At 44.2% G+C, this 72,089-nt stretch overlaps 1 protein-coding gene across 1 annotated transcript; it reads right to left on the reverse strand.

Annotated features, from left to right (window-relative positions):
* Positions 1-34,130: 34,130 nt before the first annotated feature.
* Positions 34,131-36,825, reverse strand: IRF2BPL (interferon regulatory factor 2 binding protein like). The gene has a single exon (XM_086613691.1). The coding sequence runs from the start codon at positions 36,823-36,825 to the stop codon at positions 34,603-34,605; it is 2,223 nt and encodes a 740-aa protein (XP_086469817.1). The 3' UTR covers positions 34,131-34,602.
* Positions 36,826-72,089: the final 35,264 nt, after the last annotated feature.

Consider the following 72,089-nt stretch of genomic DNA (forward strand, 5'->3'; position numbering starts at 1 on the left):
GCCACACTGACTGCTTAAACTACACCCTCCAATCTAAAGTGCCTCTGGCCCAGCAGTTCAGGGCTCGCCCTTCCTCCAGCTGTGTTGATGCACCTCACTCCTAAGAGGCTCTCAGCATACTTTATTCATAACGGCCACAGCCTGCAAAGATGCTGAAACAGGAAGCCAAATGACTGCTGCGCGACCTTGGGAATGCAAATTCCATGTGTTTGCGAAGTCAAAGCAAGCCATTTCCTTCCCCAGTCCCTCCTCCCTCCGCAGGCGTGCAAGCCACAGCTAATGGGAAAACACACAGGCACACACAAAGCTTTGTCGATGCTAATTGCCAGGAGCTGAGGCCCAGTCATCCTGTTGACTAATTTGTCAGCCGCTGCTGACTCAGCAATCTGGGGAGACAGTTTCTCGCAAGCGCTCAAGTGCATTGGGAAGTAAATGGCTCTTATTGTTCTTTCCTTCCCTTCACTCCTGTGTCTGTATTCGTGGACAATTCCTGCCCCGGGCTTGACCTTGGCTGCATCGGTGACGGGAGGGGTGGGATTGCCACGGCTGGGGGGGGGCGTCTCATTAAACCCTGATGGAAAGAACAGGCTCAATGGTGGTAGGGGAAAGAGGGGGAAATGTGTGACCTGATCTGGAAATAGCATGTGCACGAGCAGGCCAGGGCAGAGAGGAGAGGGCTGACCTGAATTATGTGTGTTGCGTGGGATAAAGACAAGTGAGATCAACAAGCTAGGCACTGTCTGGAACAAACATCCCTAAACCTGCCTGGAATACGCAGCACTTCCTCACTCAGCACTGCCTCTGCCCTTTGCGTTAAACAGCAGATCTGGGTGTGAGCCCAGGCCAAAGTCCTCTGGCCAAAGGGAGAACTGCTGCTGGTGAACTGCAGATGACATGGGAAGAGGTGCAGGCGTCCTCGGGGCAGATGCTGCAGTCAGGAGGACAGACGCCTGCCGCTGCTCAACTGCAACGTTCAGTTCCATACAGCCGTGCTGCAGGCGTCCTACACCTCGGCAATGTAAGGACCTGTTTGTGGAAGAGATCACCTGAAAATGAGAGACAGAAAAAGCAGAGGAAGAGACAAAAGACAGGGCCCTGTGGAACTCCCTTCTCCCCAGACGGTTCATGGAGAACGATGCCCCAAAGGGCACAGGTGGGACAGCCCATACTGCCAAAAACACGTATGTCCCCTCACTGCACCACAGCTGCACACTAGAGCACACACCTACGCCGAGGGAGAAACGCTGCCATGCATTAAAAGATATCCCATATACACCCGCTTATGTGTACATGGGGCTTCTGTATGGGCATACTGGTGTGGTGTCGCTCTGTCCCGAGCATACCCGTTAGCGTGCCCAGCTCTGCCCACGGGCCTGACTCAGCCCACCCCTGACTGAGTAGTTCTATCAGTACTGTGAAACTTTGACTCAGCTGATAGCAGCAGAGTCGAATTCCTTCTTGGAGACTGGCAAACAGAGCGCGTTTCTGCAGCCACTGCGGAGGGAGTGCTAGGCACGCATAATACTTGTTGGCAGAATGGTACAGCCAGGGATTCTGTTGGATTTTCGTCTGGAGCCGATTGAATAATTCATTATCAATAATATTGTGAATTTTGGCAATATTTTCACTGAATAAATATTCGCAAATACATTTCCATTATTTAGCCAGCTTTGGCTCTGTCCCATTCCATTTAATACTCACCTCTATCAGACTTTGCTCCCAGGTAGGAAAATAAGCTGGATCCTGTAAAATGTGTGGATCTCAGTAAGTTTTGGCTGATTTCGCAGTCAGCAGGTGGCATTTATCTAATTGTTTCTCTGTAAGAAAGAGCTTTGCTATGCAATGTTTTCCTAACCAGTCTGAGAATCCCAAAGGTATTTATTAAGAAGCCCAAGCATTTACATGCATTTACATGTACCTACAACTTCTTTAAATTCTTTGGTTTGTAGCTTCTCAGAAACAGCAATTTTGCTTTTTTTCACTTTGACCTGTATGCCCTGCTGATTGTAAACAGGCTATTTTGAACAAATGACTCTTCTTTTGGAGAGTATCCTGCATGTCAATAACATAAGTGGGTCCTCAGAAGATAGCAGGCATGTTCCATTCAGGGTCACTGTTTTGAGAAAGGCCTAGAAAACAAACCTTCTTCTATCTTCCTCCCGCTGCCAAACCAGATATGAAATAAAACTTTGGCAAGATAGTCCTGTGCTTTCTTCTAAATATCCTCAGTACAGCCTGCTCCGTTCCTGACTTGCAAGAGTCTAGGTCATTGTTAGGCTGTTAAAGAATTTGCTTTTATTCCAGGCTTTCTGAAGTTTACCTTGTCCATCTCTTTCTGTCCATCCCAGTTTAGTTACAAATCTCTCTCCTCCTGGGAATTTCTCTGCTCTGCTAGTGAGTCTGCATCCTTTTATATGGCTCATAAAGAGTCCTCCTGAGAGGTTCAGAAGTCTATCATGAATAACTCAAAAAATAATCATTCAGCTGCACAAAAATACTGAGAGGCCCTAATTTCTACTGAGGACAAATCACACAAATGTGGCCCTTCTAAGGCAAACCCATTTTGAAATAGGATGTTCCAACAAATCACTGGAAGACTTTTTCAGAGATAAAAACCTTCTCACTTTCCAGACATCTCCATTACTAGATGTCTCAATCGGTTCATTGCAATCTCTCCATATTAGGCATAATACCAAACACTAAAATATATCAGATAGAGAGAAATGAGAATGATGAAGTTAGGATCTGAATTGTCACAGAAAATTACTTTATAATGTTAAATTGGACTTATGGTCACAGTCCCATAAAAGTGGATATTTATCACAGAGAGAGAGACAGACCCTTAGTCTTGGCTATACACTATGTATTAAGTCCAAGGACAGAGGTGGCCTTAAATCACCTTTGGTGTCACCAGTCATGGGGTGTTGGGTTCTCTGATGTAAGTAAGAACAGCTCAATCGGTCTCACTAAAGGGGCTTGATTTTTTCTGGAGATGTGAATCAGCCACATACAGGCAAAGAGTCAAGTTTTTTTACCTTGGATGGGTTCACAGAGCCTGGCAGTAAGACATATGCCACAGCACTTCCCTCCTTTTGGAGGAGTGAGATCCTCCATAAGTCAGCCTAGGGCCCAGGCTAGGGACCCATCTATTCACCACCACAGTGCTACAACCGGCACCTGCTCAACCAGCTTCACAGATTCAAAGCCATAAGCTCCCTGGACTGCTCCATAAATCACGCGTTAGAGCAGACCAGACCTGTACTATCTTTTATTCCTACTGCAAATGTGTTCCAGTTTTCCAAATAAATGTTAGCTTTTGTTTCCTTTCCTGAGAACAGAAGATGTTTCTCTAATGCATGAAGAACTCATGGAAAATGCTGCCTTTTTTATTTTAATGTGAGTACTTGCATTTTATCTGGGAAATAAAATAGCTTCTTCAACCACCAGCTTCTCATGTGAAAAATTATGATTGCTATCAAAAATTTGGAGCCTGACAGAAAGAGATGAGGACAGGACCCTGAAATGCTACAGTCTCTTTCTCCTTCTCCCTCTCTTTTTTCTTCCCTTTTTCTTCCCTTTCCCACTGCCTCTTAGTCCAACATTCTCTTACTGTCTCTTTTGTAGGAATCAAGGATTTCAGTAACACAAATTTCAGCACCAAAGACATCTCTTGTAAAAGCTGGGTAGTTTGGATCCAGGGCTCTACACTTAGCTTCTATTTTAGCTCACTTAGCTTCTATTCCAGTTATTGCTGACATATCCTTCAATCTCAGCATGGGATTAAGCACACAGGTTACCAAACGATTCTGTCCACTCAGTATAAAACTGCATCACTGAGTTCCCATCCCTTTTCTTACATGTAAGTGAGTTGCAGCCTTCCCTTCCTCCTTTTTCCACTTGTGATAGCTTATCCAGAAAGAGTTAAGTAGTGCATTGTCCCCTTCCCTCAGCTGAGGAATTAAGTTGCTAAATTATATTCATAGGTCCCATTCTGCTCTGTGACTGTGTAAAATTAAAGGCCTTTCGTGTCTGAACAGGTTTAAAAAATCCTGGAGTTCTGCTGCTGTTGTCACGGTGCCTAGGAAAGTCTTGGGAAGCACAGGCAATAACAAACCAGTCTCAGCTCTGCATAAGGGACTTTTCTGAAGGAGGGAAGAGGAGCCAGTGCAACTCCTGCAGATTTAGGAGACAAGCAAGCAGCTTCTCATGAAAGAAAACAAGCAATTTCACTGGAAACTGCAAGGGCACCGAGCTTCATGGTCCCATTTTCAGTACCTTGGCTTGAACAGAGAATCCCTCAATCTCTCCTGCCACTTCCCAAAGGGGCCCCAATGAATCATTAAAGAGCAATGCAAGATACTTCTCCTTTGAGTGACCATGCTTCTGGTAGCACAATGATGAGGAAGGCTGAAGGGTCAGCGGGAAGCTCCCACGCGGCCCCACTTCTGGGCACAGTGCTGATGTGGGGACAGCCACGCTGCACTGCAGAAGTGACTCATTTGTTCTACACCACCAACCAGCAGCATTTTGGAGGAACTCATCCAGGAACATATCTAGGCACCAAAATAACATCAAAACATGGTACACTGGTCCTTAAAGCCCCTTTCCCCCTCAGTTTTCCCTAAGGGATGGCTTTTTTCTCCTGACTTTCTCTTCCCCTCCTGCCGCCCTCTCTGTGTTCCCATCTGGCCTGCTCTCTGTGGGATCTTGGATACCCGCTCACTGCCTCCGGTTTGCCATCTGGGGTTAATAACACCAACCTCCATCCCACAGGGATGGGCTTGTGGGGGTGATATTCAGTAAATTCATGTCAGCGAGTACTTGGAGGTCCTCTTATGGCCTCAGTAGAGAACAGGAGATGACTATTTTGATTGCTGCTCTCTCTCCCACAGGCCACTTCTCAGGCTCGGGTCAGCGTGACGCCCTGCCTAAGGCTCTCGTGCTCTTTATATAGGGACGTGACAGTTCCTGAGCAGAGCCTTCCTCAGCCAGGTTATTTCTGTACCAGAGCTGCTGCACGCTAGGCTCCCCAAATCCGGTGCAATCCAGGAAGAGGTGATTCCTCCTCTGTCTGCCCTGCTCACAGCAGGTTGTCACCTACTCCGTGAACTGGGCCAGACGCTGTGCTGCAGCTTTGCTTTTACTTGGGGAATTACATGTTAAGATGGTTCCTCCTTCCCATCCCCCATATCTCCAGCCACAAAAACAAGCAAATGCTTGTGAGCTAATCCTGTGCAGAGACTTTATTAAATAAACACAACTGGTACTGGTGGCTTGTTTGTTTGGGGTTGCTTTTTTTTGCATTTGCTATCTTTGGAAAGCTAATCCTCTGGAGTTCACCCAGCAACTTCAGTCACCTCCAAATAACACTTACTAATAATCTTAATAAATCCATCTCCTAAGCAGCAGCCACTACTGCCTGGCACTGAAGTACACAGAACACCTCAGCAGCTCTGCTTCAGCTGACACCCTTGTTTATCTTGATCGTAAATGAAAAGGAGCACTTGCTCCATACATTCTCAAATCTCCCCAAACAGCTCCTCTGGGAGGTGTGACTGAACACATCAGTGAAGGGGAAGGCGGTCAGGTGGATGTGACTTGCAGGCTTCCTCTCTTTCTCTGCCCTATTCCAAACCAGCTGCTGAGCACTTCTCACAAGGCTGCTCATATCTGGGGTAAGAGAGCTACACTAGATGCATGTGTAGCCATAAACAGAGAAACTGCTTGATTTCTATGTAAAAATTAAAGCTCTCCATCAAACTATTGGTCCTAATCAAACCAAGGGAACCTGGGGACATATTCTCCATTCTTGGTGCCCAGTCCAGTACTCATGGCAAGAGATAGGATGTCAGGACATGGAGATTTTGTTCTCACTTATTTCATTGACTTTGTTTATGAAGTTCGGACAAGTAACGAAAGCAGAGATCTGTCAGGCACCAAGAACGGATCATAAGCATTGCATGTGTCTCAGACCAAAACTGCAAACCTAACTTTTCTTAGGTTCTGCAGCCTAATTTAAGGTTCCTGAAAACTATGCAGGGCTCCTGGTTTTAACATCGTATTTCCCCCAGTGCTTGCAGACACTCATGCCTTACGGTGCTGGGGAGCTCAGTGTTGATCTCATGCTGGACATGCTTCCTGCACTTTGCTCCTGAAGAACTTCAAACTGGCATGCAAGTTCCTATCAAATGAGTCTTCGCACAGGGACTCCTTCAATAAGAGTCTGAATTTCCTTCAAAACAACTCTGTAAGAGGCACTGCTCTGCTTAAGTATTATTAACCCCTGGTGTTACTGACAGGAAAATTAAAGATCAGTGTGAAATGAGTAGTTTACAGCAGACAGACCAGTGGCAAATCAGGTGCCATGGTGGAAAAAGGACTGGAGATTTCTTGCATGTAGATCCTTAGTCTGCACAGACAGACCCCTTTGAAGTTCTTTAGTTTAATGATTTAATCACAGCTTATTATATGCTCTGAAATATCTGGATGACAGACATTATGCATATTACCACTTTAACTTGTCTGTATGCCTCATTTAGAGTGGCTGACATTAGAGGCAGCTTCCTTATTGTGCCACCAGTGAATCCAATGCTTGCTACAGTCTGCCTCCACTTTTTCTGACTGGTTTTCAGTATTCTCTGTTTCACAGAGGGGAGGAAGCTCTTGGGAAAGATGCCAGGGTCTTGGCCTTGATTACACTAATTGAGAAGTGAGGCTGTTCCAAACCTCCATCAACAGAGACTGATAGAGAAGTTTGTACCACTGATGCCCTGTAATACTGGAACTGGCACGGCAGGGGCTGGGCAGAAAGAGAGAATCCTATTTCTAATACAAGCTCATCCTTACTTACTGCCATCTCTTCAGAGTCAAGGCAAGGTTAAGCCAAACACTAAGAGAATTAAGAGGTTTGCAGCTTTTATCCTACATTAACCATTTGGCCTCACCCCTCCAAGCACCCGATTAGGATTTTATCAGCTAAACCTTCTTCCAAGACCCTTGTGAACCATCGGGGAACTACAGATTTTGGGGAGTTTATTTTTGTTCTGCTTGCCTGTGTTGTGCTCTCTGAGATTCTGAGTGCTATAGGCAGGGGCCAGATGAAGAGGAGACATGCTAAACCAAACTGCCTACAGGAATTTGCTATGTTGAGGCCCACTATGAGTTAAAAAAAGGAAGAAAAGAAAGAGAAGACTGTGCAAGAAACATGCTATGTAAAGAGACCTGACTGACTGTGCAGGCAGGATAAACTAGATTTAAAACATTTATTATAGGAGAAAGAGTTTGCAGTCTGATGGGGGAAAAGGTAGAGAAAAGACCGGAAAGAGAAAACAGAAGACTGTAGGCAAAAGAGAGAGGAAGGAAAAGAAATAGTCTCCTTTTCTTCTTCATTCATATTTCTGAATTGCAAAGCCTTTGTCGAGCAAGACATAAACGAAATTCGAGCTATCCCTACATTTCCTTTTCCCCTTAGTATAAAGGAGAATTCCTCTGAGCACAGAAAGAAATGCAACTCCTACACCTAAAAGGAAAAAGACTGAGCAATGCAGACACAGAATGACAGATAAATATGGAGACACAGATACGTATGGGCATACAGCCACAGATACGCAGCACACACAGACGTGAAAAAGAAGCAACATGATACCCATGTGTATGCAACAGACCCCCCGCCAGGCATCGTGAATAAAAGCAGCAATAAAATCCTTCTATTACTAGCATTTGCACTACCAGACCGGCTCCACTGTAGAGCAAACAAAAAGCTTCTCCTCGTCAGAGCGGTGCTCCGTGTGCCTGGCAGCCCAGCATGGCAGCGCGCACGCTGCCCCTCTCCCACCAGCCCCGAGCGCAGGCACGCAGCTCGGTCTGTCTCTGCCATCAGAACTTTTTATGCGGCACTAAAAAACTCAGCAAGTTTCGTACGGTTAAAAGGCTGAAATCACTGCCTCTGACTAATCTTTATTTTCTATTTAAGCTCCCCTTCCCACCCCCCCTTTCTGAATACGTGCTGATGCCATGCAGCAATGCAAGGCACAAAAGCGAACTGTATTTTAGCGCTGCGTACATGACTCTACTGTCTCCCGAGCAGTCCAACATGTGCTTTTCTCAATGACAACGTTGACACAGATCCCGAGCATCGGGTGGCAAAAGCTGCAGCCAGTTTCCCATAAGTCTATTTCTGGTGCAATGCAAGTGCATGAGCATGGGGCTGGATGTATATTTAACTCCACGTTTTAATCCAAAGAGGTCAGGAAATAGGAGCATGAATGCCTTGTTGTGGCAGATGGGAATGTGTTGGATTGCCCACATTGTCAGGCAAGGGGCCCTGTGCCTGGAGGTAGTGCTGACATCATTGTCTCTCTCTGGGTTTTGCCTGGAGCTGCAGACAGAGAAAGCTGTGCAGGCAGTAACCCCTTCCTGCCCAAGCTCCCATCTAGCGTGCTCTCCCACAATCTCCTCTTTTGTCACCGTTTCTGCAGTCCCAGACAACACAGCCTTCAAAGAAAATTGCTTTAGGACTGATACTTCCCTTCCAAAAGAAATACATTTTATCAGCTCTTGGGGGAGAAGGTTAAACTTAACGGGAGTGTGTCACCTCGGCTTTGGAAAAACACAAGCCCCAAAAGAAAGCCTTGGCATTTATCATTCAAATACACAGATAGGAGTGCACAAGGACACAAATCTTCTGCTATAAACATTCAAACTTAAGTAAATATGGGAACTACATAAAAACTTGACATTTAAATACCCTTGGCAAGAGGCAACATATAAACCCAGGAAAAGGAACAGGCTCCAGCCTCTGTTCAGGAATCTTCAGCGCTTCCAGTGGTTTTCTGGTAATGGCTGAGGCACAACCAGCCCAGTTATCACCCTGCTCTGCCCCGCAGGCACCTCTGTTTCTGACCTCCTCATGCTCCCCTTTCCCCACCCACACAACCTGTCCCCGACACCTCAGCAGGCACCCACAATGTCACAGGGGTTAGGCAGCAACAGCTCCCAGGAAACTCAGCACAACAGAAGATCAAGTGTTAGGTCTGCAGAGAGGCTCTGGCGATGCCAAGGCAGTATACAAAAAAAATCCTATAAATCCAAAAAGTCAGAGCACACGTCAATATCACCGTGCTTCCATGCATTGCCCAATGGCTTTTAGGCTCTCTGACAGTTTATCTCCACTGTCCAGACTGATGTAACAGCAATTTGGAGAATGTGAACCAGCAACGTCCATTCACTAGCTCTTGGGAATCTTTAAAAGCCCCTTTTCCCTGTACATCTGCCCTTTTCTTCACCATTCCTCTCTGTGGTGGCATGGAAACAAGCCATGAAAAAAAAGGATTTTGCAAGAAAACAATTTGATTCTGTACTTGCACTTTTCCACAGACAGCAATCCCCTAATGATTTGGGGTCATTTTCTCTTGCATATTCCTTTTTATTCTAGCAAAATAAAAAAAGATCCTTAAAAAAATACTTGCTTGCTGTTCAAATAACAGAGGGGGACTAACTCCCCTTGCCCCAGCAATGCCAGAGAATCCCACAAAGCACACTGACCTCTCCTTCACTCCCCACTGTTCTGCCCAGGGATTACAGCAGTCTCAATACAGGCTTGTGCATGCATGGGCTGTGATTCCCAACCACTGCAAGATCTTTTATGAATGTAATTTCAGCCTTATCCACGTTTCCTGACTTCTCTGTATTCCCATCAGACTTTTGATGTAGAAGTAGCTGACATGGTTAACTCTTTTGAGCAGGAATTTTGCATTTTTACAGATCTATAGATGACCCTACAGCAACACTGTGTTATAAAAGAAATAAGAATTTGGTGGTGTGTATGCGTGTGTGCACTGAACTGCAGAGGGAATATGAGGAAGAAAACAGTGGTTTGAAATACAATATATTTAGGGGTTTTGTAAAAGGATTTCTGAAATCGGGAAATGAGAGATCCTCAGTCTCACCTGCAGCTCCTCTGCAGTATAAATTAACGACTGCCTGGACTCAGGGTTATGCATTTACTCTTCACACACGCATATTCCACAGCTCCATGTGGGAAGAAGGGCAAAGGCAGAGCATATGTGGCATGAAAAAACTGTTCAGATGTAGTATATCACTTTGGCACCTTCCACCTTGCTGGGATCCACATTAGCCTAGAGGTAGGTCAGAATTAGAGGAGTAAAAAAGTAAATTGGGGGCCACTTTCTGCCCCTGTTCTCCTAAGCTGCAGCAAATGCAAATTCAGCTCATCTTGAACTCTGTTCCCACCTGTTTAATTTGTTGCGGAGTGACGTTTATGTGACTGTTTCCAATGGATGAATCCAACATGTTATGTGTAACACACAGTTCTGTGACACAAAAGTACATGTCAGATGCTTGTATGGATATTTATACACAGACATAATGTGCATTAAGCATGGTTTCGGTTTGAATGTATAACACAGATATGTCCAGACTCCCCAGATGTCTTCTCCAGTGCACTAGACAGCTTCAAGGCCTCTGATGGTGAATGGGTCCGTAAGGTAGGAAGTACTTTAGCACTATACTAGGACCCAGGGTCTGCCTCTTAGTAAGACCCATTTGAGCACAAGGGGTCTTGTGCCTGCATATCTTCTGGCTGAAGCAGAGCACCACACCCTGTACCAGGCACAGCCCGTGAATATAACTATTGATGGTCCACATGCTGTGCCTCAGGTGGTGGAATAGAAGACAGGCCATTAGGAGATGTTAAGAGTGCCTTGGCTGCAAAATAATGTGAGGCAGGAAACAACGGTATTAGTCTTGCACTGGGGTGTCCGACTTGATAGGTCTCCATTAGGTGGCATTGGCAAAACCTTGTAAACCTTAGCAATCCCCTGTCAGCTACAAAAAGAAGCTCTGTGGTGACTGTGAACTCAAACCTCTTCCTCTCTAAGGTCCTGTCTTAAGTAACTCGACAAATACCCCTCCACAAACCTTGGATTTGGTCTGCAGACCAGGCCAGTCTGATTCAGTTGCCTTCCTTCATCTGCTGCCTCCTCAGCTGCCAGAGGAGTTTAACCCATTCCCCGGGGCGGAGGGCAGAGGGCACTAAGCCACACAGTCCCCGTGAGTCAGCAGTCAGTGAAAACACAGCACCCGGACATGTTCAACGTCTGCCCCGCTCTGGGGTATGAGAAGAAACCCGCCATTCCCGCAGAGTGGATGTGCATAAGCCTGGGACTTTGTGAGCGTTTCGGTAGTTTGCCTTAATTTATACGGTGCGAGTTTATTTGTCTGTGAATCTACACACAAAAATAGCGAGGAGCAGTTTCTGCTGGGATCACCAGAGGGATTTTTTTGCTAGGAAAGGGTTAACCGGAGCGCCCTTGCTGAGCTCCGTGTCTCCTTGCATTCCAGGGTAAATGGTGTTTTGCAGAGCCCGGTTACCTATGGCAACAGCGGAGAGGAATATTGCTGGCGAATCTTCTGAATCACAGGATTTACAGCCCATATGTTTATTCTGCAGTGAAACACTTCCAGCCCTCCTTCTGATGTGAGCTGGGAACCGCGAGAGGGCTTTGCAGAGCCATTTAAAAGGCAATGTGAGCTGGAAGCCAGGCATTTTTAATCAAAGGCCAGGTTCAAAAAAGAAAAAAATGGCAGAATCGGTGGAGCCTCCAGAACGAGCCCCACTGTCACGAAGCATACCTGTAGTCACATGCCGCCACCATTAATAACCTCCGCAGGATTTTGTGGCTACGTAGTAACTCCAGGAATTTCTAGCCTCAGACTGGGCTCTTGCACAGCCACCCTGGGCAAACCAGCAGCACGAGGTGGCTCGGAAGCTGGCACGGCCACTGTGCTGGCCCCTTGGCCACGGCCAGAGCGGCTCTCCAGGGCCTAAAGGCACCTCGCTCCGTCTTGAGCAATAGCTGGACAAGGTGCTGCCCTGTGGGTAGCAAGAGTAAATTAAAGCATCTGCTTTCTGATGTGTGCACATCTGCTTTCTGATGTGTGCACGTACTACTGACTTTCAGATCATTGTACAGATGCTTTTAATTATGGCTTTATAAAAATGTGAAGAGTTTTTTTTTTTTTTAAATTATCACGACCGAAGAGAGTGCTTTAAGCCTGTTCAGTATTAAGCATATTTATGGTATAATTTGAAAAACAAGAGTACAAATACATCCTTTTTACATATAATTTTGAAATACCAATGGCTTGCTGAACTAACTGCATCTCCTCTCATCCCTTCTGAGAAAATAAGCAGTTCCAGGCCTGGCTAAGCTGCGGTGGGGAGATCATCTGGGAATTCAGGAAGCTAACGGCACAAGCCAAGGAGCTGTGGTTGAATGCTTGAGCAAAGATTCATTTCACCTAACTCTAACCCTCCGAAAGTCAGGAATCTGGTCTCAGCTCCCTCTGTAGTCAGCAGAGACAAACTCAATTGTTCAAAGACAATCCATCGTACCTAAAAGAAATACTTGCTCGGCTGAGCGTGTGCATGCAGGTGCATCTCACAGTACTGGAGACCATACTGTGATCCTGGTACAGGCTGAGGGCAGGTCACTGTAAACACTGATAGACAGACACATCCAACTGAATTCACATGGAAACGTCCAATTTATACTCTTCTGTCTGGAACTTGAATGCTCCCGTATGTTGCTACTTCTTTACTAGGAAATTCACAGTCTATGCTACATATTAATCTAGCTATTTCAAGGCTTGAGAGGAAAACGCTTTTCTAGCTGAATGAGGAGCTGGATGTTTTGCAGGAGTCTGCTACTCATTTTTGAAAGCACAGAGGCAGGTCATTGCAAACTGTACTTGCTGTAACCTAGGAGGAATTCACCTTGCTGATAAATATTCAACAGTCCTGAAGGACTTGTCTGGGATGCCTTGTATGGACACCCTTTCAATGGGTTCAAAGCAGTACATGCCATTTTTCAAGACTGCAGTTCCAAATATTTTTTTTTTTTTCAGAAAGGGAAAGGGAAAGGGAAAGGGAAAGCAAAAATAAGATACAAAATAGTTGAATCACAGGACTTCTGTGTGAGTCCTCAGAATTCCGAAACAGGCACCTCTGTTTAACTCAGATTTTTGTTCCATTTGGCTTAAAAAAACACATTTACTTCTCACTATTTTTCTTTTCCTCAGTTTAGAAAAGAAAACAGAATCCAAGTTTATTGATCCAGTGAAATTTATTTGGGAAATTACTTTGAAGATGTGGGCTAAGATAAACAGTATTTCATAATATATGTATCAAATGATCATGCAAATCACAGAAAAGGAGAGAGAGGAGGAGAGTGGGAGGAAGAATTTGTACCTTAGACAGAAAATGAATGGGTCTTTAAAACAGGAGAACTGGCAGAGTATCTGCCTGCCTATCTGTGTTGCTTTTTTAACGCACCCATCTATTGTATACAACCATCAAATACAAAATTAAAACTTGAATTCAGTTTGCTTATTCATCATTCCCAGGTTCAGTTTTTTTTGTTTGGGGGTTGTATTCAAGCCCTCATTACGGTAGGGAGATCTGAGAGGCAGCAGGGTTTGCGTTATGCAGTGAAGTCACTCAGACTTCAGATGATTTTGGTTAGATGGAGGGAGGGGGTCTTTCTTTTTCCCTGCAAATCAGTCCTGGAATTTGCCTCGCTTCTGGCTGAGGTTGTAAGGTTTTAGAAAAAGAACCAGCAATTCTGCTAGCAGGAGGAATTTTGCATGGTTGAAGAACAGAGAGTAAAAGCGATCTTTCCTGCAAACGCGTGTGTGTGCGCGTGTGTTAGTTTCTCGTTCTCCACCATTTCCTGAAAACAAGGCTTGGGGAAAAAGCACACAGACACATAACATTTTTCCATTAGCAGAGCAAGCAGGGGAAGGCAATGGGTTGGGGGGAGGGGGTGGTAATCAGAGATCTGCTTAGTCTTCATAGAAAGAAAAATGCCTGTGCGCCTGCTTTGCCATAAATTGCATCTGGTGGTTGGAGCTACAGCAAGTTATTAAAGCGACTGCATTAAAGTCATAATTCAGCAGGTCAGCAGCACGCTCTGCAACCCCTCCTCCATCATCCCTCCCAGCCACGTTTTCTGAAGGGACCGAACACCGGTGGCCTGAATCAGCTCCTGCTGCCGCACTCGGTGGCTTTTTTCCCCAGGAGGGGAGGGAGAGGGGAGGAAGGGCAGGCAAGCTCACGCTACCGAGGTAATTCGCTGTGCAGAGTCACGGGGAGATGGTGCTTCCCACCCAGGCCTGGTGACACAGGAGAAATCCCACTTCCCAAATTTAGCCTTCCCGGCACGGCAGCACGGTGACTCCCTGGCTCCAGGCCCCCTCCTGCTCTGTAAATCGTTCCCTGGCTCCACACTGGGCTGGGAGAGGCGGGGGGCAGAAAGCGAGATGTCAGTATACCTCGGGGACGGGGTCGAAGGCAGAGGAATATATGCCACTCGTGCCCCATCGGACAGAGGGACGGGTATGGAAACTGCATCCCACAAACCCCAAGATGGATGCCGGAACGGCTGGAGCGAGGGCTGCAAACAGCCAGCTTAGCAGAAAGCTCTCACTATCGAGGTCAGAGGCAGGCTTGGAGGAGGCAATGTCTGTCTCACATTTTGTGTTAATATATTTGAGCAGCTCCCTGCCTCGCTGCTACGATGAAAGCTCCTTTCAGATAACAGCTTCCATTTAGTTTTCCTCTATAAAAAAATGGGCACATACAACGTTAGTCCAAAAAGGTTCAGGAGTCCCCAGCAGCTTTTCTAACAAGAAGCTTGTGGACATGTGACTAAAAAGAGACTTGTAGGGGAAAAAAACACAAACCCTAAAACTAAAGGGAAAACAGATCTTCACCTCAGCCTCACAGAATCCTATAAAAGTGCTGATTTATTACCAAGTAAGTTTTTTTTTTTTTTAAGTGAATCACTTGCAAAGATCCTTCTAAACATCCTCAAATGCGGAAGGTCACCATCATGGGGGTATGGTCATTTTTTGTAGAGGTGACCTGATTCTCCCATTTCTGAGGGGACAGAAATGCCCTGGAATCACCCTTACACCCTCGGAAAGCGCTCTGGGGCTCTGTTTTTACTGGCCTGGCTGTGGGGAGCGCAGCAGGCCACAGGGCGCCTTCCTTTCTTCAGATGCTAAATATTTTCTTAATGAATCTAAGGAGAAACACTGAAGCTGAAACTGCTGAGATGACAAGGAGGTACATGAGGTCACTCAGCGATGCCAGGTCAAGAAAAATGCCAGGTTTTCAATGTGGGTTCATGGATGGGGGCCTAGAAAATAACACGCAAAAGGGAAAAAGCATGCACACCACTATTCCCTTAGCAGCAAAGATTCCTTGCTTAAAACAGGCATGCAAATGTGTATTTTTTCTGCAGATTACACGTGTTAGAGACACTCTGATTTTTCCTTCTGTTTTTCACCAGCAGTATAAATACGTACCTCGCAGGGACTCCGGCAGAACACTGGGGGATGGGTTTCTTCTGCTACCCAGGCTCCACAAAATTGTCACACAGCTCCCTCGATGCACAGCCACACTTACACTCACGACTATGGAGGACAGGTAGAACATGCCACCGCCTTCTGGGTCAGGGTTTTTTATTCCCATTGAGATTTTATTACAGGCTTGAGATCCTCTGAGAATTAAATCCGATGCTTGTCTACAGAACAGATAATGGCAGGGCAAGCTTCCCACATCACTGCCTCCTGCCAATGGAGCTCAGCCCTGACCTGGCTACCATTCATGACTGGACAGAGTAGAGTTCATTCTCCATATCCCATTCACAGCCACTGGCCTTTGCAAACAAGGAGGAATTTAGAATCCGATTTGATTTTTTTTTTTTTCAGAAGAGAAACCAACCAGCAAACCTAGCAGGTACTGAGCTGTGAACCACTGAAATAATTTCAAATAGATTTCCTGTATACAATGTGGATGGCAACAACTTTTGAGCACTAGTGATCCAAGGAAAGTAAAGAATGAATAACACAAAATTAAAATGCGAGCTACCCTGTACCCACACGGAGCTGCTCTAAGCTTTGTGTGTGTGGCATTCGCCAGGGCTGCTTTGGAAAGGAAGCACTCTTGTCACTGCAGCCTCGCTTGCTAGCGTTTATTAAAGTAGTGGATTTTTGTAGCTGCGGTGACCTAAGCGCACAAGAAAAGTAAGCGTGTCATGCGAGAGCTAGCATGGCTGAAAGCTCGTCTGTATTTTGCAAAACTAAAAAGTTGAAATAAGATATTGCCTCTGCCTACAAACCTCACCTCTCTATAGCTTGCCCCTCATTCATGTTTGCGCTTCCGAGAATGCAGCGGTTCAGACAAGCGCTAGCCATTACAGCTGTGATTGCTGTATTTATTATTCCGGATACCACAGCAATGAGACAGACATTCCTCTGTGAGGTCTACGATTTTTCCCCGAATGTGAGGATATTAGTCAAGCTCACATCACAATGCGAAAATAGCAGTCCGCCGTATTTCCAGTGTTACTTCCAGCAACAAGGGGGCAGCAGGGAACCTCCGGCAGAGCTCGGAATAGAGCAAGAGCCGACCGGCTCCAGCTCCTTATTTCCAGCCTCCTTCGGGCAGTGATGGAGGAAAGCCCACTCCTTGAGGAGTGGGATACAGTCAAACCCCAGGAGAATACATGGGGTCTTACCGTGTTTCTCGAGCAGATGGACCGGGATTGTCCTGCTAGGTCTCTTCAGTGTATCTCATACTCGTTTCTAAAAAATCTTGACCGTACAAATCCTCTTTCTTCATCAAGCATTTATGCTGTTTCACTGGACTCGTAAGGGACAGGCTAGGCTCCTCAGGATTTAGATTGCCAAGAAGTCAGTTGCTGATCTTTCATATATAGAAATCTACTTTGCAAATGTACTGGGTCTCATAATTCAAGTGGGTTTAGGGGTAGCAACCACCATTTCAAACCTGCAGGTGCACCTGCACCACTGGGACAGAAGAACCACGAATGTAACTTCATTTTCCACAGGGTTCACCACAAGGAGTATTCCTAGCAAATTCTCACCCTTCTGGCTGCAGAGGTGCTGGCTGTCCACCTTTCTCGTGGCCAGGCGTACAGAAATCCACCCATGGCCGTCTCTCCACCTCCTGCCCTGAAATTCTGCACAGAGAAAAGACTTGTGAAATGTCCCTGGCGTTTTGGAAGCATTTAGTGTGTACAGCTGCAAAAAAACTACTTGCAGGGGCGTTATAGACATGATTGGGAAATGCGCAAATGAAAGGCAGCATGTGTTTATTCCTACTGTTCAGACAAAAATGTAGAGTAATATTCAAGAAGAAATCTGAGGCAAGCTTCACTGAGCAAACTACAGTTTAGCCAGATCTAGAGCTGCTGTCCTTCCCCGGAACAGGGCTTCTCACTAAATCACAGCAGCTGTCCCTCCAGTGCCAGCAGCAGCTGGGAACACGAGGAACCATTTTTTCTCTCTTTCCAACGCGGAAACAACACAGGAAAGTCACAGAGCAGCACTGAGTCAGGACTCTGCGGCACAGTAAATTTCTGAGGCTGCCTGGTATTCTAGGCACATCCTTACGGCAATAAACTCCTCAGCACCATATCCCAGCCAGGAGAGAATCTGGAGCAGCTAAAAATACAGCCCCTGCATCTCAAAAGCTTTCACACAGCAAACTGCTGCCTGTGACCTCCACACCCTCCTCTCCCAGCACACGCACCCAAGGCAGGTGGTGATCAGCCCCAGCCCTCAAGGCAAGGATGAGAGAGAGCGCTGTATGTGGTGATGGACATTACACTCAAATTTAGGAATAAGCCTGGGAGTCTGGTAGGAAGGAGAATTCCTCCTTGCTTGGCACTTGAGAAAAGACAGGTGGAGTCTGCATTGCCTTGGTGTTTGAGGGGTGATTATTTCTCATTTTGCTTTGCGTAGTGAAACACCCCAAAGATTCTGGCATTAGCAGGCACTATAAATCTCGAGGACACCACAGCTGTGACTAGATTATTTATAGCTCTGCTTTTACATTACCAGCTCCAAAACATCACACAAAGAGGAAGGTAATGAAATCTCCACCTCTCCAGCCGTCGCTCTCTAATCTGAAACGGCATTTCCAGGAGCCATTTTCACTCAACCAGGGAGTCTAGGAACAAACACGTTCTCACCCTCCCACTCCCTGTCAGACAGCCCCACAACTGGCACGCACGTACACAATCACACACGCATTCATTCTCTACATTTCTCACCGAGAGATACAAAAAGTCTCATGCATTTGCAGTTTATCACATGCAAACATACACATCTCTTCCCTTTCAGTCACGCAAATACACAATTGCAAACGCATTCTGGGTTAAATTCTATTTTCACTTATGCTATGCAAATATAAAAGCTGAATACTTCCATTAAGATAACAGATTTACAACTGTGTAACTGAGATCAGAATATGGTGCTGACTCTCTCATACATAAATTTCCATAGTTGCTCCTGAATTTGCCTTTTTCCTCAGCCGCCTCTCCATGCATTAATCATTCAACATTTAAATCAGCCATCCACTTGCTTCTTTTTGCTTTGTCAATGAAAATTGTTCAGCATTAATTATAAAACTCATTCTCTACTGAGGTTTTCTTGGCTTTTTTTCATTAGTGGGTGGAAGTGTCAATTTACAGTCATCTTGTTCTGTCTTCAAAAATACCCTGTGTACCAGCTATACTGCAGAACACATTCTCTGCGTGAGAGCGCCTGTGAATGTGTGAGCTTGCGAATGTATATGCAAGACTGGGAATGCATGTGCATACATGTGTGTATGTAGAAAAGATGTGGAGATTGTGTTTGAATTAGGAAGGCTAAATGTTTCTCAGGCTTTATTTTACGGTTTGAATTTTAACCACGTTCTGAATCTAAAGATTTTCATCCTAGTGATACAGAAGATTTCAGGTTACAAAGCAAAGAGTTTACGGCAACTGCAAACGTGTTCTAAATTGAATATCTTTGGTGACAACAATACAATGCAGATCTAATTTTACATAGTGGTAAAACTTCTCCAGATTTGCTTTCATATCTTATAATCAAAAGGACTGGACATTCCCAGTCCAGCACCCTCTGAAGTCCTGCAGTACAAAACCAATGTGAGCACCACAGTGCACACAGTAAGATAATAAATCAGTATGCTGTAGCCAACAACACATCACAAGGCAATAAAACACAAAGGCTAGAGGATTTCGTTTAAATGGAAGATATTTTAGTGTATGGACTGAACACAGTAAGGCGGAGGCTGACTAAACTTGTCTTTGCAGGTATGATTTTCACAATTGTGAATGTTTTACTCTGTTACTACAAAGCAGAAACTACACCAGCGCGTAAATGCTTTCCAATCTTTTCATTATACTGGGATGCTGCAACCTATATTTAACCCAAGGGGAGGGATGTACTCAAGAAACAATTCTCTCCTTGGCAATCATTTCTCTTACCAGTTATACAGAAGTGTTAGACCGCTTTAGCTGCCAACTAGGGATTGCAAAAAGGGGAGGGAAAAGGCAACCAGAAGAAAGCTGCATCTCTCTGCAAAAATATACTACGAACCAACGTAAGATCCGAGTCAAGAAACTAAAGTCATCTCCAAGGCGACAACAAAAAAGATAAACAATGCAAATGCTTTTCCCCTTCTGGGATCCTGGTACAAGTTTGTCCTGCCCTAGTACAGTTATGGCGTCATCCCCTTCATGGGGGCCTGGCTTTGTGGAAAGCAATGGTTCAGGTAACCAGGCATGTGATGTGCCGACTCTCTTCCCTTCTCCCAGATCTTGATTCTATCTAGGCTGGTGGCCACTGAAGCACGGTGCCTGTTCTGTATGGTCTGCACTGCTGAGATGGGCTTGCAGTTTCAGTTCACTTTCACAGAAATGCTGCCCACCACAAACCCCTGCATTGCAACAGGCAGTAATTGCCTCAATTGCAGAAAATACCCAAAGTAAAAGGCTCAGAAAAGAGATCAAGAACAGAATCAATCCTGAACACTAAACTGGGGAGGAACGGGAAGCTGCCAAGAGGAGGAAGTTAATATTACCCAAACCATATACGTTCTCTGAAAAACAAGAAACCTTCAATCTCCAAGACTATCAGGCAGTGCTTTTCACTCCTGCTGAAAAACTGGAAAATAGAAAGTGTCTTTTTACTCTATGATGAAATGAAAATAAGTAGAAATAACAGTATTTAGTCAAACAACGGAGCATCTCTCCAATCTAACAGAAGCTGTGCTTTAGCTAAACACTCAAGAGAGTGAGCTGGGAATATAGCCCAGGGTTTGGGTTTATTTACTTTGTACAGAGCTCTGCATGTGCTGCTCCGATCAGGGTAGCACACAAAGAAAGAGGCAAGATACTCTGTTAGACAAGTGATGCTCTCTCTCCCACTGACAGAACAGGAGGGAAAAGGTGAGTTTGAGTGTCATTTACATCAAAATCATTTTGTACTCCTGAGAGAAAAAAAAAAAAAGGAGCTCGAAGTCAACTCTGCATTACAGAGCACTTCTTTGTGGTAGGTAACCTGGGAAAGCACTACGAATGTAGTCGGAGCTTATACAGGCAAGTCATGCTTCTGTGGTATCAGGAGCAGGCTCACTAGGTGAGGAGACCAAAGGAGCTGTGGCCCCAGCTCTCCCATGGCTCCCCATACAGAGCACAGGCTTCCAGTCACACCACCCAAAAGTGCTTTTCAACCCTCTTTACCTTCCCCTCCCCACCTATCTTCCTGCAGAAAGTAAAATTTACACCAGCTTGTCTCCCTTTCTCAAGTAAAATAATCTACTCCAAGAAAAGCACGGGTTTGCCATTATGAACACATCGACACTAGAAATTCTTAATAACAAAGCTATGCTGGTCAGAAATCACCTGATATCATACTTGTGTCAGCAGGGCTATGACAAACCTGCCCTTAGATGGACATAGAGGTATTTTGTGCCAAATTCTAATTTACACCCATAACTCTTGACAGTTCTTGCCAGCTTGAAGGAGCCTTGGAAGGAGCATATACCATACCTGTTTTGACCCTGCTTGCACTTCGTACTACTGTGAATTAGAATTTGGAACTATGAGAGTCCATATGTGCTTCCAAATTGCTTCTAATTTTTCTACATGCTTATTTTAGCAGTATTTGTCACCCATGTGTATGCAAATAAAGCTTGCAGAGGAGTTCTGAGTAATAGGGAGAAAACAGCCTACCACTGTTTATTAGACTACAGCTGATGCCACAGTAAAAAATGCTGTTGGTAATTTTAGTTCCCTTCCTCAGGGACACTTCCTGCCCTTCCACATCGTTACAAAAACTGCTGGTGACAATGCATCTGATCCTAGTACTGGGAACTCCTCACAGAGACCCACAGCGAAAGAGGCTGTTGAGCCTGATTTTTTCTTTTTCTGCTAATCTTTCAGGTCTAGATCTTTCTTCTCTTCCAGATCAGAGGTGAAACGCATGACATGGCAGAACAAATGAAGCTTTTCTATCCCTTGCCCATGGTCTCCTTCTCCTAAGGTCATATAACTTCATTTACAAGAACTGTCAGTTCATTTCCTTTCACAGCCATGAAATTACCTGACAGAATTTTTAATGCACTTACATTTTAGTATTGTATTTTCACACTTTTCATCTTAGGTTTCACTGTCTATTCAACCATCTTAGACTTCGAAAGCCACACTTCCTTCTGAGTGATTCTGTCTTTTTCCACTTGGCAAGTGTCACATTTTTCTGTGATTTTCTTATGTCATTTAAAGCAACATTATCCCTTTTATTTACTTTTCTCTGTGGGCATTCATATCATTGCTCATTTCTCAAGAAAAATGCACAGTTCCAGGGTTACTGCCCCTGCAAAATCATCCAAAGAAGCCCACCTACTTCATCTGACCTCCAAAACCGGTGACAAATTTTGCTTTTGCCTTAAGTGAAAATTCTGAGTGATTCAGACACATAGATTCAAGTTTTCAGGCACTCTACATATTAGGCATACACTAAATTTGAATGAAATCATTTGCACATGTGCAACCTACATTTATGCATGCAAATCAGGCAATTAGGTACAAAATTACCTGATTTGCATACATAATGTAGAACCGAGCAAGTAATATGCAACAAAAACATATTCTATTAATATTATTTTCTTCTGTTCTGAAATTAGCTGCAACTGGATTAGGAAATACTCAAGATTTTCATCACTCAAAATGATTAGTCTATTTGATGAACATTTCTAGGTCTACTGATGTGCTGGCTAATTACACGTATCAAATGATACCGATTTTGTACCATGTTTGGTAACTTACCATGAATTTTATAATAAAATGTGTGATCCACCTTTTTCACATTTAGAATTCGACTTAAAATTCGTTTGCACAAATAAAACTTGAGTGCATGAATATTAAATCCTCGCAACACAGAGCCTCCAAAAATTTGCTTTTTAATTAAAATATCTGTTGAATTTGTTTTTTTTTCTGTTTGTGCAATCCAGCTGCTTTTCCGTGCATACAAATATGAAGCTGCTGTAAAAGCAGCTGCATGTGTAGAAAAAGCAGCCAGTGAAAACAGAGTCTGTGGAGTCTGGAGGATATTTCCTACAGGACTGCAGTTGTAAGCAGACAGATCACACCTCATAGATAATGAAACAAGAAGCTTTCCCTCGGCACAGCAACGCCAGGGGCCTGCCTTACTGGAAGGTAAGTGCATACCCTGGGAGCGCTCTGCTGACACCCTTGACCCTGACCTCTCCGCTCCGGTGGCTCTCTCTGCCTCCCACTGCCTTGCTGCTCTGCAGATGTGCCAACACACTTCTTTTGGTTTGCTTCCCTTTGCTGTGCTGTGTCTTGCTCAGAAGGCAAACTCCTCAGGCACAGACCTGTCCTATTTGTCTACAAAGCCTTATGCATACTAAGGGGCTTTAGCTGTAGGATAAATAAACAATAACTGCACTCCTGCTGTGGTCTGGAGACATTTTTGCATGTCTCTAACTGTTCTCATGGGCTTATCTCCAAACCCCTTTAAGCAGTTCATTATCATTTTTAAGATGGGGTCACCAATACTCTTTCAGATAAGGGCAGATCTTTGGTTCCTGTAATGGCAGTACAAAACTCCACATAGCGTTCAGCATTTCATTCCTCATGGATCCTGGCGTTTGCTTTCTGATCGAAGATGCCCATTTTACAGAGGTGAGCTTCCAGCAAGTTAGCCAGTGGCAGTCAGGTCTTCCTAACCTTTAGGACCTTTAGTTTAAAACTAGGCAAAATGCTGAGGAAAATGGTTTCCCCACAGTGTGTGCAACTGTATATGTCATAAATTTCTCCTGCTATTATCTGTCTTATTCACCTATCATCAGTGTGCCAAGTCCTACTGGTTTGATTTTTTTTATGCTCAAACAGCACTTTCAAACTTTTCAACATCCCCTCTTGTTCTTTCTCCTTTAATATTTAACTTGTAAGCATTTCTGAAAAGACCATGTCTTTGTCTCCTAAAAACTATGTTGCACATCTTTGGCTGATATGAGAAAATAATAATAAAGACCAGCAAGATATTTGACAAGATCGACATTTAAGAGCCGTCATCTTGTGACAACCTTGCCGTTGATTATCTGTTGCCTCTCATTTCAGGAACTTCTTACTCTTTCTCATTCATAGTGGAATTGGTAGTGAGGGACTCTTCACCTCACGACCTGTCAGTCAGCTATCTTATTTATTTTATTTCCAGTGCCTTTGCTGCTCTGTAACGTTTTGTGGCTCATAACTATGCAACCATTTGGCTCTTATTTGTCTGTCCATCACAACAGCTTCAGAGCATCTCCCAAGCATTTAAAATCAGAAAACTTGGCGTGTCTCCCTCTTTTTTTCATCCCCACCTGCTGAAGGATAGAGCTTGTCTACTTTTCCTTTCTTGCCTTTGCCTCTGGCACTTGTTCTTACCTCATCCTCTATTTCAGGTTAAGGGTCTCCAGATCTCCTTGACACATGTCCCTAAAGAGGTACATTTCCATTTCTTGATCTTTCCTGACAGCAACCATCTCTTCCCACACGCAATTTCATTTCTATAAGGAAATAAATGCAGTAGCAAGTCAGTACCACCTTTGTAAGCTCAAGAATTTCTAAAAGGCACTGAAAAGCCATGCAAACCAAGATCATAAGTGTACCTGTAAGTGGTATGCATTTCAAGCTATGGAGGTAAAAAACAACAGTAGTTCTTCTGTCCCAGGTAAGGTGTACTTCTTTCTAATCCTAACATCTATCACACTTCCAAATAATGATACATAGAAAGGACTCAGTGCCTTTCGTTGCTCATGTTCATCACACATATGTAGTTTAACCTCAGAAGTTCCCAAAAAGAAAAAAAGCATTTTGTAGGAGATGCTATGCTTATACCATATACAAAGCTGCCTTGATGTATTTGCAAACAAATTGCTAAGTGTAATCTGTCTCTCTAAGGACCCATGGGCCTAGAGCAAACCAGCTACATAAGGTTATCAGACCCAGCAGGGAAGGAGCCAGAGGAATTACAGAAAGGACTCAGTAGCAAATTAAATGGGTGAGTGTGTGTGGTTTGCTGTGCTGTGGCAAACAGGCACCTCTAGCTATGTGGTCAAAGGGGGACAAACTGCTGACTGAATGGACTTGGGACCCTGAGACAGAATAATCCTTGGGGAAAGTAAGCCAGAAGCTTGTGCGCCATGAAGCACGGTGACAGGCAAAAGGACTGTATCACCAAGAGAAAACTAGAGCAGCTACACAGAAGATAATGGCAAAACCAATAGGTAGACATAACTCAATGAAGTCTTCTGTTGTGAGGGAGAAAGATGGAAATGATGTTGAAAAAATGATGCTGAAAAAACAGCAGCAGACCAGGTACTTCTCCTGCAGAGTCAACAAAAGCAACAGGAACTGCAGCTTGCATCTCAGCAGGAGAGATTGCTGCAACGTATGCTGACATGGGGTCTGGGGAGTACTGCTGGACTGGCAGAAGGTAGTTTGGGCCAGCTTAGCTCTGTGCTGATGAAGCTAAAACATTACCCTCAAATGCTCATCTGCATCTCTGAATGCCTAGTGCTGCTGGTGTGAAGGGTTAAAATTGAGTAGCTACAGAGCAGCTCCCCAGTCAGAGAGGGCCACGAAGCGTAGAGAGCATTGAGCTATTTGGCTCTTGTTCTGGCCAGGCTGACACTGGCTCCAGAGGCAATACTGTCATTGCATCTGGCTGCATTACATTCATGGGGAACATGCTTGTTTATAGAGATCAAACAGCCAGGGAACATCACCGCCTGTATGTTCAGAGATGAGAACAATAGCCTTGGAATGACATCTGCAGGGTCTGCTGCTAGAGCTTAAACTGACTGCCACTCTGGGCGCTTCCCACAAGTAACACGATGGAGGAAATACAGGTGGAGGGAATGGATTCCTGTGACAGACTACAGTGTTCTGCTACAAAAGGCAAGGAAGACTTGTAGCTTGCCGAAAAGCTTTAGAAGAATTATTAGTCCTACATCAGCTTACAGAAGGTCCTCCTGAGAGCAGGGAAACTCCAGTTAACATGCAGCTGGCATGCAGACTTGGGCATACAAAGGGATTATTCACTGAAGCATATATATATATGTGTTCGACATATATAGATATGTGTCGTGCCATTTGAGCCATGAGTGGAGGTCTCCATTCAACACAGACAGCAGCTTCCTGCATCAGGCAGCCAAAGGAAGTCTTGAGCAGTGAGGGAAGGGTAAAACGCTGAATTGAGACCAAATGGTTTCAAATTGTCTGGGAACTCTACTGTTGCCCAAATGAAAATCAAGAGAAGTCTGGTGATTACATTGCCAGGCTTTCTTGGGGATCAACAGCCAAAAAGGCTTAAGAAGCTTAGTAAAAAGAGCTACCCATGCCCAGACATCTTTAAGCATCAAGGAAAGCTGGTGTATCAGCATGCAGACTTGACAACCCTGAAATGGAACGTCACTGAGAAGTCTGTGTGGTAATGAGATAGGTCCCCATCAAACCGTAGAACTAGCTTGGACAAGACCCTGAGGGTAATCGCGTGTATGCTGCTAAGGACTGATCCCTTACATGCTTGCAGCAAGTAACATGGCGACTCTCACAGTGCTGGGAAGGAATCAGGTGACTACAAAGAGCTCATTGGAGGAGCAAATTGTGTGGAGCAGGTGACAGGCTACAGTTCCCATAGGCTTGGACTGAGATACGAGCACAAAGGGCCTGCTCTGAGCGGAGAAATAACCTCGCTCTGGTCTGGTCCTTTGGTTCTAAGGTTTGAAGAACTTGTACTGGCTTTAAGCATTTGCTTAAATCAAGCATTGGGCTGAAGGGCAGACCTGACAGCTATGCAAGTGCTGGGCAAAAGAGGAAGGATACAACTGTATTTACAGGCTCTGTGCTGGAAGAATTTTTTTCCCTAAAATATTAGAAAATCAATCTTTAATTTTATGTAACTCCTTATTTGCAACAGCGGGAAGGAAATGGGGAGTAAGTGACTTTAACCTGATGTTGTTGTTTTCAACAAAGGTGCTATTAACAACTGTTATTGTTATTCAGTTCTATAGAGTTATGTTGTAATTAATTTCCATAGCAACATGATCATGTCAAATATTATGGATTATAACTCAGAGGGAGAGGGGATGGGAAAAGCACAGAATGAAGACTACAGAGCAAAACCTGTCCTGATTATTACTTGAATCTTGAATGTTCCATTAGTCCAATTTGTTTAAACAGTGTTTATTTGTAGGTAATGTTGAGGATCCAGCCAGGCTGCACCTGCCTCCCCAGGCATGCTCAAACACAGCCTGGGATTGCACATCTTCAAGGGAGAGCAGGGTGGGGTTCCTTCAAATGACAGAACCTTCTGCGAGGAGGAAGTTTCAAGCTGTAACTTGCAAAATATGTGCAACACACTACTGTAAAAATCCAGCCACCAGAACAAGGAAGATCTAGGCAGAGAGCTGCAACTAATCATGCAAAAAGGTGAAAGGAGCTGCTGTTTGTATGAAGCATATGCAGTGCAGTTCTCAAGAAACGCTGTCATCTCTTCTAGCATGAGGCAAGACAGGTACACAAGAGCATGAGAATTTCTCCATCATTTCCTGGTATTTAACTGTCACACAAGCCACTAGACACCCTATCAAGGATGCTGACTAATGAATCTATCTTGGGCTGCAGGTCCTTGTTAGCACAACGTGACTAGATGTCCGCAGCTCACACAACTGATACTATCCCTGATGGCTGCACCTCTTGCTGCCTCCCCTCCAGCAGAAATGATGCAATGAGCACAGCTAAATGAGTACAGTTGGATGAACAGAAGAGCTGACTATGGGAGGTGGGGGCGGAGGGAGAGAACCACTCAAAACCACAGCAAATGTTTGCCAAAAATGAGTATGTATACTTAGCAAGGTACAGCTCTTGAAAGGCTGCATCCTTTTGATAAGATACATGGCATAATCTTTCAGTGAAGGAGGCAGGATAAAATAAGATGTGCCAACTGGCCTTTCTTATCTATGCAGTCTGAGTTCTTCAGGGAGGAATTATCTTTACATGTAACAGGGAGTCAAGCACATCAACAACACTGAGCAAGTAATAAAAAATACTCCAAAATTTACTGCTGCAGGAAGACGAGAGCTCTTTCCATTGTTTTAATCCTAGATGTTTTGTACCTTCCCTTTTCATTTTACAAAAATAAGTTACAGACACTGAGGAAGAGAGTTCTCAGAGAAGATATCTAGCATATCAAGCTACGTTGAATAAGCCTGCAACATTTTCAAGTCAGTGGCCTATATTTTCCAGTAGCAGACCAGATAATCAGGCTTCTCGTTCCCTCCCTAGTTCTGCCCCTAGCTCCAACACAAATCAAACCTAAAAAAGCATGTTGTCCTTACCCCAACTGTATGCCAGCCTGGACACGTTCAAATGAGAATCTGGGCTACACTATGATCTTGTCTGTTGTTACCGTGATATGTGCAGTGAAGAGTGAGATTGCCTTAGATAGGTCAGGAATACAGCAATTCAAAGCAACCCCCTCCTGTCTTTGATTTGGATGCGCTGTGCTTTCCATCGTAGCCAAAGGGGACCTCCTACCTCTGACACACAGGTATGCACTCTCCTTCACCCCAGCCCTTGGTATGTTGCATCAGCAAGAACGGCAACAGCCTCCACCCTTGGAACTATCCGAGGGAAGGACGCAAGCTACAGGCAAATGGCCTGGCACTGAACATTGTTGTTCCCAAACACCTGTGTCCCACAAGTGCTTTTGCATTCAGCTGTACACAGTCGTCGTAACAACATGCCTTTATGCCCGAGGAAGGGAGACTAGCAGTTGGGGCAGTAACCAAAGGCCACGGTTTCCCTCATTCTGATAGGCGTTTGCTGGGTCACCTCGGCTAAAACACTTCAGATTACCCATCTGGAAAACAGATAAACTAACGCAGTGTCTTGAGCAGTAACTTCACCCTTTGCTGGGCGCAGGCCTCAATTACGGTTAGCAAAGTCGGGGCAGTTTTGCAAAAAAAAAAAAAAGCACCTACTTATCAAAGGCCAAAACGCTGTTTTGTCTTCAAAACAGACTCGGGGCTACCCTCCTAGGAGAAGCCCCACACCCCTCGCCAGTCTTCGACCGCCGGAGGCTGAAGCAGGCTGCTAAATCAGTGGTTCGCCTGAGGAGCGAGCGGAGGCTTGCAGCAGCATGGCTGCTTTCTCTGCACATTCCTCTGGTGACGCTGCTTATTACCCAGCATGCAGATAACCCTGAGTCAAGGCTTTGGTATGAGCGGCGCTGCCAGGAGCTGCGTGCTCGGAATAGAGGGTTACAGTTTAAAGCGAGGTGAAGCGCCGTCCACAGCCAGCTGCACCCTGCCTGCCTCCCCTCCTCGGCTGGAGCCAGCCACCCCTTCACCTATTTGCAGAAAAGGAGCTTTCCAGTCCCTCCCCTCCACCGCACCGCTCACCCAGGGATCATTCCCATTGAGAAGCTCTCAGCCTAATAGTAATCCCGACGAATTTAGCTGCTGCTAATAAATCCCACCCCTCTGCCCCTCCCAACCTGCCTCCATGCAAATCCATTTGTAGGTTACTTGAACAATAGCGGAGCTGTAATCAGCCCTCCCCTCTGGCAGCCTGCAGGGAGGGAGGGGAGGAGGAGGATGATGACAGTGGGGAATTCTGCTCGGCTCCTTGAAGCTGCACAGACATGTTTCATGTCCCCGTTCCCATCCCTTGCGCAGAGGCAGGCGGGCGGGCGGGCAGGCGGTGGATCACATGGCCGTCTAGGTCGTGCCCAGGCCCGCGGCAATTACATGCCGTGGTTGCCCGATGCCCTCTCTCCAGCCTGGCCCAGCCTGGTTCGGTTCAGCCTGGTTCGGTTCAGCTCGCTTCGGTTCGCCGCCTCCCAGCCTCTGCCTGAGCTGCCATGCCGCGACTCGTGCCAAGCCGCTCCGTGCTGCGGTGGGGTTGCCAGGCTCAGCCTCCACTCACAGAGCACTGAACAAAGCAAAGGGCCTCCACACTGGCCAAAAAATAGAGGAAAAGACCCCAGTGAAGCACGCTCGGGGGAGCCACTCGCCCTGGCATGCCTGGTACTGCTGGGAGAGCAGTGCCAGCCGGAGAGAAAGTGGCAGCTCTCCATTATAGCTCTGTTTGGGGACAAGGAAAAAACAGTCTTTTCGCTGATAAAGCTGATCGGTGTGGGAAGGGGTTGTTTTCCTGAAAATGTTGTTATTCGACCGCAGCTCACATCTTTGAGGTTTCTTTGCAAAGGGTCATAAAAGCAGCAGTGAGTACACATGGCCGCGCAGGGCTGTGGGGGGAGGGCTATGAGCGGATGCCAAATCAGCTGAAACCTAAGAAGCTTGACCTTCCTCACCTCCACCCCTGCTCCCACCGCCTCCAAATAACCTTACAAGGGCGCATGGGGAAGGCAAGGCACACAGCAGGGAAGGGAACGCAATCTCAGCCCAGCAGCAGGCAGGGCTGTGGGGCTGAGTGTCAGTGAGCGGGAGAGAGAGAAGGACGCTCCGGGGTAGCTGCAGCCACTGTCGGCAACGCGCGCCCATACAGGCAGGGTTCATTTCGTTGAGCCAGCGCAGTAGTCTGTGCAATCTTGAACCTACCTAGCCCCAAGTAGCTCAGCCAGTCCAACCAGTCAAAGACCGTACTGGCCAGACAGACTGGTGACGAGCATCCTCCCCCCTCCCATTCACATGTCTAACTGCTCCCTTCTGCTTTTCACTCTACAGTTCCCTGAATGGCTCAAAGAGAGTGGGTTCGCTGTCAGAAACTTGAAATGGCATGTAATCTCCTGTGTTTCTTCTCATGGAGGTAGGCGAGCCTGTTCCCAGGGAGAATAGCTGGGTTCCTTCAGAGCCTCCCAGGCAGGGCCGGTGGCATGGGGCTGGGCTGCCCTGTGGCAAACACGTGGTGAGGGAGATGTTCGGCTGGCTCCTCAGAGAAGCCTAGTAGTAGCCTCGCTCTGTGCACACACATCTAATCCTTCTTTTAAGACATACACCAGGGAAAAGACCTTGTCTGCAGTTCTTTTGACATTAGCCCATCAGCAGAGGCATTCCCCTTCCCAGTCTGCGTTACAGGTTTTAAGGCAGGGGCTGAAACAAAAGCTCAGTGCACGGTTTTCAGATGCTTCGAAAATAAAGCCAGCAGTGCCTATTCCTATACAGGAATATGTATAACTATGCCCTCTGTGTCTTCCGGGGGATGGTTGTAAGGACAACTATGTAGGTGCAGAGCTATGTTTTGGGTAGAAAATGCATGCTGTAATGGATTCTGATGGCTGAACGCCAAGGGGGAAGCTGTTCTGCTTCAAGAATAGCCTCACAAGAGTCAGCATTACAGTGACAGTTCAGTACTCTGCTGCAAAGCTACAGGATGTGTCACTTTGGCAGAGAAAGAGGCTGCTAATGCACAACAGAAGCCATCCTACTATGAATGGAGAATGGTTGCGTACCACAAAAAAAAAAAAAAAAAGAAAATGGCAAGACCTAGGGAAGAGGGAAGCTGCAAAGTGACTGCATAGTAAGCTGGGAACCTGAGAGCTCTGAGGAGACAAAGCCCTTTCCCTTGAGGGGAAGGAAAACTCAGCTCACAAGACACGTAAAGAAGCAGACAACCCTTTTTCCAGTGACTGCTGCAGCTCTGGAAAGCTATGCTGGCAGCCAGCCTATTTGAAGAGATTGCAGTTTCAAAACAATGTTAGTCCTGACTAGTTTGGAGCTCAAATGTTAAAGCTGGGGGTGGGGAGAGCATGCTCATATGCACAACATTGCTAAGCAAATAAAAAAAGATAACAAGGTTTGTACGAAATGACAACAGTTAGCATTGGTGTACTCGAGCTCCTGATGAAACTGTGTAGTATTTCCCCCAAACGGACATAGCATCTCCTCACTGCACAAACACTTCCATCTCCAACTCAGGCAGAGCTGCCAATGTTTAAAAAACAAACATCCAGTGACACACATGTTCTAACCCATTTCTTAGAAAATAGGCTACAAGACTATTAAAAGAAACATCTAGAATAATCTAACTGGGAAGAAAAAAAATGCAACAAACCAAAACCAACCCTCCTTGGGAAAATAAACCATTTAAATACTTCCCCATTGCAAGAAGGAATGAGAGCACAACAAATGACCACCTGGACAAATAATTTCACTTACACGATTTATTCAAGCAAACATTGGGCTTTACCTTAAATAACTGGCAAATATGGGGGAGGGGAGTATTACCGTAAAATACAGAAATCAGCTGAACCTCTGTATGTGAGACTCGCTCAGCAGCTCCCTTCTCCTCCTCCTTGAAAAAAGGTTACAGCTTGTTTGTCAGCTGTGGACATCTTCAGAAACAGAAAAACCTATGGAGTGGGTTCAAAGAATTGCTGGCTAATATGCCCAGACTGGCTGCTTAATGAGCCAGAGTAAAAGAAAAGGTCATATGGTTACAAAAAAATCTCCACACAACAAATGCCCCATAGCTACGGTTAACTTTAATTAACTGCAGTATTACAATTCACTTCAAGCTTATTTTCCACCTATGTCTACTGCCCCTTACCTTTCCTTTGCCTGCTAAAAATCAAACTGATGAGCCTCATAGGTGGGCTTATGTTTCCAAAATTCTGACTGGTAAGAGCTTTTCAAGAATACTCCGCAATTAAAGAAATCCACCAAACAGGGCTCTTTCTAACTCCCAACTAGTGATGACTGATTTCGAGATTGCAGGAGTGGTTCTGTTTATATAAATCAGGGTATTCACGCTTCTGTGACATAATTAAAGGTTGAACAGCCACCGCAGTTGCAGTTCACACGTGAATATTACTTCTCTTCATGTCATGTTTAAACTCGAATTTCATCCATGTGTACATTTTTTTTCTCTGCCAGTCTGTTGCGTGGGAACTGCATGCTTAGAAATAATGAAAAACAGGATCAGTACAAATCCATACTCTAAAAAACATATAGGTTGTGTCCAATTATTAACTCAAAATGTATAGGTTGGATCTAATAATTAACTCAAACCATTATCTTTCTGCATTATTCCCTCCAATTCATTACATAAGAACAATATGTTCTGAGATTTTTAGGTACCAATGTCATCACTCGGCAGGAAAAAATGGTATATATATGCACACACGAAGTCATTGTCTGAAATCACAGATATAGTGATGCCAAAGACTGAATCTCATAACACACACGCGCGCAAGATAGCTGGAGTATGTACCTGTACAAGAAAGCAAAGATCTGTAGGCACACTAAGCATATAGTCTCAAGGCTCCTACCATCCTTTCCACCAGGAATACAAATGAAAAATTATCTTATTAGGAGCAAGCAGCTACCAAATGCCATCCAGACTTTTAAAAAGTAGCTCTTTATACAATTGTGGGGTTTTGTGGGGTAGGGATCTTTAATATTCGATAAAACTCAGAGCACATAACCTATGACACTGTTGCATTTGGAACAGCTCTGTGTTCTGCCGGTCAAACTGCGAAGGATTTCTGCAGTGCTGCTGTTTTTGTTTCGGGTTTCCTATCTTTCCTCCATTTGCCTCACTGGAAAGGACAAAGTTCACATTAGGTTTGTTTGCATTTTCTAGCTATTGTGAGGCCTGTGTATTTACTTTGCCTGTTGATCACCTAACAGGTACTGCACTGCTCACCAATCTCCAGAAAATGCCAATGTCACACAGAATAATTAATCGCACAAAGAATCACGTATGATCGTCGCCAAAAGGAAAGCGTTTCACTCCAGTGATTTAAGGAAGCTTCCTCACCTGAGAACAGAACACAGCCCCTGAACTGTTCACCAACTCAGTTACGAAAAGTCATTGCCTAAACGGGGTAGCTACCCACCAGCTGCAACACCAACTGTAGAAGCTGTTATTTCCCACTGCCCTGTTTTGCGCTGTGCTCAACTACAATCCTGCCTTACCCAAAAAGTCGAGCTTCGACAACTGCTCTTAAAATCAACTAAAATTATTAACCACATGATGCTGGATTTTTTGTGAAAGAGGGCTTCATTACTAATCTCAAGCCTTATTAAATTTCACAGGCAATGGATGCATCCTGTATTGCAAACACCGTTTGCCGCTGGAGATCTGGGCGGGGGGGGGGGGGGGGGGGGGGGGGAGGGGGGGGGAGGAGGGGAGAAAGGGAGGAGTAAATGAGATGCAGAAACAGTAAATAGAAAATGCTTAGTCAGCAACTGTTACTGCAACATTAAAGGTGAAATATAAATAGGCACAGTGCCAAGATTTAGGTAAGTTTGATAACACCATCCACATCATCATCCTACTACATATATGTGAAAACGTGCGTACAAGTGCCACAACTACAGCGAACTGCAGGCTCTTGGTATAATAATGGAGACTTTTAAAAAGGCACCATGGCTTGCGCATGCTGCCTGAGCTCTGAGAAGAATAAAACTTGCTACTCCAGAAATATTAATATCAATTGAATTTATTACAATTTACTAAGCTCCAAGGCACATTACAGTGTTCTGTTAACTACAGAAATGTATAAAGGACAAACAGAGCATGTTTTTCATGTACAGCATTTTGCTCTACTGTTCAAAAGCATCCGTGCATCAATAAAAGCAAAAACAAAAAACACATGAAGATTAAAAACGTTCAGATCAATAGAAACAAACTGAAACATTTTCCTTACAAACTTGCAACAAAAAACACCCTCCCCCCAGAGCCACCCCACCGTTTTGCAAACAAAAAAAACAAAAACGAAAAAAATAAAGTGAAAGACTAACACTCAGGGCTTGTAAAACATAAGCTGTCACCATTTTTGTAGCAATTTTTTAGGCATCAACACTGGCCTTGGCAAAAAAAAAATTTTTTTTTTGTCTTTTGCGTTTTTCTTCTTCTTTCAGAGAAGTGCATACATTTACAAAAATACACACCAGCAGCAGGTAATCGCTAAGGGCTATTAACTTTGTACCTAGCCAACACACTGCCAAAGAAATGAGAACAGGTATTATGTAGTAACCAAACAATATTATATTCTGTTTAACAAAAACCAGCTCTATCCTTCAAATGAAGAAGAGTACATACCTTTGTTTCAAAATATAGAAACATACGACGAAAATAATGTCTATACATAAGACTAACTTTTGCAGTTTGTTATATTCACAATTCTACATCTTCAGGAGTCTGAAGGGATTGGGTTTCCTACTCAAGGGTCTCTCTCCTTTTTCACTTTAACGTCCCCAGCTAAAATGGTCGCGATCTCGCCCTGCATAAATGCCCAAGGCACATTGGAACCGACTAGGGGGCATTTCTCTCCGCTCGGGCAGTAGACTTCGCCAGTCGCCCCTTGGGCCTTGATGCTCTCTCTGGAACAAGGGAAGCAGAACTTGTGGCTGGGCACAGAGGGGCACTGAACAAAGTGGGTGTCCTCCAAGCGTTCGTGGCAAATGGTGCAGCACAGCGGCCCGCTGTTGGCCATGGGGGAGTCCGGAATGTTTTGGGGGTGCACTTGGTCCATGGCGGGGTGGGCGCTGGGGGGAGGAGGGGCCACTTGCAGGTTCATGTCCCCGTTGCGGGAGGCCAGGCGGCGCTGGCCCGGCACCGAGGCCGGCGACACGGGGCTGCTGCTGTTCCTGCGGGTGGACGTGGTGGAGTGCACCGAGCTGCCGTCCTTGGGCGAGTGGGCATTGCCCAGCGTGTCGGCCACCGACATGAGCGCGGCCATGGGGGACTGTCCGTTCTGGGGGGCGGACTCGGGCGGCGTGGTCCGGTTGGAGTGAGGCCCGAGGGGCGGCGGCGGCGGCGGCGGGGGGCCCCCGCCATGCACCGCCCCGAAGCCCCCGGCCGACATGGTGAGCTTGAGCGCTTCGCTCTGGCTTGCCATCCACTGCTGCCGCTGCTGCTCGTCGCTGAGCTTCAGAGCCCCCTCGGCCGAGTCCGAGGGCTCGGGAGAGGCTTTCCTTTTGCGCATCGCCCCGCCGCCGCCGCCGCCGCCGCCGCCGCCGGGTCCCCTAGAGGCAGCGGCCGTGCCCTGCGCCCCGCCGGCCCCGGCCCCCGGCCGCGGGAGACTCACCAGCGCCGTGGGCAGCATGGGGCAGCTGGCGTCCAGGTAGGGCTGCGGCAGCATGTCGGCGCCCACCAGCTCCTTGAAGAAGCGCACGGACTCGGGCAGCAGGTCCCCCAAGAGCCGCCAGTCGCCGGAGCCGTGCTTCTTCTCGTACTCCAGGTACTTGAAGCCCGAGGAGAGGCCGCGGCCGAAGTCCTTCATGCAGTCCTGGTACATCTGCTTGGCCACGCCGGAGGCGCTGGAGAAGACGGTGCCGGAGCCGCTGGGGTACTCGATGAAGAGCTTCAGCTCATAGTCCATGCCCGGCTTGGAGACGGCGTCGAAGGCAAAGACGCGGCCCAGCAGGGCGTGATCCTTCTTGAAGCGCACCTCGTAGGGGGTGCAGCCAGCCAGAGTGAGCAGCGTGTCCCGCACGATCTTGGGCTTGCTGGCCCACTCCTCGGCCCGGTTCCGCAAGCTCTCGCTGAGCTCGGCCAGCGCCTCCGCGTTGCGCTGCTTCTCCTTCAGCTCCCGCTCTTGGTCGCTGCTAGACACCGAGCCGGGCCGCTTGCCGCAGGCCTCGGAGGACGAGCCGCCTCCTCCCCCGGCGCCGCCGCCGCAGGTGCCCCCTTGGGAGGAGGCGGAGGGAGCCGGCGGACCCCCGGCGCCGCGGCCGCTCAGGCCCCCGTGCGGCGGGGGCAGCGCCACGCCGGAGGCGGCGGGCCCGTTGAGCAAGGTCTGCGGCAGCAGGTTGGGGGGCACGTTCATCTGGGCGCCGGCGGCCCCCGGGGGCAGGCCGGACACCAGCCCTCCGTGCGTCCCGCGGCGGGAGGAGGAAGAGGAGGAGGAGGAGTTGGGGCTCTGCCGGTTCAGCTCCGGCGGCCCGTCCTCGGGCGGCTTGGGGAAGCCGTTGGGCCCCCCCAGCCCGTTGGGCAGGCGGGCGCCGTGGCTGCTGCCCAGGCTGCCCGGCGGCGGCGGGTACTCGAAGCGGCTGCGCTGCTCCGCCGCGGCTGCGCTGAGCCCGTAGCGCTCCAGGCTGGACTGGGTCAGCCCCGCCGAGGCTGCCTTGGAGGAGGCGTCCACATGGTTGAGCTGCTGCTGGGCCGCCGCCGCCGCCGCCGCTTCTTTGGCGGAGAGGGGCACTGCCTTGACGCCGACCGGCGGCGGGGGGCCCGGGGAGCGGCCGTCCTGGAAGCAGCCGTGCGCCCGCTTCAGTTGCCGGGCCGTCTCGATCACGAACTCGATGCGGTCGGCGCCCTCATAGTTGACGCAGCCCCGGCAGACGGGCTCCGTGAAGTCCCAGATCATGGCCCAGGGCATGCGGGGCAGGTCGCACAGGTAGCATGACTGTCTCCGGGACGACGACACCTGCGCGGCGGACATGGTGCTGCTGGCCGGGGAGCTGCTGCCGCCGGGGTAGGGGCTGGCTCAGTCTTCCCCCCCGGGCTGCAGGGGGGGGTTCTCCGTACCTGATCCCGTTGCCCCTTTCAGCGGGGAGGATCGTCTGCTGTTAGTTCGCTCCTGCTGCCGGAGAGGGCTTCTTCTGCCTGGTCGTGCCGCTGCTGCCCCGGTGGGGTGGGAACCGCTCCCACTGCTCCTCCGGGGGGCTGGGTGGGGGTCGCCTTCTAGCCGCTTCTGTTTGCCTGCGCTCTCTAGCTCTCCGCTGCTGCTGCTGCTCCTCCTCCGGGAGGAGGCGGAGGTGCACGGAGGAAGATGGGGGGGTCACCTTCCACCCGCGGCGGCTGCCTCGCGAGCTCGCACTTCGCTACGTGCTGATCCACCGCCGCAAGCGAAAGAGAGGCGCCCGCACGGAGCTGTCCGGTCCCGGCAGTAGCAGCGGCGGCGGCTTCCCCGAGCGCCGGCAGAGCGGGAGCGGCCCGGGGGCAGCGGCGGCAGCAGCGTGGCGAGCGGCGCCGCCTGCTCCTCACTCACATCCTCGCCGCTGCTCGCAGTCCGAGCGCGGGGTGCTGCGCGCCGCCGCGTGTGCCTGCGCGCCCCCTCCGCCGCGCCGCGCCGCGCTCCCCCCGCGCTGCGCCGCCCCTCCCGTCCCCTCCCCTCCTCCGCGCCGCGCTCCCGGCTCGGCTGCACCCGGGCGGAGCGCCGCGTCACCGCCGAGCGCCCGCCCCTCCCTCCCCCCCGGCCGGCGGCGCGGAGCCCACTTGTTGCGCGGGGCGCGCATGCCCGGCGCGGTGCCCGCGCCCTGCCCTGCCCGCCCGGCAGCTGGAGCGCGGCGGGGCACGGCGGGGCGCGCGGGCAGCCCGCGCTGCCGGCTGTGTTTGGAAACTTGAACGCCAGATCGCGCCCTCGCCCTCCGCCCCGGCCCGCGCCGCCGCTCCGCCGCCAAAACGCGGCCAGGGAGCGCATGCACATTGACGGGGGGTGTGTGTGGGGGGGGGTTGGTGGTGTGGGTTTTTTCCTGGCTGGGCTTTCCAAGTTCAAATGTCTCGTTTTCAGGATTTTGTCAACCTGCGGATCGCCGCGCTTTGCCGCCGTGACGACTGCGCGGCGTCCTGCCACCGAGGCTGTCGGTGGGATTCCCGTGCGCGCCGGCTGCTGAGGCAAATGGGGGGGGGGGATCCCGCCTTAATATCCGATTTCGTGTTTCTCTTTCAGTGATCCCGGTGACAGAATGACACAGTTTCTGTAAGCCCGTGACTACATCAGAAGCTCTTCCACTTTTGATTTGTGTAAATCGGCCATGTTTGCCGAGTGTTTAAGGTTGGGCTGGGAAAGATAGTGCTGTGCGTTGCTCAAGGGTGTAGGAGAGGCCGGGCAGGTGAGTAATCGCTGTGATCTCATCTCGCTAATGCAAAGGGACATAGGATTTCCCCGGCGCTGTGAGAACACACGGCGCTTTTTTTTCTATTTCCCCCTTTAAATAGCTTGCTAACATTTGCATAACACTGCCAACAGGCAAATTACTCAAAACAACTTCGGCTCATGCAAATAAGCCGAGAATTAATTTCACTGGGAGGAAAACAAAATGAAAAAACCCTGAAGCTTGCCTTCTGCCGACCGCGACCCCCAAAGCTGCCCGCTCCCCGCCTGCCCTCGCGGCCACGCTGGAGCCCGTGCTCGCCAGGAGGGGCTCTGCGCAGCCCGCCTGTACTCTCGCTGCCGCCGGTGGCTGTTCTTGCAAACACCGGCATCGCTGTCCATCCACCTCCAAAGAATAATAAACCCTCACGGCGGGGCCCGCTTCGGCAGGGACCCGGCGGGCGGCAACCGGCATCGCGTCAGCCGCGCTCCCGCCGCGCAGCTCTGCCCGCGGAGGCAGCGCGCAGCGGGGGGAACGCTGGCACACTGCGGCGCCTCTCCCAGCTGGCGGAGTTGGATGGATTTCTTTCTTTCAGTACCTCTTCCTGGTTCCTTTGTTGCTAGAAACGCCGAAAACCCCGTCCATTACAGGTTTCCCTCTGTGCTTTAAAGGGACCCGGGGTTTCTATGGCGTGGTGCCACGGCTCCCTCACATCCGTACACACACACGCACGCCCAGCAGCGATGCAGCAGCGAGCGGGAGAGATACCTTGTACTCGGTTAATAACGTTTCAAAACTCACACGACAAAAAAGTTGTTGCTTTAAATGATTCGTTTCATATCGCCAGTGCGTCTCATTTCCATTTTTTAGTTGTCTAAAACGTTTTATATGTGTCTGGTTATAATCTCTAAAGCTGGCAAACGAATTTGGGATGCATGTGAGCGGAATTATTTTACAGGGAAGGCTTAATGAAATGCATACGCTGAAGTTACAGAAACGGTGGGAGCAGATAAAATACAGTAGGAAAATCAATTCTGACAAAGTGACTCTTTTTCAGGGGAAGAGATAGAAAAGTCTTTGAATAATGCGAGTCTCCTGTATGCAAATTGGCTGAAGAAGATGCGCTAAAGGAGAGAGGATTTCACACTTAGAAATTTCACACCTAAACTGTGGACTTTAATAGAGGCTTCACAGAAGCGAACTTACAGTAAGGCAGATGAAAGCTGGTCAAACTAAAAGTCTTTGCTTCCAGCCACAGTGATTTAGTGATGGCTGCAGGATTTCTACATTAATATGACTTTACTTGACTAAACAAGCATGCGTTCACCCTGATTCATACTGGAAGGTCAACTCCTTTCCTATCCTTTTACTGTTCCGTGTTGATATTCATATGAGAAGCAGAACTGGGCTGCGGGAAAAGGTCAGCCCTTGCTTAAAAAACTCAGGTTGAGAGAGCTGAGGCTTTCCCCTTCATCCCGAGTGTCTGGGAATGCAGAACTGCAGAATATCCCGACAAACTCCACACATGACAAGGCACTCTGTCTGCTTGAACCGCCCCTCACCCTGGATCCTTACTCCACTGAATCCTGCAAGAAAGCCCTTTTTTGGTAACACTCACCTCAGAGGAACAGACAGACGACTTGGCTCACAAGAGCAGTCTTTATAGTGGGTGTAAATAATAATCACCTTAGATATAATCTAGCCTCAGAAAACCATTTACAGGTGCTGTCAACTCGCTTTATAGTTTGTGAATAGAAAAAGAGCAGAGATTAGCATCTGTGACCCGATCAAACTGCCTTTACTTTTACTTGCAAGATACACAGTCGCGGAAACATGTTTGGTTTTCCGTAATGATTAAACTTTGATTTAAACTTTGGTCATAGGCACGTACTGTACCATTACGCAAGCGGCGCTTAAGGATGAAGTGTCAGCATAGCAACAACATGGCCAGCAGCAGCAGCGATCTCTGCAAAGCTGATTGATGAAGAGAACTGCAATGTAAATGCAAATAAATGCCACGCTGTGGCACCTTCACAGGGAACGAGTTGTCAGTATCAATCTAATCTGGTAGGGGAAAATAGATTGAACGGTGGCAACGTAACAAAGCTCCAATCTATGGCAGCACTGCCCCTGCCAGCGTAGCAGCGCGCTTTCCTGCTCGCCTTCCGCCGCCTTTCCTTTCCTTTGCCATATGAATGGCGGGGCAGGAGTGATCCAGATCGGTCTTGCTGGATTTGTACTAAACACGTCTGGTGTTTATTTAGCTCTGAAATAATCCTGGAATTAAAATTACGTTTGGAGGAGGAAAAGAGGAAGCCCAAACAATGAAGCCATTCAGGTGCCTGATCAGGCTAACTGAAAGAAAGAAGAGAGCAAACAAAAAAATAGCGTAAGAACCCCCCACCCACCCCCACCCCCTAGACAGTAGCTTGTTTAATAAGAGGGAAGGGAGCGCAAGGAGAAACGGAGCCGTGGCCACGAACAATTGCGACCCAGCTACTGCTTTTTGCGCAGGAACGCGAGTCAGCACTTTGGATGCAGCATTAGGGATTCTGCGGAGATCGCGCAAAGTTTACGACCTGCCAGTAGTCCCAAGGGACAAGTAATATAATTTTCACTATCAGAAGTGGAATCCACTAACACCTTCCTTTCAGTGCTAGGAAGAAAACTGCCATCCGATAATCTCTCTCCCTTTATTCCTATTACCCTCTATTTGGAAGTACACACGCGCACGCACACACATACATCCGTGTAACATTAAAAGAGCAGGTGAAGCTTTGATTTAAATAAAGGAATCAAAACGATCATATGAAACACGGCATGCGGGAGCCAGCCAGCACCTTTCTTCGTGCCACCAGCAGGTGTGGGAAGCAGAGGGTGCAAGGCACCAGGAAGGAAGAAGTGACAAAACCCAGGTGCTGGCTACGCCCCAGGTCTGCCAGGCTCTGCTCCGTGCCATTCCCGTGCAGGAGCTCCTAAAATACACGGATTACTGTTGATGCGGATGCGAGATTAGTACTGTTGATTATCGATCAGCAGTCCAGTGTTAATTATGCAGAATATAGGACAGCCCCAAAGTTTGCAAGCAGTAATAATTAGGAGCTCATGATCTCAGCAGCCTGGGAACGAACGGTCTGGTCTGGCTCTAAATGCTCACAGCCTGGGAATACCTTTAACTCTTTCCTGCTCGCTTTACGAAGTTTTGGCACTGATCAGTGCAGCAGTCACAGCAGCTGGTTCTTCTGCAGGCGCTCACCTACAGAAATCGCTCTTTCTTCAGTGGTCAAAAAAGCAGCTACAGCCGGGAAAAAAAAAAAAAAAAAAAAAAAAAGAACCAGAAGGGAAGCACACTCCCGAGAGTGTGATTTACATGGATTTACCTCCGTATTGCAAATAAAATAAAATCCGTCATAATTCAATTACTGACTTCAAAACAACGCAGAGATTTGAGCAGAGCACTCATTGGTAAAAGGACAGCACATCAAAACACAAACACTTCAGGAAGGAGTTGCAGAATTTTGTCAAATTAAAAGTTAAACAACGTTGTCTGCTACTAGGAGCTGCCAGAAAGTGTCAAAACACCTAGTTACAAAGAATAAGAGTGTAATTACGTGTTTCTGTTTATCGTTTCAGTTCTTATCTCGTTATAATTCTGTCTTTTCCTACCATTCTTCAGGTAGTGACCCTGCTGACATACAGAGCCCTACCTCTTTCCTCCCCAGGAACTCTTCCCTCCTTCCTTCCCTTTTTTTCTGTCTCTCCTTGGTCTGCAGTGCAGACACATTTCTCAACGGACGTTGCGTGTCGCGTCCTCCGGTTTTACCGGTCCCATTTCCACATTGCAGCTAAAAGCGCGGAGCCCGGGGCACAGCCGCGGGATGGGGGGGGGGCGGCCCCCCGGCCGCCACCGCCCCACGCGTCCCTCCGAGGCAGCTCTGCAGGCCTCCGACCCCACCGATCGCCCCTTTCTGCCCCGGAAAGCGCTTAGGGCTCCTCTTTGAGCCCCGCCCCAAATCGATTTTCCCTTATGGCTTTAAAACGCGCCTGCGAGCCCCGATCGTAGCACGTTAACCTTTGCCAAAGCTTACAGTGCGAAATAAGGCACCTATAATTAATCCTGGCGACGGGGCAGCGTGTTTCAGGCTGGGATATACAGAGGCTGGGTCGTCCGCTGTTGTTATTTTTACTTGATCCCTGGACTGTTTTCATCTTACATCCTGTGGACGTAGTAAACAATCAACAAAAATGAATCAAGCGAATCGGTACATTTTTTAAGGCTATTCCCACTGAGAGCCACTTGCACTTTCGTGACAGTGAAGAATCTGCCAAACATTAGCTTAGTTACCAGCAAGACAGGCTCCCCCCTCCCTTCAGCCCATACACAGATTGTTTATCAAAACGTGCTGCCAAGAAAAATATCCCTGCTTTTGGCCTCCACCAGTGATTAATAACACTTGAGAACTGAACAAAACTTTACTGTGTTTTCCAAAAAATGGGGGAGGTGGGAAGGAGGGGGAGTGGGGTGGGATTAAGAGAGAAAGAAATAAAGAAAGAAAGAAAGAGAAGGAAAGGAAGGAAGGAAGGAAGGAAGGAAGGAAGGAAGGAAGGAAGGAAGGAAGGAAGGAAGGCAGGAAGGAAGGCAGGAAGGAAGGAAGGAAGGAAGGAAGGAAGGAAGGAAGGAAGGAAGGAAGGAAGGAAGGAAGGAAGGAAGGAAGGAAGGAAGGAAGGAAGGAAGGAAGGAAGGAAGGAAGGAAGGAAGGGAAAGGAAAAGAAACTGCACTATCTTAAGTTATTTCACATGGCATAACCTCCTTTTCCTCTGTAACTGGGCCATCCGAAAAGACCCAAACCACTTTTTCTCCAAGACCATGTTATAAATGCCGATTAACATTGTTACTGAAGGAAGGATGTTATGGACACAGGATAAGGGTGAGAATAGAAGGGGAGGGGGAGGCAGTTTCTTTTATTAGCACATATCAAGATGAGCTATGGAGGGAAACCGAGAGGAAAAAAAAAGATCACTTACTTTCTTTTCAAAGACTGCTGGTAAAATTCCTAAGGGAGACAAAGTGCCATTCCTAAGTGCCAAAATTAACTGTCTTGGTGTATTACTTTTAGACACTACTGCCTGGGTGAATTAAGTCAAGACTTCAAGCAGCAGCCAAAGATAGCTGCAAGCTGAAAAAGAGGCACTACATTTCCTTGTTTTGTGGTGAAACTCACAAATTTGTGGAGATTGTCTTTGCTCCAGGGTTTTTTTTTTCATCTCTCTCTCTCTCTCTCTCTTTCACCTTCTGGGCTATTTTTGCTATTTTATATTTGGCATTATAAATGTGTTTTGTAATGGGAAGGCAAGGTAAGAAGCAAGCAATCGTTAAGAAAAAAACAGAAAAGTAAAAAAAATGTGAGTGCATCCATATATACTGTATCTATTCATATGTATACATACATGTGAGAGTATATATATACGTAAGTCATGTAAGGTATTTTTCATTACTCTGTACTCCAAAAGACATTATTTAGTAAAAGATAATAAACAGCTCTTGAACAGTGGGATATAGACTAGTGAAAACAGTTTACTGAAATTAATGATGCTGGATTGAACCAAACCTTCCCTTTGGAATTAGTGCCAGACATAGTTTTCCTGAACCCTGTCCAACTGCCTGAGCGACAGACAATTTTCATTCTATTTGTGCTAAAGGCTTATGACTAGTGCTGGAAAATGAAGCCCTTGCCCTTGATCTCAGTGCAGATTAAAAAAAAAAAAAAAAAAGCAGAACTGTGCCAATTTGTTTCCTCTGCCAATAGAAGCCCTTGTGCTTTGGGTAATGCAAAACAATAAAAAGTTCACATGAAAACTCTCCATTGAAAGGAAACCCACCAAGAGCCATGTATCTCTGCTACATTCATCAGCCAGTTTCCGAGATTCTCACAATGTCAGCAAAATGCGGAGGGTAAGGGCAGAAAATATTTATCAGCCAGCAATACTGTCGTCTTTTTCTATTCCACGTCTCACTGCTATGCGTTTGACGTTGACTGCTAAAAAATACTCTGCTGTAAATAACCACGCTTCTCCTTCTGCACACACCGATCTCCCCACGCTCAGGTACTGCAGGCAGATTTGGGGCTGGGCAGCCCCTGTTGTGGGAGCCGATGCTATGTCTGAAGGATGAACTGCACATTTGACATACCCACCCCGAGTTACAAACAGTGGCTACACTGTACTGCTGTCAGCCAGCTAATCTCCGATCGCTTTTTCCTAGATTATTAATAAAATTAGAATCCCGAGCAGAAGGCGTTTGCTTTCATTGTACAGTCTGCACTTGTGACATGGTGCATGTGGAAAATTTTGAGTGCACTGCAGTGAATGGTCTGGGGGTTAGTTTTTAGCTTCCGCTAAGTACCTGGCAGGCTGCCACGGCTGAAGGATTCTGGGAACTGAAAGGCTCCCAAGTACAAACTGCCAGCATTAAGCAGTCCTGACAGCTCTGCTCCTTCCACACTTGGCAGCAGTTCAAAGTGCTCTTTCATTTGAAAGGCTGGAAGGCTGCCATGTGCAATGCAGATTTGCTGTGCCTGCTCTCATAAGGAACTGATAAATGCCGTTGCTGTTGCCATGGGGACAGGAGGCTATCAGAATGGCCTTGTGATCTGCAGCCTCTCAGCTCTGCAGGGTTTGGTGTGGGTTTTTTTTTTTTTTTTTCCCTGAGATGGTGAAATAAATGTTCTAGAGAAGGTTAACTCTTGAAGGACAGGAAGCACTGGTTTGAAAGGACAGGGTGAGCCTCTGTGCGTGGCTCCTCCAAAGCGCTGGGAACAAAATTAACACATACCTGCCAACTGTCCCTATTTGGGAAGGACTGGCCCCAGGGATTTTTTTTAAGGCCAGGAGGGAGGGAGGGAGGAGGAGGAAAGACCTCCTTCTCCCCACTCAGTCCCTTCAGATTTCTCTTCCAGTTCAGGATCTCCTAATATAATTAAAAGGCCATCCCCTTTCTGCCCCTCACTATGCCTACATACAGTTTTCAGATGCTGGTGGAAATGAATTAATTTTCCACTGGATCTTGTAATATGCCCGATGCCTTTAGCTCTCATTAACATCACTGGACAGGTAGCAGGATTAGACCCTTTATGTGGACTCCGTGTGCGGTTAATGTGAGTAAAAAGAATGAACGGTGTGTTATGAAACTGCATGTTTAAGAGAGATCTTAATGACAATGCAAGTCCTGAGAGGGAATCTCGGCTTGCCCTAGTTTCCAAAATTAAAATAAACACACCCTTGAGCTATGCACAGTTTGAGTGTGTATATACATGAGTGTGCACATCTACTTCTGAAAAAGTGTGAGAAAAATATAGGCGGCAAATATTTTAGCCAGAACTTACATCCTTTTTCCTATGTCTTCTTTTTTGACACATTATTTCTTTCTATCTCTGCTACAGCAATAAATTTGAGTTCCCTAAAGACCTTTTGCTGCAGTTCAGTAAACTGAATTCTGTTTAACCAAGGCGAAGTCTGAGCATGACATCATAGCGGGGAACAATGGAGTGCATCACTCCTCTCCCTGACCACGCAGCAAACTTCAGGGCAGCGTTTAAAAAGAACAATATGGGTATGTATCTGTGTTTACAGAGTGCACATAAAACGCAATAAGCATTCAGATAGTGGCATAACACAGGAAAGATAAAGCATTGGGGAATTTTGTTGATATACTGGAGTGTTAGCAGTTTGAGGGCTTTGTTTAAAACTGGGGACAAAAACAACCACCCCCTACATGAACAAATCCCCCCCCTTCCTTCTCTAAACATGGATCTCCGCCTTTCAGAGTTGTATACTTATATCTTTCCGATACATGTGAATGGTGCTACATGAAATGGCACATTAAAACTGAACAAACAGAATTTCAACCCAAATTTGACAGATAATCTGGTTAACCACTTCATGGTTAACCTGTAGCTTTTTTAAAGAAGCAGCACCACGCTTACTTAGGTTCACTTCACTTTAGTTTCATTTATTTTTTACTGTATCCATTGTTTAAAAGCTTTTTAGTTGTGAATGTGTTAAGCACAGGTTTGAATGAAGAAAACGGTCATTTGAAAAACATACAAGGGAGAATGTTGTAGAAATAACACACGAGTACGCACGATAGGTATGTGTACACACACACAGACATGCACCTTTACCTTTTCTGAATTCTCTTTTAGTTTCTGTTTTCAAACAAATTAAGGCATCTGTGATTCTGAGTTTTGTATCTGACATCAAATCTTGCTGGTTAAAACAATCTGCATATGCAAATCAAACAGCTAGTTGTATACATTTGCAAAGCAATTTCAAAATTGCAAACAAGGCTGCATTTCACAAGCCTTTGCACCATACCGAGCTAGGCCAAAGGAAATATTTCCTTCTGACTGCTTGGGATCTTTTTTTTTTTTTTTTTAAATAAATAAATGTGAAGTTAACTGTAATTCTACTGTAATTTCTTTACCTGATTCTCTCTGGGTTCTTGCCTACGGTTGTCATGGTAATTTGATAATTCTGGCTTGCTCGCTACACATTCTGTTTGTCTCACTGGATTTCCTGATTATTCAGAAAACTCTTTTAAAAACCCCTCCCGTCTCTCCCCCCCTGCCCCTGTTCTGGGCTCAATCCTGCTATTTTCATTCCTCTAGCACAGAGAAATGTGTATTATTTTGCTACAAACCTACTAAGGTGAAACTGTTTGCTCCACTTACCTGAAAACAGAGACGATGACATAAGCATACATACTAGAGCACTTCTTATATTTTCTTTCATAGTCTATGACAGAGGATAGAGAGGAAATGTGGAAAGATAACTGCATATAGATTTCTTGTAAGGTACTTGGATCTTAATCCTATAGATATTAGTTAGGGTTTAACTGCTGCATTTCTGACAGCAGAAACATGTATTTAACTGTTGCCTTTTCAAACGTGACAGACACATTTGTACCAAGAGTGAAACAGTTAGAATATATCTCCCTATATGACAGAGTAGAAGCAGTATTTTTATTCAGGGGTGCAGGTGACAATTTATGCCAGAAGAAACAAACTGATCATGCTTTGAATGCACCAAGAAAAATGCACGCTGCTACATGATATTTAGCTCGGATGTGTAGTTACAAAAGGTTTATGTAATTGATGTGTGCATCTTTTAAAAGCACTCAGTGTTAGATTATGTATACAAAATATATACATACATACATGTTAGAGATGTATACATAGCATATATGTATGAAGGTATATAAACTTGCTTTTTTCAGGGCAGTTGTTCTCCCCCAGACGCTACATGATTTTTGTGATAAAAGCACAGAGCTACCATATGTACCTATGGTCACTTTAAATAATTTGCTTGAATATTCCATCTCATACTATTTCCTTTGTCTAGTCCTTGTACACTTAGCCTCTACTCTTTCCATGAATGGTTATATATTTTACTGTGCTGGTCAATGCTTCATACAATTACACCCTGACATCGTTAGGATCTCAAAGAATTATTTCAAGGCAAATAATTCACCAACATTAAGAGTCATAACTGAAACTATAGTCCAATTTATTACAATTTGAACCCAATAATTTTCACTATACATTGTCTTTCCAAAACTACCTGTATCAATGGAATCTGCAATCCCACTGGATTAAAAGTATCTGTACCAATTGAAAGTACTGGTATCAATGAAATCTACAAATTATGCTGTCTGGCTTCTATTGCTCTCTTCTTTCTCTTTCTTGTACTGGAAAGCACATTTGGGATGTTTTTCTAAGTCCTTTTGATGGCATCACATTGTGGAATCTGCTTAGCTCAGTGAGCATTCCAGCTGTGACAGCCCCTCTGTTCCAACCTATTGCCATAATCTAGGACATCGGTGACATCATCTGACAGTCTGTGACATCACCATGTGAACCACAAGACCAGAAAAGGTTGCTGTTCCTTAGTCACCATGAATTTAAAAGGTGTTACAGGTAATATTTGGCATGCGACTGCAATGTTCACACGATTTTAACTGTGAAAATGCTGCTAAAATAACGCTTTGTACAAAGAATAAAGGACCTGTAAATCTCTTTGGAAAGTTTTCAACTGTACAGATTTCATTTTCTTATTACTTTGATTTTCAAATTTCCATTTTCAGTAAAATAAAAATGACAGATTTTATCCAATTCCTATGCAGTGTAATAAACCAGCAATGAACACATTTTCTCTTATGTGTTAAAATCCACATATCTCCCACCGCTACTCAACAGAAGAAAAGGTTTCAGTAAATCACATGTAGGATGTCTAATGTTAAAACGGTCTTAAACTGTTTAAGCTCCTATTTGTTCATGTATTTCTACAATGTAGAGACTGCAGAAGCTCAATAGACCCTATGCTTCATAAATAGCAGGAAAATAGTCTCTCCTGAATCGAAGACTGAGCAAGGGAATGCTCTATTGTACATTATGCTAACACTAATTATTTTTACAAAATATATCCAGTAGTATTTATTATTTGAGCAATCATAAATATTTACAAAGAAATTATAGTCTTGAAAGCAACCTACATGCTGATGCTTTTTTCTTTTCTTAGAATGTTATTTGTGTACATACCTGCTAATTGCTAGAATTCAGTAATCTGTAGTGATCTTACTTTTATTAGTGGAAATTAGCAAAGTCTTGCTGCACAAATTACCAAGGCTTTGCCACACAAATATAATAGGCTTAGCTATTTCTTTTAAAAGTCAGTGTGCTCTAGTCCATTTTTTTATTACTGTTATCTTTAGTTATGTGAAACCTTGGAACATTTCCCAGTCTGGATCTATAGAAAGTTTCCCGGGAAAATGCATAAAGAGCCTGTGTTCTGCTTTACTCTGTGCTGGCTGTGCCTGCGTGCTTTTGGTGAGCTAGGTCTTTGAAGATCTAGCCCATGCATGGAGTCCAGTCAGGCTGAAAAATTGAACAGTTGAGACATTTTACAATCCAAAATCTCTTTTAAACAAAGGTGTGGTTTAGCAGGACTGGCTGCTTCTGACCTCTTTCAGCCTCTTATTATTGCAGCTGCTATGATGTAAGGCTGAGTATGGTAGAGCTGAAGTAGCAGAGGCTCAGGAAGAAATGCTGAGAACAGCTGTTTTACTGTAAACATTAACAAGGGTTTGACTTCATTTGCAAGCTGGGAGCATTCACAGTTTCTGCACAAATAATACTTTGGGAATTTGATCTAGATGTTCGCAGCACAAAGGAAAAAAATTATCCCTTCTATATGTTACTGCGGTTTTCAATGAAGCAAATTCTCTGCACAGAGATGCATCCCATTAAAATCAACAGGGAATTTTTCACATTAATACACAGCTTCACACAGACGATACAGACGCACACACAGGAAAAGAAGCAGCAATATTTATCCGCTTTAGCTGTTTCTAAAGCTCCTATCACATTGGTATCTAAGTGCCAATTAGATACCAAAAATACTCAGTTGTAGCAGACACTGATGTCTGCTGATTAGTGCAGAGCTACAAACAGAATCTTATCCAAGAGGGCAGAGAGAGATTTGAATGCTCCCCCCTTAGCTCAGTGCTGCAATTCATGGATGTTAGGAAACAAATTTCAGACCTCATTTCCTTCATTACATTCACGAGGTTGCTTTATTCTGAAGCAAACGGAAAATCTCAGACAAAGTGACCTCTGCAGTGAGCAGGGACATTCGCTGACATCACGTACATCGGCATACGCACACACAGACACGCGGCCAGATCCTCCAGACACTGAAAGCTGTTTTTTTTGCCACATTATCAATGCAAAGAAGTCTGCGAGGCAGCTCAGCCAGCTACTGGCGCATCAGCAAGTGCAGATACGACAAAGCTTCAGCTGGTTTGCAGCCGCTGCAGGGACTGCAATGGCTCTTCCTTTCCCAAGTCCTTGTCAAAGACGTACAGTTCAGAAATGGCTAAATCGAGCCTATTTCTCATGAATCCCCAGTTACCACACTAGTTTCTTGGGTCCAGTGGTAGCCAGTGCAAAATACAGTAGCTATGCTGGCGTTAGGACCGTGCTGGCAGGAAGACAACCCCAGGATGATGCAAGGATGGTTTAAGCCTGTATTTTCACCACCCTCTTTGAGGCCTGCCAAGAACTGCTTGGCCAAAGCTTGGAGTCTGGGCAACAGTCCCTACTTACAGACTCCTTCCAGAAATTCCCTATATTAAATATAAAGCTATATAAATCCTGACTATCTTCCCATTTGTTATTAGCATGGTTCTCAGGCTAAGGAGCATAAACTGTGGTCAGCCCTTTGATAAAAGACCAAGGCAAACTTGGGGTCCAGAAAGGCTTGTTAAAGTTCATCACTTCCAATGAAAATCCTAAAGTTGTGCCTCTGCTGTTGGATGTGGACCCCTTTGAATGAGAAATAAAATTAACCAATTGGACATCTGACCTTTTTAATGTTCTCAGGACATTTCCCACAAATCTGGAAGTATCAAAAATTCAAAGCCAGTTAACTATATTCTTTTCTTACACTGTGTTTATGCAGGATAAGGGGAGGTTTTTGGTCTTCATCCTGTTTTATGGTATTAATCTATTGTGCAGTTGAACTGCTACTGTCTTCTCCAGGGGGCCTGTGTTTCTTCAGATCATGATTTGTTTCTATGTTTTGGGATGAAACAACATAAAACTCTGTCTACCTGGTAGAGCTGTAAATACTGGTTCTCTTGCATTCCTGTATATAGTGGAAAATAAAAATATTCTGAGTGCCATTTATTCCTGACCCCAGGCATGTTCAAATCTCCAATTAAAGTTTCACCATCCATGTGCAATAATTGAGGCTTTGATATGCACCTGGAAACATATCTCTCTTGCTTTCCTTCCTTCCCTCTGACAGGATTTCAGAGCTCTGAAATCATATCTGCTATGAGTTGCCTTTCCCCTAGTCATACTTTTTATTGAAGAAATGTTCAAAAAACTACCCAGTTGTTTGCCTAAATCTTGTAACCAAAACAAGGTCCCATCCTGTCCTCATCCACTGCCCATGCTTATAATTTCTTCTCAAGCTGAATGCTGAATGGGGCTAAAGCCAGCATACTGCTAGGTTTGGAGCCAGGTTCCATCCAGGAAAATGATACAAATGAACCTGGGAAATAAGCTGCAGCTTGAGAAAGTAATAAAACATGTTACAGTGCTCACATGTAACTGGAGATGGAGGAGTTGCTTCCAGAACAGGGACTGGAAAGGCCGTACTGGCACCTGTGTAATTTCTGAACCGCTGAAGTCAAATTCTTTCCTCTCTGTCTTGGCAAGTCCAGAGACCAGATGAGGTGCCATGGCCTAGCCAAAAGAAAGACTGCTCTGGCATTACAAAAACGTCTTCTATAGCCAATTCCTCCTGTGATAGTAGCTCTTCTCACCACCTCAGAAATGCTCCCTGAAACACCAGCCCCAGCTGCACGTTCTACAACTAGATGAAACATCTGTCACCACCATTAGAACCATTCAAGCAAAAAGTGGGATAAGACACCTGACGGCACTGGGCCAGCAAAGAGTAAGCCTGCTCTAGGCTGGCAGCACTCATTCAGGCAGCTGTATCGGGGCATGGTAATTCTGAAGGGCACTGAATGTTCTTTCCCAAAGCTCCCCCAGAAAACCGGGTCCAAAAGTTTGGATTTTGTATCGAATTCCCCATTAAACACCCCTGTAAGATGAAACATTTGGTCCTGTTGTCTGTTCCCATTTACTAACCCCTCCTAGAAGCCTTCTTGTCTATAAATCTGTCAGAAACACACACGGTTGTCCACCAGAAAGCAAGTGAAAGCAACAAACTCATCACCTTGCTAATTCACAACACTAGCCTACAGTGCTCTTCTGTGTTAAAGACAGGACTGTCGAGGTATTTAGAGATCCGAGAGAGGCTGACCTCTAAACATACAATCCAACCCTATTGACACACAATCCAAATTATAAATACTCTTTTTTTTTTTTATTATTTAATCCAGTCCTTGATTTGCCAGAAGTAAACTCTCATTTCTTAAATAAAACACTATCTTTGAAAATCAGTCCTTCACTTCTGGCCCTCACTGCTGTCCTGCAGCTCACGCGTTGCTGCCATAGCCGAATTCCAAATGTCCTTCACACCAGTGAGCTACTCCTGGTCTCAAAGAACTGCATGTATATCCCTTCCTAGCGCTCCCTATCAGAATGGTGAACCAGTCAGTTTTAAGGAAATCACTGCAAAATTGTAGAAGTTTAAGCCAGAAATCGAACTCCTCAAAAAGCCAATTGTATTGAAAATGTTCTGCTTTTTTTTTTTAAAGAAAGGAAAAATTTCCTGTGATTTTCCTCAAACTTTTTCCAAAGCCAGTTTTTCTCCAAATATAACCCCAAATTTCATCTGGAAGGTCTGCACTTATTCCAATCCAGACAGTCTTTTGGGCAAATGTGTAAAACCCGAAACGGTATCACAAACCTTTTTGATTAGAACAACAGCTCCAATCTAGCTTGTTATCTGAAAACAGGCATAGTCAAACTTCTGTAATGGGAAAACGGCTCCATTGTCTAGCAGGTCAAATATAAACCAAAAAATGTATCCTAGTCAAATATAAAGTCCGATACGATTTTTGAAGCTTTTGATTTTAAAGCTGTCTGGAAGAGCCAAAGGAATAATGGAGCACTTGTAAGAAGGAATACAGAAAAAAAAGTCATTGACAAATACACTGGGAAGGGAAATGTTATGGAGAAAGTGCATCTCTGAAATAGATTTTTGAGGTGACAGCCTGAGGATCAGGTCCAATAAGGGAATTAGTTACCCAGAAGTTCAACTCTGCAGTGCCAAAGTGAAAGGTACTGGGTTCCTAGAGGGGAGTTCAGAACCTCTTGTTCCGTTTCTAGATTTCCTATGCAGAGCACGGGAAAAATTAGGCACCTCTGAGCATGGTATCCAAAACATCTGTTTCTGTGTTTTATCCAGTGACTATTTATACGAAAAATTCAAGAAACGGTCCTGAAAGCTGGGAAGGGAATCTAAGGCCTTCTCTGCCAGATGGGTGCCTTAACCAGTACAGTCATGCTTTCTCTTACGCTTTCTCTGCTCTCTGTGACTGCCATTCTCTCTCTCTCTGGCCCAATGAACTTAAATTATTTTCTGCAGCATGGCACAGTTTCAATAGGAAGGGTGGAGAGTGCCTGCCTTCAAAACAGCCTGCAGTCTGGTGGTCAGGCCACTCTCCTGGGACATGTGAGTCGGAGTCTCCTCACGCACAGAACATTCTTGTGCTCACAGACAGGAAATGGTGAGGGTGCACTTGAGAACTCACCTTGTTTTTTCTAATCTCTAACTGCTATTATACAGATAATAAAAGGAAATATTTAACAATAACCATGAGAATTACTGACACTTATAGACACCTTTAATCTTTGAGATTCCAAAGCAAACAATGGGTTATGCTGAAGCAAGTTTGCCCTTTGGACTTAGCAGAAGCACCCAAGAATGCAGAAACGGGCTTTGCTGTACTTCTTAAAATGTCGTAATGCATGTTTTTTTGTAAGCAAGATCAGCTCTGTAGGCTGAGTCAGAAGAAAATTCTGCTTGCGCAGTATCCTTTTTTGTCCACTCTATGGAGACTTGGACTTGCTAACACCATTTCAGCTTTAACCTCCTGCGAGGAACAGGGAGTTGGACTCAGTGATCCTGATGGGTCCCTTCCAACTTGAGACATTCTGTGACTCTGTGACTCCCACAGCTCCTTCTGCTTTCCTAGAGCAAAAGTACAGCAGTTGTGTTTAAGTCCTGTGCAGGAGCTCAGAGGAGTAAGTCTTACCCACAGGTATGTACATTTGAATCACATTGCTTACTATCAGTTTATCATCTCCTGGGGCATCATGCAAGCAACGCTGCACAAGCTTAGGCTAGGAGATGAAGAAAACTTTGACGTGTTATTGAAAGTGCAGAGAAGAGCTTCAAGGAAGCAGAAAATAATAAAGCGTGTTGGATTTTGGCCAAGGCAGTAAGAATTAATAACCTGAGTTCCAACAGCATACCATGGGATCTACTGTAACTACAACTGTGGCCAGGTTGTCGGTTTCACATGGATTTGACAGTTTTGCAGGTTGGTCCCCTTTGAATCTACTTTATTTAAACAAAAGAAAAAGAGGAGAAATTTCTGAGTCTGCACAGCTCCTGCTGGCAAAGCTACACAGAGCTCACAGAACAGTAGGATGGGAACTTTCCAGAATATGAATGTCTCTTTTCAGCCAAACCAACACTTGCTTTTTAGATAATGACAGCCAGTCAGTCAGTCTCAGGCTGCCTCTGTGCTGCAGCCAGCCAGGAGTCCTAGCAGTGCAGGTCCTGCTTCCAGGGTTACTCCATCATCCCTTCTGAACTTATACGAGAAGCAGCTATAACAGCGTCATATTGTGCTTTTATTTGAGTCAGTTTTTCTGTGCCAGTTGCTGTGCATTAGCAGACCTTGTATGCTGAAGGAACAAGAGCCAAACCTGTCTCAGTTTCTAGTTTTTTGACTCAGGAAGTTTATGCAATGCAGGAAGTTATGGTTTTCCAAGTCCCTTCCCTAAACAGTGTTTTTGGTGAGCGCTTTGCTCCTCTATGACCCAATCGAATTAAGGGCAGTTGGCATATAAATAATTCCATGTCTGTATTTAAATGTTTTGCAAAATCTAGGCCTAAGTAAAGATGTATTTAAAGAGAAAAACTTTCCTAAAATTATGGATTCAGAATCTTTGCGCATATCTTAGAAAATGAAGAATGATATTTTTTAACAGCTTCATCTACCTTCTACATTAATTCCTTACTTTTCCTATTTAAATGTAGAGTATTTAAGACTTGTAAAATGTGTGCTTTTACTGCTAGGATTTTGGTTTGTTGTAATTTTTGCTTTTGTGTTTTTTGCCATATAAACGTATGTGCTTTTCAATTTTATGCACTGAATGACCAGTTTGGCTATGATAAAGGAGGATCTCCTTTAAAAGATTTCCCTTTACGAGCAGAAAACCTTTGGCACAGGACAGGGGAGAAAAAGGAATGTCACCTACTCTGCGTCAGCCAAGATTATATCCTAAAACCTTAGCAACATGTTCTTCTTTTTGCCTGATTCACACAAATTCCTACTGCTATATCTTATTATGGCATTAAAGAATTTGAGTAATTGGATGTTGAATTCAATTCAGTTTGTCTCTCACAAGCAAACACACAGAGACACCCGTATGTAGTAAAACATTCTAACCAGTTGTAATTAGGAGTCTTTATCACAACATTTTCCACCTTGGAAAAAGTAGTAGAAATACTCAGCATGCAGAGTCTATTTTAACTTACGATTTCTTTTTCTCTGCTTCCATTGCCAATGACTACACTGGGAAAACACATATTCTAATTACATCTTTGGTGGGCATGTTAGAGTGCATTTTATATAACTGGGTCATGCGACACATTATTTCAATCTGAGGACCTTTTGGGGAGACAGGCTGTGCCCATACTCCCTGACCACACACTGAATCAGCAGGTAAGAACAACAGCACAAGAGCTATCCTCTGCCTCCCAGTAACACAAATCCCTGCAGCATGAGTTCCACTTTGACTCACTGGCCTCACACATAGCCTGTGACCATATAAACAGGGCTTCAGCCAGACACTGTCCATCAGCCTCCGCTGTGGAACTCTGACACATACACATCATGCTTCTTGCTGCAACCTCTGCTGCTGCTGCTCTTGGTTTGGATGGGATCAGATTTTGAAGAACTAACTTGGACACAATGGGATGGGATGCAATGGTTCTCAATGACCAGGACAGAGTTTGAGACTGCAGGCCTCTCCCTCACCCTAGACAAAGGGAGACTATTCTGTTTGGAATGGAACATCTCTGCTACCTATCACCTAGACTTACTCCTATAGCAGAGCTTATCAAATACAGATCTCTTCCCCAGCAAATAGAGGAAGGGAGAAGGAGATAAGCATGCATTGGGAGGACTGCTTCGCATTCTACAAAGAGAGGATGGACAGTGATTCCACCACTTTAGGATAAGGAGTCACTCTGTGCAAACAATTGGAGCCTATCCAGCAGCATGATGGGCTTTATCCTTACATCCATAAGCACCGAAATCTGCTCTGTATTTTCTGGATTAGGATATTGATTGCATTTTGATCAGTGTTATCCATCTTGTGTTCTCCTGGTCATGCTGTCCTATTAGACAGGGAGACAAACATGAGTATTTCATCAAGCACTAAACTCTTGATGGGTAGGGGATAAATGAGCTTTCGATCAACTCATCAAGACTACCATGCCCTCCAAAGCTTTTACTGGGGCCCATGAGAGCCTTTCCATCCAGAATGGATACTGTATTTTATAGCCCTCTGTAGCAACCTCTCAAAAGCCAGCACCAGTGTAGGCAGTAAGTCTGGCTTCTTGATGGGGAGACAAGACTGAGAATTCATCAGAGTTTATTTTGCAGCAGAACTTGCAGCACGCACATAACATGAGCACACGTAGGTAAATGGCCATTTCTCTCGCCTATTTTTCTTAGCCACTCTTTTCCCCCCCTCTTCCCTCATAACCCAACTCTTCAGCCCCTCATGACTGATGTCTTACTCCTCAGGAATATTCATGGGCTTCAGCCCCTAAAAGGAAGCCAAAGGCTAGTTAGTGTGATTTTCCAGTCACTGGGTTATGTGCATTTGGTAGGAGCTCCCTCCTGCTCTGCCAGAAAAGCTTCTCTCCTGTGAATACAGAGAAGCTCTGAGCATGCCCCATTCCCTCCGTCCCATCCCAAACAGCAATACACTATTTATTCTCAGAAAACAAAGTAACTGAGGATTCGAGCACCAATAAGAACATAACGTAAGGTTTGGAGATCATGTAGAAAGATCTTAACGTGATAGAAGGGACATAAATACCTTTACATTTTGCCAACTCTTCTCCCATCATTTCCTCCTTCTCACTGTCCACCAGCAATATGCCAAGTTTGCTGGGAAGTGTCTGGACTAGCAAGGCCCGAATGCTTCTCAGGGTATCTCTGGAGATCTGGAGTGTGATTAGGTCTAGCACAGGTTGAATCTGTACTGGTTCTTACTGATTCATACCGGCCTATAAACCAAAGCAAGTTTTTCCTGGCCCAAAACTTAATTCATTTCCTCTTTAGTAGAAAACCTTGGCATAAATTAAACTTGTATTCTGTAGAGATGGGTGAGAACAGGCCATCTCTAGTTTTAGCATAGTCAGGCTACCTATGCTGTTACGTGGGTCAGGTAAACTATAAGGAAAGGTCTGAGGTTAAGCCCAGTACTTCTCAAAAATATCAGTAGATGTCCAGATTTTCCTCTTCAAACTACTATCACATTAACTGGCAGATCATCAGTTTCAGATTGAAATAGTCCAGTGTTGATACAGTCAGAAAATCAATTATATTTCTAATTATATTAGTGAGAATATAGGCTAAATGTATTAAATTAGAACTTCTGTTCTAAGACAGAACACAAGGTAGACTTTTTGTTAAAAAGTTAGAACTTTTTAAAAGCTCACCTAATATGGGTAATAATACTGTATGCTGCAACAGAGATTCCAATTAGCTTTTTACAGAAAAAAAAGGTCTGCAACTATATCTATTTTTAAAATTCAGTTATTAAAGTATCTTTGAATAAATTGACAACAAAACACTTAATGATCAACAGCACTACACAAATATTAGTAAATTACAGAAAACAGAAACTGATGGAAATTGCAAGATAAAATTATTCAATTTTGTATTTGGCATATGTGGGTTTGTTTCCAGCCAACTACCAAAATAAGTAAATTGTTCTGTTATGGGTCTATGTTTCATACCAAGGTCTTCACAAGTCTCACAGTTTATAGTGACTAAAAATGCTGAAAGGAGATGATCAAGATAAATTCTTGTATTTTGAATGCCCTCGCTAATAAAATCTATGATACTGAATCCAAAGGCCCCTTAAAATGTTATTTTTCAACAACTAGGCTGTTTATTGATTTCCCTAAATATTGGCAGTGAAACAAATCTGATCTGTGTAAGGGTTGTTTCTAATCAGTTGAACTTTCTGAGTCCCATGCATCTATCTACATGTATTTCCCCTATTAAGATTTCAGATCTTACTGGGAAAGTTTTGCATTTGTCAAGAGTTGGTACAACAGAGTAATACTTACCTAACACTTGACATTATAAGGCCTTGGTTTAGTTGCTTGTAACTGCTAAACTTTGATCATTTGAATTTAAATTTTCTGTGCTGTCTGCCTCAAGCTGGTATTTTCTATCAGCATAGATGTCTCTGTCTTTTCTGATAAATATATTACCAAAAAAGATACTGTTTTGTCAATGATTACAAATTCTTACACTTGTTTTCAGGTTTGGTACCTTGATGCTTCAGAATCGCAGACCAAATGCTAGGATAGCCCTGGTAGAGAGAACTTTTTCTTCATTAGCTAGGTAATTCATGCTGGTAAGGTGGAAAACAGCCTGACATCATAAAGTCTACAACAACTAGCTGTGTACACTCAGTACATATAAGAGGCTAGTAAGTAAATTTGTTGATTATTTCATCTGTACTGAGCACATCCTACTACAGGCTGAGCTGAGCTGACGAGGAGTTTCTTTCCAAACACAGGAGACAGACTGAAGAGAGTTAGAGCAGAGTCTGTTGCCATTAGCACACATGCAGTACCAGGACTAGGCTTCCTGAGTCCTGTGGTTCCCCTATTGTCAGCAAATAGCCATGAAATCCCTTCGCAAAGTGCTTGTCTCATTTTGCCTTTAGAGGCTGGTTCTCATAAAGGATAGCTGCCTGTTGTTAAGGTTAGTTAGCTCAAATGGTAAAGAGGTCTGTGCAAGCGTATCTAAGTTCCAGCTCTACTAATGATCCATGTGAGACTTAATGTGGTTCCACATGATGGAATTAACACAGGAAATTACACATAAAGAGATTATATTAAAAGAATATTATGGCTGCAAAATCTAACACTCCAAAATTTAAAATGCTGAAATTCGCATTGCCATGAAATCTTCATTCATTCTTTTCTTGTTGTTCACACAGAGCACAAGATGAGCAACGCAGTTCAAACTGTGGGTACAAGCAGGTCCCAGGAAACCAGCTGCTTTACCCTGAACTTAGTAGAGGGCACCTACCTCACTGTTGTGCTGAAGAAGACTCTTCAGCCAAAAAATGAGGACAGTGACATTGATGTTTTATCAGTCATTCATGCACCATGTAAATATTTTGAAAAATAAAGCCTAGTTTCACGAGTGATACAGATTTTCTCATCATCAAAGGTCCTTCATGATGGGTGAATTTAGACCTCTTTCTTGTCTGTGTTTATCTCAAAAAGACAGACAATGACTTCATGTTTCTATGTGTGACTTGTATCCCCTGCTCCCAACTCCTGATAACATGGTTGGCATAACTAACACCATTTTATGAGGGAAAGCCATGCTCTGTGACGGAGCGAGTCACATATGAATTCCTTTTCCCTTCATTATCAGGCCCTGAACGTCCTGTGAACCAAGTAGATAAACCAAGCAGATTTCTTCTTTCCCTCCCTGCTGGCCTCAAAGTTCCTGGGCACCAGGCCGATTACTCCCTTCCTTACTGGCCTTGAAGGTCCCAGGCAGCCAGCCAGGCAGGTGCTGTTGATGACCCCGTTACAGAACAGAGAAGCGTAACAGCACACAGAGCACTGTCTAATAATCAAGCAGGTACAAGTCCTAAGTGGGGAACTTGGACTGGAGCTGCTGCTGGACAGTGAGACCCGCGACCTCCCAATGGCCAGGGACACCTCCACCATCATCTGCTTCCTCCAGGGATTGAGTGACTTGTATTCTTCATATGATTTCTGAGCCTAGATTATGATTGTTATATTGATACAGCAAACCATGTATTAAGACCTGATCTGATCTGCAGCGGGTCTAGGTGATTAGAAACCTTAAGTTAAGTTATGAGTCTAGGTAATTAGAAATCATAAGTTGTATTACAAATTCTGTATTGCGCTACTTATAAATTGTACTACATTGATTCTGCTTGTAGAAATTCTGTGCAATTCTACTCATAAATTCTGTGCCATACTAATTCTAATATCCTGTTAAGAAAATAAAGCTTTAATTGTAACTACAACATAATGTGGTCATCATTCTGCCAAGGATCCCTAAAAGAATCTGTCTGTCCCCTTAGCGTCAGGTGACAGAGTGTTTTAGTTCCATCAGAATTAGTAATAAATTATAATTATTGTGCTATGTAAATAATCAGCTCCATCCCCAAACAGAAAGTGCACTCTGAAATAAACTGTAAATTCACAATAGGAAAAAATGCAGATGCTAGGTTATACATACACAGCAGCTTAAACCCAGGAAATCCCAGGTCTGACGTGTAGTGACTTGGGCTTCATTTCCACCATTCTTGGTGTCACTGCTCCTTGATGGAATTATGGCTTTCACTTACAGTGGTGATTATTGATTTTACATAAGTCTACATGCAAATAATTAATCTGATAATTCTGGGTTATATATGATTGATGAATAGGAAAACCCAGCACCTCCTGAAGCTTGGAAATGTTCCTGTTAGTGACGTTACAATTGATCTTGAATTGGTTATCTGAAGTTTGAATCCATCATTTCTTTCACGTTGATTTCATCTTACTCACTACTGAACAGAACTAGTTGTTCATGGAATATCCCAATAAATTTTCCCAGATCAGAATCCTGGGTTCTGCTGCTGATAAAACGGGAACTCTTTGAAATAACCCACAGGCTGCTAATAAAAAAATTACATACTGTAACAGCTCATTTTAGTTGCCTGACCCTGAAATAAGATTAGGTACCTTGGCTTTCTATACTGTGCCAGGAGAAAACGAAATTCCCCAATCAGACAATCAGAAAGGATAAGTGGTGAGCTGCATAAAGATGCATAAAGGGAGAGAAATGTGAAATGCTATTGAACCCAGGAATCCCATCTTCAGGGTGAGAACTCTGAGTACCAGGCTAGTGAGTCGTGCCCTTTCTTGTCTCTGCTATTCTTCCGGAACCATAAATCTTGTGCTCCTTTCAGCATGAAGGCACAGAGCCAACAGGAAGAAAAACGCTGCCCGTACCTCAACCAGTTTGCTAACTGTTAAGGCAGGAACCAACTAGAGAGGAAGAAGATGGCATAATTAAACCTTAAGCAAACTAAACTCAAGACCCAAGGACTTAATTGGTAAGTGCTCTCACCACTGGCTTAGAATGTAAGGCATGAGCTCTAGTGCAAGGTAAGGTAACCACCATATAAAAGATGACTCCTATAATCTCATTTTAAGAAGAAATTAGTTATGATTGCTTATGTAATTTTCAGTCCTAAAACCACTGTGTAGTATAACAATCCATTGTTAATCAGCTGTGATGTTCCTACTCAGAAGTGGCAGGATTTTAGCCATGAACAAGCAGTCATCTGGCATATTTGTAACTGAAGAAATATTTGTAATTAACATATTTGTAACTAAAGAAAAGGGAGAGGATCTTACTATCTATGAAACTTTTTCTTCCTTCAGGATGAATGACAATGCACAAAGATAGTATTTTTTCCCTCATAGTTTCATATTTTGCTGAAACAAAAAAGATAAATCATAATAATATCTCACATATACCCTGTCTTCCTTGTTCTTCCCCCTACGAGCAAGTGCACACATTTACAATGGGCTTAGCTTTACAGTCTTGATAGGGAGCCATCTGCCCAAGCGGAAAACAAGAAAATTAGCAGCAGGATGGATTGTCACTTGATGTGATGATGCTTTTCATATTAAAGTCATAAGCTCTTCCTTAAAAGAGTCCAGGAATAACAAATTCAACAGGTAATTAGTATTTGAGGTTTGGCTTCTTCCCTTGTGACCATCTTTAATGGATACTTGCTTTTAAATTTACTGAGGAAATGGCTGGCTACTAACACAGAGGTAGATACATTACCTTGGTTGGTATTTCCAGATCCTTTATACCTATATATAATATATAAATTTGAAAAGGCAGTAAATTCTTTTTTCCTTTCACTTTTTTCCATTTTCCTTGCACCCTCTCTTCCCTGAGCCATAATAACCAGAGGAGTGGATTGAGAGCTGTCGCATAGAGACAGCCTCCCTCTGTACCTGCCCTGCATACTAATTAAGTGCTTCCCGTCTGCAGACTGGGACATGGATTCAGTCTTTCAAGTCAGCCCAAGGCTGAAAATGAAAAGCTATAAACCTCACTCAGCAGAATGGAAAGCATAAGGTTGCTGGGATATTGTATTGTGCAAGTTACATTCATGAATACAGTGAAAAGGACTAAAAGAATCTGCTGTGATAAAAAATGCAATCGATCAGGGGGATTTCTTAGGAGAGCTGGGTATGGCTCTGATTTCCAGCCACTGATTTGCTTTCATGTCGTCCGCAATATTTGCTATCTCATTGTTCATCATAACTGCTCAATATATTACACGCAGTAGTAGTAGTTAGTAGTGTACCTTGTGGCACCCCACTATTAACCTTTTGTCATGTGGAAAATCTAACAGTTCTGCCTTTTAATCAGTATCTAATTCATAAAAATATTACCTCATATCTGTGACTTTCATAACTTGAACAGCTTTGTCTAAAGCTTTGCCTATGAGATCAATGATTAGTGAAGGTGTAACTCCTTCTCCCTGTAGTACCCCTTCATACTCTGAACCAACAGAGAGCCGATGGGAAGATTGATAACGTCAGGCAGCTAGGAGTTTCCTGTGAGATTTCAGTGCAAAGAAGCTCAGACTAGGGCATCTTAAGGCTGATGGTTGAGATGAGCAGAGAATGCAGCCACGGAGACGTAAGGCACTGCCCTCAAATGGTGTACTACTTGGTTATCTAAGAGCAAGTTTGTTTCATTGTTCAGAACCTGAGAAGAAGGAGTGATCTTGGTTATTTACACTTTATTTGTCTGCCTCTTGCTCCCGGAAAATGAGCTCTAGCTGCTCTGATTCGCAAGCAGAAGCAGCTTGGGATTCAAGGATTCTCTTGAAGAAAAAGAAGATGACATTTTTTTTCCTTCCAGCAAGGAATGTGGAAAAGCTCTGTTAATGTGCATGTTTACCACAGATCCAGAAGAAATACATCTCTTTTGATGAGCTGTTGACAAATCAGAGCTAATTTAGAACCATCCTCCCACCTCTGCTGGAAAGATGCTGTGGACCTCACAATTTCTAGGGACTCTTCTGGGAGTGTACCTGGCAAGTGGACTGCTCTGGAACCAGAGATGCTGTCTGGATAAGCTTGTTCTGACAATGCTCGATTCCTAAAGCTCAGGATCAAATGTCCCCAATTTTTCTTCCTTAAAGGGAAAAACTCTTTGCACGAATGAGCACATTTCACCATGAAACTGATGCTATGAGAAGCTTTGACTGGTGCACAAAGGAGCATTATAGCCTGGCTGCCAGAAAAAGGAGCTGGTAAAAGTAAACGGCAGGCCATAGTGTACTGATTGCAAAGTATTCTCTGTGTTAGCATTTTTCTCCAGAGAAACATTTAAGAGTTGTTCTGGTTTTTGGACTGGATACTCCTTATCAATCGTGATTTTTGGAGCAGGCTAAAAGAAGGGCATCTCCATTAAAGTATGTTTGGTCAGTACTGGATCAAGTCTTTCATGTGTTGATGGAAAATGCATTGAGTTCAAAATTCAAATGCTTATTTTATACTTTTAACTCTCTTGTTCTGGTATAGATCATATCCAAACTGCATACCATTCTTCTGTATAAAATTAACAAAATAATATAACTTGGGTATTCTGTTGTGGATATAGCTTGATGTCCTGTCTGCATTAATTTTTAGAAGCTATCAAGCACGTGTGAACTAGAGCCCTTTTGAGACCCCAGGTGGCCTCTGTTAGGGGAAGAACCTGAAATGGGGCAAAAGAAAGTCTTATTTTGACAGAGGTTCTTCAACTAACAAGTTTCCCAGAAGGCATGAACTACCTCGCTGTAAAAACAATCTCTAATGAGTAAGTTCTCTAGATAACTAATGCACCTGCAGACATTAACAACAAAGATAAGATAAAACCATTGCCAAGCATTTAATGATAGCCTAAGGACTAATGAAGATCTGAAGGATAGCAACTTGAAAGGCAATGGTCACAGCCCACCAAGAACATGATGTACTTTCTTGTCTTCCTGAGATATAGATGGAAACGACTCAAAGGCCTGGAGACCCAAATCCATCCTGCATGTTGAAAGGATGGATCACTCTCCTCTAGTAAAGCATGTAGAATTTCCTTTTACTGAGGTATTTATCCAAACTGCAGAGATTCAAATCCAGTATGCATCGTGTGTGTATTTGAAAAAAAGAATACAGAAATTGAAACTCTTCCTCCTGGCAATGTCTTCTATGATTCACATGTTCACCATGGCCACCAAGTAATACACTTCAAGGGTTTTTTCATAAGCAAGATACCAGGAACAGAAGGGGACAAGACCTATAGGCTTTGGTCTGTTTCTAGTCAGAATCACCACCCTTTTGAGCCTTTCAAGCCAAATGACCCACAGAAAATGCAAGACACAGAATCATCATAATGAGAGAAATAAAAACATCTCTCTGGCTTTAGATCTCGCACTCATATTCATAAATGATATCTAGATTCAACTTTGGATTTCAGGGGCAATTTTGATTTCTTTTTGAAGGGGGCAGAAGAGGGAGAATGGCAAGATGGGTGTTGTTTTTTGTGTTCTCCTTTGATTAAGACTGGCAGATTCTTATGGTCTTTGCAGGTAGACAGTTCCTAAAAGAGGGCTGCTAACTGCCGTCACTTCCAAAACTGAGAAGATTTCCTGCAAAAGCAGAGTTTGATTCAAGCCCTGAAAACTGTCTGTGAACAGCTTGCAACTCTTCCAAAACCTTGTCCACCTTCAGCTGAAAAGATCTGAGCGGGCCCAGTTTCTCAGATGAACAGAAAATGAAATCTCTCTAAGTTCCTACACTAGCCCAGTCTCTGAGATATGAATCAGTAATGTCTCCTGAGAGAAACCATCATGCCTAAAGACCGCCAGCAGCACAGAATATCAAAGGAACCTTGAGAAAATGTTTGGACATCTCCTTAGTCTTCTTTGAACAATTCCAGATACTTCTGAACCCAAGAGCCAGCCATGAACCACAGTGAGTCTGTCTGGCCATAAGTACTGAATAATTGGCAGCTACAAGTATTGAGAGAGCCAAAGAATAAACCTTTCCTCCAAACATGTTCAATTGTTTGGACACTGTCTCTGAGGGTCGATGACACTTCTCTAAGTTTTAGACTGGCAATCTTGCAGCCAAAACCACAACAAGACAGGGTGGGATGCAGGAAATAAATCAGATGCCACCCTTTTCTGGAAATTATTTTTCTGCAGCTATTTGGCAACATTTTTAGGTTTGTAGACCGGAAGGTTGTCAGACTGAACAACTCAAGAGTCCGGGAAAGGAACAAGTTTCATCACTGGAATTGCTATGCATTCCTGCCCCTTTTCTCCCACCCAGTTTAATATTTATTATCTCTCCTTTAGGGCTTTTTTTTAAATTGTCTCTGAAAAAGCTACATGAATGGTTAGGTGAGGAGACAGTACTGAATGATATCTTTACCACTACATTTAGATGAATCTTTAATGTCTGCAATATGAACTTAAGGTTCCTTATTAACATTTTCTTCCTCAAAGTAGTGGCGTGCCCAGCTCTTACACAAATTTTTTTCTGGTCTTTCCTGTCTTCCTTATGTTTGCTTTCTCTCTACTGAAGGTTTGATGCAGGCAGCCACAACCATCTTCAATTTGCACAATGCTCCATGAGCTAGTGACCAGAAAACAGTGCCTTAAACAAATTTAACCCAGGAAAAGTCTTTAAGTGTCTAAGAAGAATGCTGGATCTGCCACATCCCAGAAGTTACTCTGTACTCTATGACAAAAATGAAAGTTACACTCACCCTCTATGCTTTTTTTTCTTTCCCATGTATCTCCCTTTTTTTGATTTATAAAGTAAACCAGTGAACTAGCCAACCCAGGACTGGCATCCAGCACCAGCAGTTCAATGCCACCTAACTAATTCTCTCTACTCCTCCACTTTTTTTATAGCAGGGACACTTAATACCACCTGTTCAGACTTTGTTTGTATAGAACGATCGAAGTCTACATACTTGGAGAACTAAATAAAGATCTTGCTTACCTGCTTTTTTTCCCCCATGTCAAAACGCTTTCTCCTCTCTTTGTGTACTGAAGGAAAAATAAAAAGTTTTTAAGTGATCACTTGCAAGGGGAGTATACTTGGATATAAAGGCACTTACAAGGCATGCCACAAGCCACTCTAAAACCATCTGAAGAAGCATTCCCCTGAAAGAGGCTGATGCCTGAATTTCTACACACTGACAGGTATAGAAACAATGTCTTGCCGGAGGGATGGGTGATAGATGAGTAGAACCTTAGCCCATGCTACAGAATGCCTGAAGAACATCCAAGTCAGAAGATGAACTGCAGAGCTATCTAAACTATCAGTAATTGCTTCAAAGGTGTTCTTTTGCTTAAACATGATTTTTATTAAGTGGATTTTCAAAAGAATAATATGAAACCAGCTCCTTGACTCTGAGAGGTTTATGACAGCAAGATGGGATCTCTAGATTTTAGAAATTCAGTGACATAAATTGTCTTTGAACTTTGACTTCCCTTACAGAAAGGACTCATTTTCCTGGACTCTCATTTAGTCCAGAGAAAATGCTTCCTAAAGATGTTGAGCCATCAGTAACTGTTCAATTATTTGACATTTTCTTCATAAGCACTTCCAAAGGTGCCAACTGATGGTATCTTGGCCAGGCAAGCTTAAGTGGCACAGTGCTATATATGAATGATCCAGTCAGTCTAGATGCCAGAAGCTTTTATCCTTGAGATAGGATCCAAGGTTGTTGACTAAACCGATGCATTTGCTGTTGGAGCACCTTCTCTTCCTTTGTTTGATCATATTACAGGAGTTGCTCTCCACTTTGTCTGACAAACTCTAAACTTTTACCCACTGGAACCCACTTAACAGTTCTGTGTCAGGGATAACACATATAAACCCCTTCCTGGTTCACTCTGCATTTAAATTCTCCCACTGTGTGAAAACAGGAAAGTAGCTCCTACACGCTGCTTGAACTAACAGCTGTGACTTGTTAGACTGCTAGGAAGGAGAGACGAAAACTCTCTTCTTAGTAGGGGAGGCTATAAAATAAGAAAGCAGGGTAGAAAGGAGAAGGAGGTACATTCCTCCCGTGGAAGGGAGGAAGAAACTGAAAAAAAAAAAACTATAAGCCAAGGAGGCTACTATGGTTTTCCTACGGCTTTTCTTAGTCTCGCTTTAAAAGAGAATTCTTCCTTTAAAAGACCTAAGGAAAAGAAGCCATACTGGCCACACCTATGTGATCTCAAGGCTTGAAAGATTCAGTTCTCAAGCTGAGAATGGTGTCCCTTCTGGACCCCTCAGGGAAAGGCTTTCAACCCATACCCCATAACAGTATGCTTCTCAATGACATAAAGGCAATTTCTGTGTGCTGGAACGACAAACACTGGGAATGGATCTGCCACATTGGGCAAGGTCCAAGTGGCCTAAAAATGTCCCAAATTTGATAACTTGACAAAAAATAATATCTTTAAAATAAATTTTGTGAGCCGACCTTTAAGATTTTTTAAAATAACTTATAATTTTACAAATTTCTTTCTTACATAAGAAAAAGGTTTGTTTTGAATACAGATCTCTAGTGCAGCTACTTAAAAATAAAGCCCCTGAAAAATTCATTGGTTTCATTGCATTTAGTCTGTAAATTCAGTATCCTTCTCAGCAGCATTTATAAATAGGTACAACATTTACCTCTATGCAAATATTTGAAATATCATGGTGACTTATTTCAGTTTTTTAAAAGTAGACTGAATATTTTATTAGCAGCTCAGCTACTTCAGGAATTCTGTAAAAGCTTAAAAATGGATAGAAGATAATAATATTTTTTTCCATTTGAATCTCTCATATGTCTTTTAAATTCTTCCTTACACCTTGCATTTGGGCTGCATTTTTCTTTTCTGGAGGTAAAAATACTAATTTGCCTGAATTACCATGTGAACTACTTCACTTATTGCCTTCCTTTACTATTTGTCTCATTTGGGGTTTTGTCATTACAATCCCTTTTAAGGTAGGGAATGCTTTATACTTTATCTCATATTTAATAGTAAAGAAGTATAAATACCAGTCATAATAATTTAGTAACAACATAAGATAATAAATATTAATGTCTCAGCACTATGTGTCTTAGAAACTGCTCTCTGCAAGACAGCATGATGATGAATATAAATTTAAACTGTCCCATAATTTAAATGCATCCAAACTCTCAAATGCAGAAAAGCACACAACAGTACTACCCAGCAGTTCAGGAAGTGATGAAGTATATCATGCCTAGTTCAAACTTTAGAGGGAATGTTGTCAGTCAGCTGGAAACTAATCACAGAGCTGTCATTAGTACCTCAATTCTTGAGAAAGATGCTACTGATCTTTAATAAAATCAAACAACAAAGCATTCAGGTTTATACTTCATCAATAAAACAATACTTTCTGAATCATAAATCTAGCATCAATATCATGCATCAATTCAATCCTGGAACACAGAACTGAGAAGGACACTACAGGCAACCAACAGGGTCCACAAGAACATGCACACTTTCCTTTCCATCTTCCAGAAGTCATACCCCACTACCTTGCAACAATACAAAGGTACTTTTATTACTCAAAATCTGCAGTATCACAGAAAGATATCAAGGACCCTATAATGACAGGGAACTTGTTAGGTGAAATGTATTCAAATGATCCCAAAGTGAACCACTTTACAAACTACAAGGAAAGGTACACTCCACCCCCACCCTCCACCCCCAAGAAGATCTTTGCCAACTTGATCAGTAAAAAATTTTCTGTCCTTGCACATATCAGGCATAGAAATCCTTGGATCCTGTACTGAAACACGTCATTGAAAAGACAGTCAGCCTGCTTTCATGGACATGCCTGGTATCTACAGGACAGAAACCATGCCAGTACTTGGCCTTTCCTTTTATCTGGGCCATTGTATCTCACTATCAACTTTTCTGGCTTCGCTGTCTTCCACTTACTAGTGTTACAGCAAAAAAACCACTTCCTGACTCAGCCGTACATGAAAAGCAAATCTTCCTTCAGTGCTCTTCTAAGAATGACAGCAAACCAAATTCACAAAGCCTCATTTCACGAGCTTTACTTTCCAACTTCATACCATCCCTAGCCTGCCCTTAATTTATCAAGCTTCACCTTGTAAGCCATTCAGATTCCTTGCACCCATTACTCTGTCTGGAAGATAGTTACAGAAGTTCATTTCTCTGATGATTAGAGAACTTCTTTTAACTTCCAGTCTAAATGTATTATTGATGAATTCATATCTAATTGATCTTACCTTTTAACTTTAATTGTTCTTCTCCCTACTTGCTATTTACCCTCATATGTGTTTCTAGAAAGTAATCATATCCATCCTGGTATCAAGTAACCTTCATCTTGCTCAGCCAAACCAAGCCACATTTCTTTAATCTCCTCTCAATCATTCCATTAATGGTCCTCAGAGACCTTTTCTGCGCGTGCTCCAGTTTAAATTCACCTTTTTCCAGTACAGCTGGGCAGACTGATACCAGTAATCCACATGAGATCATAACAGTATTTTGTCCTAATTGTATCAATATTTTCTAGTACTCACATAAAGTGTGTTTTTGACATTTATGGCAGCCTTCTTCATGGCTGAAAAATAGTATTAGTGTGTTTATCTTAATAAAACAGAGGTCTAACTTCCCACATCTCTGCTGACCAATGAGCCTCCAGCTCACAGCAGAAGGTCTCTAAATGCAAGACTTTGCAGTATTATTTTTTTTCTCATTGTGATGATTCCTGTTGACATTCATCTCATTCTTCCTGACTTACAGGCAGATTCTCCTTAATATTAGCAATACCTCCTAACTCTCTGTTTTCTGCAAATTTCATGAGCACAAACTGGGTTTTGCACTAAGGTCACTAATGTGAAATATTAAACAGAATCAGTCCCAAGATGAATCTTTGAAAAATACCATAAATAAACTCCTCACATTTTTACAACCTCTCTTTCAAAATACCCCACTGTAAGTCTTCAGCCAGTTTTTAATTCCAATTCCTGTCCTCTCCTGCTTAAATAATGATTTCCATGAACACTGTTTCAAATGTTTTGCATAAATCCAGATGTATTAGATCCACTGCATTGCCCTTTTAAAAGAAATTCCTTATCTTATCAAAGAAAGATGAGGTTTGTTTGACATGATCTACTTTTGATAAAACAATCTCACTTTTTATCCCATTTTCCTTTTACCTCCATTTACACATCTTGATTACTCCTTCCTTTCCAACTTTTTCTAAGATCTTGCACAACATCAAAGTCAAATCAACAATCTTGTACCTTTTCCCTCTCTTTTAAAAAACAAACAATTTTTGATACTTGCCAATCACATGGTACCATCCCAGAACTGCAAGATTAATTGAGTAGTTGCAATTTCATGTGCCAGTTCTTTCTGGCACATAATATAGGTTTCCTCTTTTCTCAGGATAAGAAGCCTATATTTTCTGTATTCTTCCACACTGGTAACAGTCATTTCTATTACCCTATCATTATTCCCATTGGGTATACTACCCTTGCCCTTTGAAAGTCATTATCCTTGTTATCCATCTAATTCTCAGCTCATGAAGACCACACTTCTTCCTTATAAAACCTCTTTTCATATTTAAATACAGTAAGTCACCAAACTAACAGAAGCACATGTCTTATATTAGTGCTTTGGTCAATGTGATATAAGAAATGGACTACATAGCATAAAACGGTAAGAAGGAAAGTCCATGAACATTGTTTGGCTCAGTGATATTTGAAGAATATAACTGAAATCAAGAAAACATTGAAAACAAGGTAGAATTCCCAATGCTACTTCCTACTAGAGGCACTAAGGTTGTTGCAATTTTTCCCTTTAGTGTGAAGAAAAAGCTATTACATTGATTTTGTTCCTTATTTCATAAAAGGAGGATGAGAAGAAAGGTGTTGCAAAGGGAAATGAAGAACAGCTAAGTTTCATACCACGAAATTTTATCAAACAAAAAAGTGTATACTTTGTAAAAGGCAAGTTTATAGTCTGTAAACAGAAGAACAAAAAGATTGACTGGCTTGCTGTATTTGCTTCTTATTATTCTGTATTGCTTTCTTTTTACTATTACTATTCCATGAGAGAAGCCCATTTAAGTTCTTCCTGAGGTAGCATATGGCAGAAAATGCCACCTCAATGCCATTATACGCAGCCGAGAACAAGGAGCAATCACTAAAACTAAGTTCTCACTCTTTTTTTATTCAGAGAGTTACAACATTTCCTCTATCTGCCTTTTCAGCCCACAGAAATGTGAAATTCTCACAGTTCTTCAATCGTAGTTTTCAATCATCCCTGGGGCTAGAGAACCATGTACAAAATTTACAGAAATGACATCTCTTTCTTTTCACTTCAGCATCTCCAGACTCCCATCAAGCTTTGCTCAGCCAACCCAGTATGCTTGGACAAACAAGGTAACTGATCAATCTGGCAATTAGTTAAACAAAACAGCCTTTAAGATTTGTCCCAAGTTAATCTACAACAGGGCAAAGTAAATGAAGAATTTGGTCTAAATAATGCTTTTCAAAGCAGGAACAATCCCTAAAAGAGGTATTTTTCTTTCACAATATTTTTAAAGCATTCTATAGCCTTCTCAGAGAGATCTGCCTTCAGGATACTCTTTTCCTATTTGACTGCCTTGGCCTCTTTCTCATTCCTCTTCGATCTCACTGCTCCCATTAAAGGATCACAGATGTTGCAGAGACAAGCATTCACAAGCTGGTAAATGCCA

The sequence above is a fragment of the Tauraco erythrolophus genome, chromosome 6 (genome assembly GCF_009769465.1).
Source record: "Tauraco erythrolophus isolate bTauEry1 chromosome 6, bTauEry1.pri, whole genome shotgun sequence".
NCBI lineage: Eukaryota > Metazoa > Chordata > Aves > Musophagiformes > Musophagidae > Tauraco > Tauraco erythrolophus.

What these genes read in the sequence shown, in the direction of transcription:
- IRF2BPL (XM_086613691.1), bottom strand. Translation starts at nt 36,825, where the DNA reads ATGTCCGCCGCGCAGGTGTCGTCGTCCCGGAGACAGTCATGCTACCTG.